This window comes from Lotus japonicus, chromosome 2 (genome assembly GCF_012489685.1).
Source record: "Lotus japonicus ecotype B-129 chromosome 2, LjGifu_v1.2".
NCBI lineage: Eukaryota > Viridiplantae > Streptophyta > Magnoliopsida > Fabales > Fabaceae > Lotus > Lotus japonicus.
The window spans coordinates 4,119,115-4,191,203 of record NC_080042.1 but is presented as its reverse complement, the minus strand read 5'-3'; the positions used below and the strand labels follow the sequence as shown (position 1 = coordinate 4,191,203).

The following is a 72,089-nucleotide window of genomic DNA, read 5'->3' as shown; positions in this document are numbered from 1 at the left end:
CTCGGGCGTCTCTTATACCAAACAAAATGTAGTCAGATCAGCAGTGAACCCGTAGGTCTGCCATTTCCGTCTGCTACTAAGAATCACCGTAGTGTTCTTATATGGAAATCCGGGTCTTATGACCATTTTGGAATCCATCGAGGTCCGACTTCCTGCCGTGTTAATACCTCAAAATGTGTGAATGAATGAAATGTGATTAGCCAAACAACGTCTCCGACCTCACTCGTCAAGTCGTCACGTGTTCTAGCTAACTTATTGTCTCTAAAAAGAATACCCTAAGGTAAATGTCGATTCTGCGACAAAAGACAATTAAATATCAGAGAGAGTGTAATCACTCGTGATAACTTCTCGAGTTATCTGACTCGTCTCCATCCGACGGTCAAAATCTGCTCAGCGAGCGAAGAGTACCAATGTACTTGGAAACTTATAGTTCCCGGACTCATCTTTTAGATAGTCAAACAACAAATCTGCTCATCGAGAGTAAGAGCATCAAAGTACTCAGAAACTTATTAATTTTCCCTGCTTATCTTTTAGATAGCCAAACAACAAAACTGCTCATCGAGCGAAAGAGCATCAAAGTACTCAGAAACTTATTAATTTTCCTGGCTTATCTTTTAGATAGCCAAACAACAAAACTGCTCATCGAGCGAAAGAGTATAAAAATACTCGGAAACTCATTAGTTTTTCCTAAATCTTGGATTCGACGATACTTCTCATTTTTCAAAACTAATATCCAAATCCTAAGCTCTTATTTGAGAATGTAATCATTATTTAAAGGTTTAGAGGTTGTTTTATGTCTTATGAATTTTCCTGGTAAAAATAGTTTCCATTTAGTTTTGTCTCTAACCTTATGAGTTTAAAAGGTCCCGTAATCCCAAGTAATTCCCAGAGAAGGTCTCGATCCAACAAAACAACAACAAGGCTCGAAACTCTGTTCGTCCCGTCAAACTTTATCAAAATCTCACGATAAATCCGGCATAATCGCCCGTTATCCTCACTCTGTCAAATCAACAGATATACGTGTATTTGCATATTCAAAACAATACAATCCAACAGTCATGGCACATATATCAATACATTGAGGACTAACCATTTAGCACTTAGCATATAGGGCAGATATCACACATCCTAGATTAACCAGGTAGCACATAGCATGTGAACCAACCTCAACAACAATCAAGCAATAAATGATTATCAATTGTCAGCCGTAGCCTCAGAAAACGTGTTTCCCAGTCAAACACAATCAAGTGCATAAACAGTAAATCAAGTCGAAATCGTCGACACCTAATTCATTATCTAGTTTTAGTGAGAAGCCCTCACCTGTAGGTTTTCCAGCTTGCTCCCCAAACTTTCCTTCACAATTTTCTTCCTCGAATCCACTAAGTTCCTCAAAAGAACCTTAGGACAAATTCACGGAAATCAATCACAATGAGTCAGAAACTCAACAAACAATACGTACTAGGGTTACACGAAACATTACAACCTCCGAAGTATGACAATCTAACGCGTTAAGACAAATTTTCGAAAAACGAAATTTCCTCCCCCCCCCCCCTAGGGTAGCTCTCGACCACTTTTCACAATTAGGAGGGCCGATTTTTCTTCAATCAAACTTGGTTCCTAGGTTATCATTAGTCGTAACTAAGACGGTTCTAAGCTCAGAAAAATTTTCGGATCGAAAACTGTCGCAGGGGTATTTTGGTCATTATTTTCAGATCAGAATTTCAAAACTGGATTTTCGAAAAACAAATTGGATGGGGACGTCAACAACGACGTTTATGACGACTAATCCTACTAGCGCTAAGCTAGGTCGTGAATTTTTAACGTAAAGAACAGAGCTTTACCCAGAAATGGGTTTTTCCAACAGAAATGGATTCCGGCGGCATTTCGGCGACATTCGGCAAAATGTAATCCGCTAAACACGCTCAGGGGCATGCAAGGAATAAGTTTAGACACTAAAATCAGCTTATTTGGACAGTTTTACAAAAAGCTCAAAACTTTGAGCACAGAAAGACATAGAGAAAAGCGACAGAAACGACGATCAGAAGCGAGGGATAGTAACTATACCTCGTAATCTTCAAGTAGCAACGAGGTGTGCAGCGATCGGGCAAGAAACGGCGAAAATCAATTCCTCCTCCTCTCCTCCTTGTGCTCGCGGGTTTTGGGGTTCAATGGGGGTGGATTTGGAAAAAATTTCATTTCTTGGCTATTTATAGGTTTTGGAAAATGCGGAAAAATGAAAATTTCGCGATTTCGATTTTTCCTACTGATTCCTACGTATTTTAGACACGATATTCTTTTCGCTGAATCTTCTAATTCTCCAAAGAAATATCAGTATGATTTTTGGTTTTCGAGGCTTGTTTTTAATGTGTACCGGCTTAAAATGCACTTTATGCACTTTATGGTTTTGACCTCGGATGCAGAAACTTCCTTCTGAAGAAAGATTTGGAACGTCGACTAGAGTGGGCGTACGCAGATGATATCTTTATTTGAAGCTCCGAATAGAAAAAGTCTTCATCGTCCGTTGATTTTAGGGTTTTGAACTATCAGTGATTCGGTTTCGGCAAACTTCCGAGTATTGGAATTTGACGTTCTTACATTCTAGGGTTTCGTATCGAAACCCTTGTTTATAGACGAATAAGAGAAGTTCTAACATTTCTCTGAAGATTTTTGGAATTAATTTCCATCGCGTCTAAAAAATGTAAATTAGTTATTTACTAGCGTTCTTGACCTAGGTTTAATGCGAATATTAGTCGTGCTATAACTGTTATCGACTTTGATAAAATCCTTAGTTTTTTCCTGAACTTTCTCCTTCACAAATTGATTCCATCCAATAAACATTTGTTCATATTTTCCTTCACGTTACATCAAATTAGTCGTGAAAATGAATTTTATTCGATTTATTCTAAACTTAAAAACTTGGGTCTCGCAAAAGGTCAAAGCCTGGTTCAACAACACTGATTTTCTCTTTAGCCTTGAGAAAGCCTTGAGCAAATTGAATGGATGCACGCCCTAGAATGGAAGCATTCAGGCGTTCATATTTCTCCTCCATCTTCCGGCACTTAGCCTGAGCAGCAGTGTGTTTGACATTAATGGCTTCCTTCAAAGATTTAGTTTTTTACAGGAGTAAGTTAGAAGTCGCCAAGTCTTCAGTTAACTTAGCACATTTTTCATCGGACGACTTCAAGTGCTTATTGGCGGTTTCGGCATCGACCTTTGCTCGCTCGTACGCAGCCTTCCAGCCAGCCGCCTTCTTCTCAAGACGATTCTTAGCTGCATGCAAATCCTTCACATAATGAGCCATACCCGCCACAGTACTGGCGGCAGAAAGGGCATGGTGAATGGCCATGGAAGCAATGTTGGGGGGACCTTGACCAGAAATGTCTTTGTGGAGCCTGTTGTCAAAGGTTCGATTCATAAAATCTAATCCGTTGAAATGAGGATCAGACAAGCTTAGCAGGGTAGGGAGAGCCTCGCCTCCAATGGCTGAACTAGAGCCAGCATGAGCAAACGGAGTCAGTGGGCGGTTAATCATCGCATTTGGATCTCCCCGGGGTGGCGGGACATTATCATCTCCCTTCTTTTTCTCTACCGGTTTACCTCTTGAGGCCAAACCAGACTGATTTAGAGTCGTCTGGTGCAAGGGTTTGTCACCAGCAGTTTTTTCAGTGGCGCCTGAAGTTTTCTGGCGCTTAGGATCCCTGATATTGTCCGAATCTGAAGTACCTTCAAGTTTTTTCTTCTGCTCAGCATCAGCAGCTCTTTTTCTCACCGCCTCAGGAGATTGGGCGAGATATTCTTTCATCTTTAAAGGGCTGGCATCGACCTTCCCTTTACCCATCGTGGCTACACAGGAAAGTATCACAGTTAGAAGTGAGGCATGAATGAAAAAGCAAGTTATGTGTAAAGATCATTAACTTACTAAAAAATTGATTTAAGGTGCCAGTTTTTGACGCCTCAATCAACTCATGACCAGAGAATACCGGCAATGAACGAAGATAATCGGCAACCCCTCGCTCAGAATTGTCTAAGGCGTCATATGAAACGAAGATTTTTCGGTGGGGATTTTTTGTCCAATAAAATGGGAAGAGAGGACAATTGTTGGAATCCCGAAACAAGTTCTTTACTTCCGGTGACTCAACAACTTTAAAATACTTTTTCTGCCACACTTTGTAATGGCTCTTAAGAGCAATAAACCGACTCATTTTCTTGCGGGCTAGGGGAGGAACCCACTTCACGGAAGTAGGTTTCTTAGTAACAGATTCATAGAAAAGAAAAAACAAATGGTAGGTGGGCGTGAAGCTCAAATGATCACATAGGATTTCGAAACAACGGATAAAGCCCCAAGCGTTGGGCTGGAGTTGGCAAAGCGCCACATTCAGAAAGGACAAAATATGACATATGAAAGGCAAAAAAGGAAGTTTAATGTTCAAATCAGTGAAAAAATAACCATAAACGAAAAAGAAGTCGGGCGACTCATTTGATGAATCTTTTCGCAAAAGAACACAATCATTTAGCTGGAGGTCCTCGTTATGTGAAGTGGCGGGATTTACCTTTGTAAACCCTTGGCTAGATATTCGAAGCGAATTAATGCTCCCAATACTACCCCAGATGGAACGCCACAGACATTTATCTTCAACCAAGTGTACATTTGTACGCCATTCAGGCGAAGATAAATCTCCATTGGAAGAAAGGACAGAATCGACAGAACCGGCTGGTCCAGAATCCTCGTGAATGGAAGGCGAGGATTGGATTTCAATAACAGAGGGGGCAGAAATTTCCTCCTCCGTTGAAGGTGAGGAAAGCTCTAAGGAAGAAACGCTAACACTATTCAATGACATACTGGGTAATTTCATGAAATTTAAAAGAGGAAGATGAACAGTGTCAAAGAAAGAGAAAGAAAACAAAATGAGAAAAGAGGGTGTAAAGAACTCACCGGAGGAGGGGATGAGAGATTGGGTAAGGATAACGTCGGCTAAAGGAGAACACCGCGCAATGACGACGGCCGGAGTAAGCAAGGATTCGCCGGAGTTCGAATAGGAGGAAGTAAGAAAGTTTCGGAAACTAAAAAAGTGAAGAGGTAAAAGAGGTTTTATAGGGGAAAAGAGGAGAGAGAATGAGTGGGACAAATAGCGAAACGTCGTGGGATTTGAAATTTGAATTTTTTTTTACAAAAAGGTGCGAAGTGAAAAGGTATAACTCCTCGAGACACACAAATAGAAACTGCATTCATGGCAAATGATGACGAATCCCGGAAAACAAGGATTGCGTGTGTCAGTGGAAAAGACTTGATTGATGGTTGAGACAATGGCGGCATAACAACAAAATAAAACAAGTGGCGGTATATCAACGAATACAGAAAGTGGCGATATAACAGTAAACGTGAAGGCGACAGTGTAGAATAACCAATACATTCACAAATAACTTCACCAAAAATCACCCAATGAACAATGGAGGCAGGTGACGAAATAGCATGATGAAGACATTTCGACCCAATCTACCTGAGCCTCATGTCTTGGGGGAATGTGGACTGGGCGGGACATAAAGACCTCCATGCCAGCCCAAAACAAGCAATCAGCTGGGCTGAGACAGACATGGCGGGAGCTGACGAAATACCGAGGATTCTCGCCTCCTTTAAGTGGACCCGCAAGCCAGCTGGAAGATTCTCTTGGATTTGTCCTATGTGCATAGGGATTGCTTTTTGTACCTTTTCTCACGTTGGCCCAGGTTGTCAGGCCCAAATGTAGGAAAAGTCCATATCATGACCCTACCCTCTATAAAAGGGAAGGTCATCACCTTGTACAAAGAACTTTTTGACACTTAATGAGAATATTCCCTTTTATTACATCTTTACTATTTTAGTGCTCTGCTAGGATTTGTTTTTTGTACCTTTTCTCACGTAAGCTTACCTTAGAACGCAACAGACATGTATCACGTCTGCATGCCAGAGAGAGAGAGAAAGAGAGAGTTGGCAAGTAAACAGTGGACCTGGTTCTTAAGTTAGAGTTGGCAAAAGTTTATGATCGTTTGAATTGGAGGTTTTTTAAAGCAACTTATGATCATGAGTTTGATTTTCTTAAGAAGTGTGTTTGGCTGATCTCAGTACATGTGTTGCCATGTCGAACCTACCTACTACAGTAGAAACTCTTTAAATTAATATTCGGTAAATTAATAAACTCTCTAAAATAATAAATTTGTCCGGTCCCGACTTGGGTCAATGTAAAAAATTGAAAAACTCGATAAAATAATAAGATAATAATTTTTCGGGAGATCCCTTTATAATTTTCGGTCCCAAGAAAATCATAAATTAATAATTCATAGAAACTGAAAAAATATATATATTACACTCTATTGAAATATGATTCAATAGTTGTCTGTTTTCCTTTAAAGTTCAAGTCTATTTGGAGCTCATCTCTAACTTTTCTTATTGCATCCAATAGCTCAGGTGTTGTATTTTTTGTATTGTATCATAAAGTTTCCTTTTTGTTTGGTATGTACAGTATAATTACTTAAAAACTCTTTAAATTAATAATTATTAATTTATCGATAAATTAATAACTCTCTAAATTAATAAATTTCTCCGGTATATGAAATGGGGAGAAGCTCCCCTCTTTCAATCCTAAACATGGGCCTTTTTGTAATGTTTATGGAGCGGCTAAGCTCGACCATCTCTACATTGGTAATGGAGGGACGACGGATGATTGTCTAGGAATGGTATAAGGTTGTCACATATCTTGTTTGAGGATGATGTTCTTTCTATTCATTAAAGCAAAGAAAATCCAAGTGAGCCATGAAAATCCAAGTGGACTGCTTATAAGCTCCAGGTCTTAAGATTAATGTAGCAAAGAAGGGCGAGCGAGCGTTGGAGGTTGATGACCGCGAGCGTTGGAGGTTGATGATGCATTGGTTGATGACGGCGAGCGTTGGAGGTTGATGACGTAGCGGAAAGAAGGGTGATGGGGCTCCGTGGTTCCGTGAGGTAGAACAAGGCTCTGTGGTTCCTTAATGTTTCTTCCAATCTCTGTTTCTCTGTGTACCTTCTGTTTCTCCCTTATTTGTTTCATTTTTGGCACCTTGGCCTCTTGTACTTTTCTCTGGTTGTATCCATGGGTGACACCCCTTGTGGCCTTTCAATCAAATTTGACTTAACCAAAAATCATTGTGATCTGGTTGTTGTAATATGATGGAGTATGGATTTGGTACTCTTGAGAATTAGGGATCTGTAGTTGTTTGAATTGGTGTTATGTACCCTAAACTGAAGATGGGAAAAAGAATGATGAAGATAATAGCTACTGGGTTTTTGTGGCGGGAGGATTAGAATTTTTCCTGGGTTTGGTTGTTAGAGGATGATGAATAAACTTCTAAATTTTGATGGCTAAAATTATTGTGACGATAGAGATAAAATTATTGAATATTCTAATTTTTTTTAGTATTGAATATTCTAAATTGAATAATAATTTCTTTTTTGAAATTTTTAATATTTTAAAAAAACCGGGGAACCCACCATAGTAGGTCAGATTCCCCTTGTGCAAGGTTACACAAAGATATCTTTGTGGTTATTAGAATTTCGGGTGAGTTTATTATGATCACCTAAAAACTTGTGTAAGGTTACACCATGCTATTTTGACCTGCAGTAGCAGGTTTAGCAGGTTTTTTAAAAAAAATTAAAAAACATATATATTAGTAAATTAGTTAATGAAGGATTAGGTTAATTAGTGAATAAATTATCCTCCTCCTTCCTCAACTCTAAACAAAGAACAAAAAAAGCAACAAAACCAGAAAGAAATCAATGAATCTAGAAACCGCCAACCACCTCTCTCCTAGCCGCGCGGCCACTACACCGCCATCATCGTTCCTTCCATAACCTTCAACCGCCGTTATGAGTCACCATGGCAGATCTTAGCCTATGTACGACATCTCTGTTTCTTCCAATCCTCAACCACTGGGTTTTCATCATTCATGGTCCTAGCAAGTAGAAGACGAAGATGGATAAGAAGGTGAAGAACAAAGCATCGATTTTTGGACGGAAATCAGAGATAAAGGTTGGATCTTTACAGATCCATATCCATGGTTGTGAGGAGCGAAAATCAGATTCGTCTGTTTTGGGTTTATAGATTTTTGGAAGAAAAAAATCTGGTGGTGGTGATGGTTGTGCAGTGGTGGTGAGAAGGAAGAAGGCCTCTTGTTCAAGTTAAGTTTTTTCTCTTCCGGTAGTTTAGTGGAGGGTGGAGGTGGCTATGCGCGGCGGCAGTGACGGTGGGCTAATGGGTTTTCGATCGGTGGGGTGGGGTGGGGTGGGTTTCCGGGTGGGGTTAGGGGTGACGGTGGGGGTGGGTTGCGGTTGGGTTTTTGGGTGGGGGTGGGTTTCTGGTGTGGGTTGGGTGTGAGGGTAGGGTGGGTTGCAGTTGGGTTATGGGGAGAGGGTGGGGGTGGGTTGCGGTTGGGTTTCAAAATTTCTGGGTGAAGGAAATGGAATTCAAGGGTTCACGGTGGTGGGGGAGAAAACGTTGTCATGCCAACAACGGTGGGGGAGGAGGTTGGGGAAGGGAGATTAGTTACAGTGGCTGCTGGGATTTGGGTTTAAAATTAAGTTTAAATGTTTTTTTAAATTAATTAAAGATAAATGTTTAATTAAGAAAATATTTATTTTGATTTTTTTTAAACCTGTTATAGTGGGTCAAAATGGCTTGGTGTAACTTTACACAAGTTTTTAGGTGACCATAATAAATTTTCCCTAGAATTTCCCGCAGTAAATGACTAAAACTGGGAATTCTAAAGTTTAAAAACCTCATTTGCACTAACACGTTAGTTTATGAGCAAAAGTGCAATTAAGCCATGTAGAATTTTATACATAATTTTCTTTTGGTAATAACAGCTTAAACAAAACAAATTTTTTTATACATAATATATGCATATAAAAGTTTAAAAATTAATGATTAATTTTGGGTTAACTACCATATTGGTCCATGTGTTTGAGTCGCCGTCTGAGGTGAGTCCCTCCCCGAAAAATATTTGGTCTAAAGTCCCCGTGTTTGAAAAACTTTTGGAGCGGGTCCTCGCCGGAGGGCGGAGCTCCGGCGAGTGCTTAAATGGCACGCTGACGAGGATAAAAATGTTTACGTGAATTATAAAAATTAAAAAAAAATTAAAAAATTACACATCAGACTACTAAATTAAATTATAAAATTAAATAAAATAAAAAATTTAAGTCATCATCATGACCCATTACCCTATTAAGAGGAAACCACAACCCCAAATCTCATCATCATCCCAGATCAACACCAAATAATCATCATCATCAATTCATCCTCACCCGCAATCCTGCATCATCACCCCCACCCCAACCCCAACCTTAACCCGATCCCACCCCCAACCTCAGCTCCCCACCCGCAACCTCAACCCGACCCCTACCCCCAACCTCAACCTCAACCCGCACACAACAACACAAACCCAGAACACCAACCCCAAACCCCAGCAACATCAACCCCAACCCCCTCATTCCTTCCACGCTCCCCAATCCAATCCCATCAGTAGAAACCTAGATCGGGAACCACCACTTCCCCAAATTGAAAAGAGTTTGAACCAGCTGAAGAATAAGGTAGAAGAAACGAGAGAGAAAGAGGAGTGAGTGACGGAGCCTCCTCCATGTAGGAAGCAGAAGAAACTGTGGGTGAAGCCTGATGAGTGGATCTATCAAGAGATTGAAGACTGATGTTTTGGTTTTTCTGGATCTATCAAGTAGTTGATCGATCTCTTCACCTCTCTCTTCTCTCACTCAAGTTCTGGGTTCTTCTGGATCCAAACTTAGATTGGGGTGGGGATTTCGGTTGGGGGTAGGGGTTGGGGTTTTGGTTTTGGTTCCGATTGTAGGTGAGGGTGACGTTGCGGGTTGGGGTTTGGGGTTTGCGGTTGAGGGTTGAGGTTGGGTGAAGGAGGTTGCGGGTTGGGGTTTGGGGGTGAGGGTGAGGGTGCAGGTGGGTGAGGCTGAGGCTGAGGGTTGAGGTTGGGTGAGGTCGTGAGGGTTTGCAGGTGGGTGAGGGTTGTAACACCCCGATTCCGGTGGCGTAACTTTAGTAACCAAAAGAAAATAAAGCGTAAAAACGTGAATATTTTTTTTTCGATATATTTTTTTTTCCAGTAAATAAAGACTCGTCAAATCTTAAAGATGCATCAATTAAAAGTAAACAGAACTAATGTACAATATATACACTCCCCACAACTAAACGGTGAACTACGTCACGAGTAGCCTCCAGTGACGGGAAAGTAGTGCCTAACGGCAAATATGTACAACACAAAATATAGTGTCCTTGTTCCAAATGACTTTTACCAACGCAATCTCTTTTCCCCTCAACTGTTTTATCCGTGTGTCACCAATGCTAATTGGCGGCGTCTCGAACGACAAGTCATCCCTTAACTCGATGTCATCAAGCTCGATAACGTGTGTCGGATCCGCAATATACTTTCTCAGTTGTGACGCATGAAACACATCGTGAATGTTTGATAAGAATGGTGGTAATGCAATCTGATAAGCAACTGGTCCTATACGACGAGTAATCTGATAAGGTCCAATAAACTTTGGCGTAAGTTTCTTCGACTTAATCGCTCGTCCTACCCCTGTAGTCTGTGTAACTCGCAGAAATACGTGATCTCCTTCCTCAAATTCTAGAGTTCTGCGCCTCTGATCGGCATAACTTTTCTGTCTACTTTGAGAAGTCTTAATTTTCTCTCTGATCTGCCTAATCTTCTATGTTGTCTGTTGCAGAAGTTCTGGTCCAACTAACAAGTTTTCCCCCTCTTGATACCAACACAAAGGTGTTCGACACTTGCGGCCATACAAAGCTTCATACGGTGCCATACCTATGCTCGTGTGGAAACTGTTGTTGTAAGTGAACTCAATCAATGGCAAGAGATTATCCCAACTACCCTTGTTGTCCAAAACACAAGCTCGTAGTAGATCTTCCAATGATTGTATAGTCCTCTCAGTCTGTCCATCTGTCTGTGGGTGATAAGCATAACTTAATCTCAACCTCGTTCCCAAAGCCTCCTGAAGAGCTCCCCAAAAATGTGAAGTAAATTTTGGGTCTCGGTCAGAAACGATACTCGTTGGTATCCCATGAAGGCGTACGATCTCAGCTATATAAATCTCCGACAGTTTCTCCACATTGTAGGTAGTTCTTACCGGTATAAAATGAGCCGACTTGGTTAATCGATCCACTTTTACCCAAATCGAATCATAACCTTTCTGAGTTCTTGGCAAAGCTACGACAAAATCCATCGATATGCTGTCCCATTTCCATTCTGGTACATCCAAACTCTGTAGCATACCCGAAGGTTTCTGATGTTCCACTTTCGCTTTCTGACATGTCAAACACGCAGCTACATACTCGGCCACTTGTCTCTTCATTCCTGGCCACCAAAAATTCACCTTCAAATCTTGATACATCTTTTTCATTCCAGGATGAATGCTCAACTTGCTCTTGTGACCTTCGTCCATAATCAATCTCCTCAAATCAGGGTTGTTAGGTACACATACTCTATCCTTACACCGCAGGATATTATCATTTCCTACCTTGAATTCCGGGTCCTTACCCTGAATTACCAAGTTCCTCTTCCCGAGTAGAAATTCATCTTGTAACTGTTGATCTCGGATTTCTTCCATCAATCCATTTGCGATCCTGATCACACCGAACTTCAATTTTCCCTCGGATGATCTCACATCTAAACTCAAATCTCGGAATTGTTCCAGTAATTGCAGCTCCTTAATCATCATTGACGAGATATGCATCTTCCTACTCAAGGCGTCAGCAACAACATTAGCCTTTCCAGGATGATATTGTAGAGTAAATTCATAATCCTTGATGAATTCCATCCATCTTCGTTGTCTCATATTCAGCTCCTTCTGATCAAACAGATACTTCAAACTCTTATGATCATTGAATATAGTGAAAGTGCATCCATATAAGTAATGCCTCCAGATCTTCAGCGCAAATACAATCGCAGCTAACTCTAGGTCATGGGTCGGATAGTTCTTCTCGTGAGTCTTCAGTTGTCGTGAAGCATAAGCTACAACTTTCCGATGTTGCATCAGCACACATCCCAACCCTTGATACAAAGCATCACAATAAACCTTATACGGTTCCTCTGGTTGTGGCAGAACTAACACAGGTGACGTCGTCAAACGTTCCTTCATCGTCTGGAAACTCGTTTCACAGGCTTCGGTCCATGCAAAAGGTTGATCCTTCCTCGTAAGTTGAGTCAAAGGTCCAACAATCTTGGCAAAGTTCTCGATGAAACGGCGATAGTATCCCGCCAGACCAACAAAACTTCTGACTTCCGTCACAGTCTTTGGCTGTTCCCAAGCCAATACTGTCTCTACCTTTGCTGGATCCACCGCTATACCTTCCTTAGAGATCACATGACCTAAAAATTTCACTTCTTCAAGCCAAAATTCACACTTGGAAGGGTTAGCGTACAGCTTCTTCTCCCTCAACACTTGCAAGACTTGGCGCAGATGCTCCTCATGGTCCTTAGCATCCTTTGAGTAAATCAGAATATCGTCGATAAACACTACGACAAATCGATCTAAGAATGCATGGAAAGTCCTGTTCATGTAGTCCATAAAGACAGCAGGTGCATTTGTCACTCCAAATGGCATCACTAAATACTCATAGTGTCCATAGCGAGTTCTGAATGCAGTCTTCTGAATATCCTCCGTCTTCACTCTAATTTGATGATAACCCGACTTCAGGTCTATCTTTGAGAATACCGCAGCTCCTCGAAGTTAATCCATCAAATCATCAATTCTAGGCAACGGATACCTATTCTTGACGGTTGCTTTGTTAAGTTGTCGGTAATCAACACACAATCTAGACCTTCCATCCTTCTTCTTTACCAATAAAACTGGCGCTCCCCAAGGCGAAACACTTGGACGAATAAATCCTTTAGACAGAAGATCTTCGATCTGAGACTTTAATTCCACTAACTCTGCAGGTGCCATACGATATGGTGCAATCGAAATTGGCCCTGTTCCCGGTACAATGTCAATAGCAAACTCGATGTCGCGGACAGGCGGCAATCCAGGTACATCATCAGGAAATACGTCAGTGAAGTCTCTCACAATTGGAATACCATCCACATTCGGATTCCCTTTACCCTCTAGGTTCAGCAATGAAGAGTACTCTTGAGATCCCTCGTTCAAAGAAACACTGATATGATTCGCAGATAGATACTCGAAAAGATCCGAGTCAGGAAAAACCACTCTCTTTCGGTTGCAGTCCAAAAGACAATGATAATGAGATAACCAATCCATTCCTAGAATAACATCTAAGTTCTTGAGAGTTAAGCATACCAGATTAGCATGAAAGACTCTATCCCTATATGTCACCGGACAATACATGCCTGCAGCATTAGCAAGTAGGGTTCTAGCAGGTGTAGTGACAATAAGATCAAAGCTCAAAGCAGTAACAGGCAGTTTCAGTCTGGTCACGCACTCCCTAGAAATAAACGAATGTGTTGCACCGGAATCGAAAAGTACAGTTAGGAGATTACCGTCAATCTCGCAATTCCCTCTGATCAGACCATCAAGTCCTTCAGCCTCTTCACCATCCATGGTGTAAACTCTTGCTTTGGCGGCAGGACGTTTCCCTCTAGCAGTGTTAACAGACGGTTCAGTCTTGGGTGCCCTACACTGACTGGCATTGTGTCCAAACTTGCCACAGTTAAAGCACTTAGGCCTCGTGTCTGTACACGCGTTGGCATAGTGCCCCAGCTTCCCGCACTTGAAACAGTTCACATTTCTATTCACAGCCTGATCTCCAGAACCTCCAGCAGTACCGGCCATAGGTCTGTAAGATCCTGAGGTAAACCCTCTTCCAGCAGGACGTTGATATGGTTTCTTGTTCTGAAATCTCCCTTTTCCTTGGTAATTTTGAGAACTTGATCTCACTGGTCCTCCACCTCCAGTACGATTCAACCTCTTATTCTTCATCAACTCAACCTCTGTAGCTTTCTCAACAAGCAACTGAAAACGCATGATTCCCAGTGGCCTCACAGAATCCTCAATATCCGGCCTCAATCCATTGACAAAACGCTTACACATGTAGCGTTCATCCACATGATCATGGAAAAATTGGAAATGCTTAGCCAAAGATTCCAACTTAGCAGCAAATTCAGGTACAGACATACTCCCTTGACGAAGTGTCAGGAACTGTGCCTCTCGCTCATCCCGAGCACTTGTTGGAAAATACTTCTCCAGGAATGCAGTCCGGAAAGAATTCCAGTTGATTTCTTCATTGTTGGCTTCCATAATTCCCCTGGCGCCTCTCCACCAATATTCAGCATCCCCAATCAACAGATAAGTAGCCATGCCAACCTTGGCACCTTCAGCAGTTTGCAACACTCCGAAAATCTTCTCAATTTCCTGGATCCAGAGATCCGCTTTATCAGGGTCAGTACCACCCGAGAACTTTGGTGGGTCTTGTCTCCTGAAATCATTTAATCCCTTATTCTGATCCAGAGTTATTTCCCTCTGACGCTGATGCTGATCACGTGCTTCCTCAGCTGCACGTCTCAAAGCATTTTCATTTGCTTGGGCAGTCACAACTTGGGCCATAGTGGCCATCATCTCCGCTAATTGGTTAGTGTTCACCATGTTCTGTTAAGTCAAACAAACAGTTAGTACTCATCATAAGATAGCATCTAACATAACTATACAATATGATTAAGCAATAACTTCAATCAATTCTAAGCGAAAAATCGCTTGGCAGACAATCAATTTTTACTCTTTGCAGAGTCACACAACCTAGCACAGAAGACCTATTCCCCAAAGACTCCCGAAAGACTCGACAAGCTCTGATACCACAAATGTAACACCCCGATTCCGGTGGCGTCACTTTAGTAACCAAAAGAAAATAAAGCGTAAAAACGTGAATATTTTTTTTTCCAGTAAATAAAGACTCGTCAAATCTTAAAGATGCATCAACTAAAAGTAAACAGAACTAATGTACAATATATACACTCCCCACAACTAAACGGTGAACTACGTCACGAGTAGCCTCCAGTGACGGGAAAGTAGTGCCTAACGACAAATATGTACAACACAAAATATAGAGTCAGTATCCTGATATACAGTCCTCCAACCAGAAAGTAGGTCACCTCAAAATACCTCCTAATCTGACCAACTCCCTGTGACTCCCGTCAAGAGAACCACACAAAAAGCTATAGGTCGGGGACCTACCCTGCCCCAAAATGAGAAAAACTGATGATCAGAGCCACGACGCTACTCCTACCCTAATCCCTACTCTAGGAGTACTACACACCACGCCAACTACGCATCCCCATGATCGTCGTCTAAATCGGAATCCAGGACGATCACGTCAACAACGGCATCGGTCCTCACAGCAGGTACCACGGGTACTGTACCCGATCCCAAGACAGCAGCCGCAATGGTGGGTGAGCTGGACTCAGACGAAGCACCCCCTACCGGCAACTCCTCTAACGGGTCCTCCTCATCCTCAGGCGACGATGGTGGTGGTGGCACTACAACTCCAGGGCCACAATGCACGCCCGGTGGTGGGTTGAAGCTAACGGTGTGGCGTCTCAAAACTCCTTGCGTCAGGTTCCCAAATCGGTCCACGTGGTCCTCCATAATACGCCCCGTGTAAATGGCTCGGTGACCTGCGGGGTCTACCACCCACGAGCCCGGGGTCTCTGTGTCAAGCAACTCAAATCTGGTCCCCCCCGTGGGGACGACCATCTCGAACCAGTCGGACATAGACATCATCTGACAAAAAGGGCATACATAGCCCCCCATACACAGGTAGCACGCGCAAGGGTCAACTCAAAGAATTACATAATAGTACATCCAATAGGCAAAAATTAAATATTAGCCACATAGTCTTAATTACAGATGTCAACATTATAGTTGCAAAACCTGTCCAATAGACATATATTACATTTGCTGGCATATAACATAAATCAAAACACTGACAGGTAACAAACACAAACAGCAACTATAATCAGCATGAATGGTGCATGAAATGCATATGCAAAGGAACGAGATGCATTCCGGAGGGATGGGCACTAACGAGTCAGCCCTAACACCAGCCACGGTGGGACCATTTCCGCTCGCGTGTCTCTTATACCAAACAAAGTGTAGTCAGATCAGCAGTAAACCCGCAGGCCTGCCATTTCCGTCTGCTACCAAGAATCACCGCAGTGTTCTTACATGGAAATTCGGGTCTTATGACCATTTTTGGAATCCAACGAGGTCCGGCAATCCCACCGTGTATTAACCTCAATGAGTGCATGAATGCAAGTGGTTAGCCAAACAACGTCTCCGACCTCACTCGTCACGTCGTCACGTGTTCTAGCTAACTAATTGTCTCTAAAAAGAATACCCTAAGGTAAATGTCGATTCTGCGACAAAAGACAAATAATTATAAAAAGTAACTCATGATGATTTCTCGAATCATCCGACTCATCTCCATCCGATGGTCAAAAACTGCTCAGCGAGCACAAAGTACCAATGTACTTGGAAACTACCCGTTTCCTGGCTTATCTTTCAGATAGCCCAACAGCAAATCAGCTCATCGAGCGAAAGAGTATCATCATACCTGAAAACTTATTAATTTCTCGGCTTATCCTTTAGATAGCCCAAATAAAAAATCAGCTCATAGAGCGAAAGAGTATCAACATACTCGGAAACTCATCAGTTTCCCCAAAACTTGGACTCGGCGACACTTCTCATTTTCCAAAAACTAATATTCATGTCTTAAGCTCTTAATTGAATTTGTAATCATTAAATAAAGGTCTTGAGGTTGCTTAGTGTCGTATGAATTTTCCTTGTAAAATAACATTCATTTAGTTTTATCACAAATCCTATAAGTTTAAAAAAAAAAACTCCCATAATCCCAAATACTTCCCAGAGAAGGTCTCGATCCATCAAACAATATCAATGGTCCGAACCTCGGTCCGTCCCATCAAACTTTCTCAAATCTCACAATAAAAGTTGGCATAACAGCCCGTTATCCTCACTCTGCCGAATAACAGATATATGTGTACTTGCATATTTCAAACAGTACAATCCAACAGTCATGACACATATAACAGCACATTGAGGAATAACCATTTAGCACTTAGCATATAGGGCAAATATCACACATCCTATATTAACCAGGTAGCATTTAGCATGTGATTCAACTTCAACAGCAATCAAGCAATAAAAGATTATCAATTGTCAGCCGTAGCCTCAGAAAACATTTTCCCAATCAAACACAATCAAGTGCATAAACAATAAATCAAGTCGAATTAGTCGACACCTAAAACATTAGCTAGTATTCAGTGAGAAGCCCTCACCGGTTGGTTTTCCAGCTTGCTTTTCCAAGTTTCCCTCACAATTTTCTTCTGGAACTTCACAAAATCCTTCAAATGAACCTTAGAACAAATCACAGAAATCAAGCACAATGAGTCAGAAACTCAACAAACAAAACGCACTAGGGTCACACGACACATTACCAACTCCTACGTACGACAATCTAACGCGTTAAGACAAGTTTTCGAAAAACCAAAATTCCCTCCCCCCTCAATGGAGCTCTCGGCCACTTTCCCTAATTAGGGGGATCGATTTTTCTTCGATCAAACTTGGTTCCTAGGTTATCATTAGCCGTAACTAAGACGGTTCTAAGCTCGGAAAAATTTTCGGATGAAAAACTGTCGCAGGGGTATTTTGGTCATTATTTTCAGCTCAGAATTTTCAAAACTGGATTTTCGAAAAACAAATTGGATGGGTACGTCAACAACGACATTTATGACAACTAATCCTACTAGCACGAAGCTAAGTCGCGAATTTTTAACGTAAAGAACGGAGCTTTACCCAAAAATGGGTTTTTCCATCAGAAATTGATCCCGGCGGCATTTCGTCGACATTCGACAAAATATAATCCGCAAAACACGCTCAGGAGCATGCAGGGAATAAGTTTAGACACTGAAATCAGCTTATTTGGACAGTTTTACAAAAAGCTCAAAACTTTGAGCACAGAAAGACATAGGAGAAGTCGACAGAAACGACGATCAGAAGAGAGATATGGTTTACCTACCTCAAGGTCTTCGATTTGCAACGATCGGTGAAGCAAACGGGCAAGAAACGGCGAAAATCAAAATCCTCCTCCTCTCTTGGAAGCTCGCGGGTTCAATGGGGGAAATGGGTGAGTTTTTTTGAATTTTTTTCATTTTCCCGCTATTTATAGTTTTTGGAAAATTTCGAAAAATGAAAATTTCGCGATTCCGATTTTTCCTGTGTAATCCTCGGAGAATTCTAAGATAAGTTCTGGCGACAGAATTCCAGAACTCAAAACAGGTTTCTTGGAATTTAATCAAACGATCAAAAGTCGTTGTAAATCGGTTTTACCCGAAAACTACTTTTTGCAGTTGATGTCGGATGAGAAAACTTTGTTCTGAAGAAAGATTAGAAATATCAAGAGAAATAGGCGAGCGCGGGTGGAATCTTCATTTGAAGCTCCGAATAGAAAAAGTCTTCATCGTCCGTAAATTTTAGGGTTTCTGAACTATCAGGGTTTCGGTTTCGGCAAACTTCCGAGTATTGGAATTTGACGTTCGTACATTCCAGGGTTTCGCATCGAAACGCTTGTTTAGAGACGATCAAGAGAAGTTCTGACATTTCTCTGAAGATTTTTGGAATTAATTTCCGTCGTGTCTAAAAACGTAAATTAGCTATTTTCTAGCGTTCTTGACCTAGATTTAAATCAAATACTAATCGTGTTATAACTTTTATCGACTTCGATAAAATCCTTAGCTTTTTCCTGAACTTTATCCTTCACAAATTTGTTCCATTCAACATTCCCTTGTTCAGGTTTTCCTTCACGTTACATCAGATTAATCGTGAAAAGAAATTTTATTCGATTTATTCCAACTTAAAAACTTGGGTCTCACAAGGGTGAGGGTGAGGTTGGGTGAGGGGGTTTAGAAACTGTGGGTGAGGTTTGAGGTTGGGTGTTCTGGGTTTGTGTTGTGTACTGGGTTTGAGGTTGGGTGTACTGGGTGAGTGTTATTTTTTAGGTTAATTTGGGGGAATTGAAGTTAATTTGGGGGGAAATTGATTTTGTTAATTGATTTAGGGTTAGATTTGTTAATATGTTTAATTGTAGTTAATTTGATTAATGAATCTGACATGTAATTTTTTTTAATTTTTTAATTTTTTTTTTAAATCCACGTAAGCATAACTAACACAGTCAGCGATCCAAATTATCACTTGCCGGAGTTCAGCCCTCCGGCGAGGACCCGCTCGAAAAGTTTTTCAAACACGGGGACTTTAGACCAAATATTTTCCGGGGAGGGATTCACCTCAGACGGCGACTCAAACACAGGTACCAATATAATAGTTATTTTTATATACTAACCCAATAACTCCAACCAAAATCATCATATTTTTATCAAGATCTGATTGATTCGGATTTACTGGAAAAATTTATAAACCAAAAGAAATCAATCCAATTAAATTTGATCATTTCATATTTCACTTTACTCCAAACTCGAACCAACCCAACTTGTAAACACCCCTAATGTTTATATTGAAGTTTAATGAAGTTCTTTTTACTTTTAAAAGAAAATCTGGGATAAGACTAAAGGAAGTAGAGAGACTTGTTCACCCACAGACAACCCAAATTTTGCACTATGATTTCCTCAACGCTTAATATTGAAATTTGATTTATTTGGAAAATGGACTGTAAATTCTTCAAATTATTATTTGAAAGCCATCATTATTGTACTATTTTCACTCACTTCTATTTTCAGAGTTTCTTTAATCTGGACAGCTTAAACAGGGTCAAACCTCAAAACTGGCCCTAATTAATAAGAAAAAAAGATGTATTCTGATAATTTGAGATGCTTCCTATCTTCAACTTTTGTTTGTGCATCCCCCAGCAGGCTTCATGGGCAGTAAATCTGCTATTGATTCTGGTCCATACGTCTTAACCAGCTCTTCCTGTCCCTCACCAAATCACATAAATCTTATTAGCTATCTTGGAGGCGAAAAGCATAATGAAACACAATTCGATACTGAAAACTTGAAATATACTTCCAAATAAATGCTATAATACACTTTTTTAATCACACACTTAAATACAATATTTATGATTGGCATATTTTTAAAAGTCAATACATTAGCATAGTATATAGATCATTTTTAAAAAGTTTGTAAGCTTCAATGAAGCAACAATACAGAATGTTTTCACAAAAATTATATTCATAGCATTAATAAGCCATCATCAAAAGCTAATGAATATATAAATGTTGTCTAGTAAACTGAACGAGGATATCGTCATGAGAACAAAACAAATTCAGCCTTTTCACAAACTTAACTGCATAATATGCACCAAGACAAATAATTGATAAGATCTTATCAAGATATAGCATTCAAGCTCAAAATAATTGTTCCGATAAAGGAAACCTAAGATAAGCTACTCAAAAATAAGTTGTTGATTGCTTCTATCTATATCAAAAGGCCCAGGTGCAACACCATCTACCCCGCATGTATGATTATCACTATCATTCTAATTCACTTGCTCTCTAAACACCCTACTAAGGTAAGCATCGAAGTGCAGAAACCCATCACAGGCTCAGGATTGGAGGAAATCATCGACAATCAATGATTTTCATAATGACGGTTCTGCAAGGCTCCCGCAAATTTAAAATTGAATGTAGTTTAATAGTAAATGTAAAACAGCAAATACTTAACATGAAGTACTAATAACCTAACCATGCTGGGTAGGTTGGGAGAAGGTCTGTCATCCAAAGGCTTGCGGCGGCTTGGGGGTCAAGGATGTGGAGAAATTTAATTTGGCTCTTTTGGGCAAGTGGCGCTGGCGGCTTATTCATGATCAAACTAGTCTGTAAACCTGCCAACTCTTCTCCCTGGTGGCAAGATCTTTGGAATTCTTGTTTTTCTGAGATGGAGGAGTGCTGGTTTGACTCAGGCAGTGGGTGATTGGGGAAGGTGACAGTACTATGTTCTGGAAGCAGAGGTGGGTTGGGGACTCATGCTTAAAGTCTCGTTTTCCTCACCTGTATAGATTGTCTATCCAAAAAAACAGCAAGGTGAGGGACATGGGCAGTTGGCAACATGGTGTTTGGTGCTGGTCGTTCCACTGGCGCCGTGATTTAAGTACTAGAGAATTAAGTCAGAAGGATGATTTATTGGTGGCCTTACGGGATTGTCAATTGCGCCAAGGGGCTGCTGATTTGTGTAAATGGGCGCCGGAACCAGGAGGGGGGGCGTACACTGTTAAGTCTGCGTATAATTTTCTGATGCACGCGGTGGAGAGGGAAGATCAAGAGGTATTTGTTCAAGTCTGGTCTAAATTTGTTCCGACGAAGGTCTGTGCGTTGGCTTGGAGAGTGATTCTTGACAGGATTCCAACCAAGGCTAATTTGTTGAAAAGGAATGTACTCTCTGTAGGGTCTGCTGTCAATTGCGTGTTTTGTAATGTGATGGAAGAAACAACTGAACACTTACTGTTTTCTTGTCCCCGTGCTCTTCAGGTATGGCTTTGCTGTTATAATTGGGTGGGTGTTTCTACTGCCCTTCCAAAGAACTGTCAATCTCATTTGCTTCAGCATGAACTACCGAGTCTTAATGCAAAGCAGAACAGATTGTGGAAGGTAGTATGGTTGGCTGTGATTTGGACTCTGGGGGAGTAGGAATGACAGAATTTTCAGGTCCCTTGAGTTGGAAGGTGATCGAATTATTGAATTGATTCAGATCAGATCCTGGAATTGGTTATCTGCACGAAATCATGGATTTTCCTCATCTTTTTTTGAGTGGTGCTCAGCGCCATTGCATTGCCTGCTGGATTCCTAGAATGCGTTATTATCTTGAATTGGTGCTTCTGATTTTTCTTGTGAGCTGGCTGTTACTTTGGATGGTCAAATGATATGAAATATCAAGGCACATTATTCTGACTGATTGTGGGGTGGAGGGTTGTCTGTTTGCAATTGGAGTTTGGACTTAGTTTTCTAATCTTTTTCAAACTTGCTGCATTGAGGAAGTGATCTCGAGTTGGCCGGTTTAGGATACCAAGCTTGGTGAATTATGGTTCTGGTTTCCACTCTTAAATTAGAGGTTTTGTTGGCATAATCGGTATCTATGATGGAGGATTATTTTGGATCAGATTCTGTGTTCTATGCTGGGTTCAGTGTGCTGCTTGCCTGGTCCTCTTGGAGTGTTATTTAGGCTTTATAAATTGTGTTATTGAGGCACCTTTTATTTAGCCTTTTCTTTAAGGGGGTCTCTTCAATTTTTTATCTTTTCAATTGTACTTTTGATTTGTTTTTTTTGTACTATACTTAGCTTTCTCTTGTATTGGGTTGAAGTACCCCTTGTACTTCATTTCAATATATTCATTGGCTTATTAAAAAAAAAACTAATAACCTAACCAAACTGTGAACTTTTCTATTAAGAAAGATAATATATAAGAAATTTAAATGCTGGGTTATGAAGCTTCATATAGGACCGTGTGAGTAGAAGATCCATAAACTTATTCCATAAAGTTCTGGGTCAACATATGGTGTCAAGTCTACAATTGTGATTTCTGTCTTCGCAAATTGATGGGTATCTTCTGTCTTTTGGGTTCACAAGTGATGTCAAAGTTGATGGTTTGGTGGGGCCAAGCATTTAAAGAGGATGGTTGGTGCTAAAGTATGTTCAAAACCTAGATTGTGGGCACGGTCAAAACTAAGCCCTTGTTTGGTAACCTTGAAAATTCGACACGAGCGCGAGCATAGTAATGTTGACTGATGTTGGAAATTCAAGTATGAGTTATGAAGTCCCACATTCATAATGAACAAAATAAGTGACTATCTGTTAGGAACTTAGGATTGTAGAATCCTAACAACCGATAAGATAAAGGAAGAGGAAATAGGAATATTTTTGGTGTTTTTGTATATTAAAACTGAAAAATAGGCAAGAAGAGAGAGAGGGATAGGGGATACGAAAACAATCCTTATGAATTCACAAGAAGGAGAACCTTCTTTCCAAGAGTGAAACCCTTCCGACGGAAAATCCAGTTACAAATTCTATTACTCAAATCATGCTCTAATCTAAGGAGAGTAGTCCTATTTATAATAAACGAACCCTACTAACCCTACTAAGTAAAATGACACTGGTCCAACATAGGCCCAAGTCATGAAATAAAAGCTAACTGCCTAACTTAATACCAAAGCAAATAACAAAAGCAAACAGATAAAACCAAACCCATGCCCAAACACCACAGGCCCACTGACTCTAATTTAGATCCCTAACACTATCATATAAGTGAGAAAACTTTGTCAGACCCACTACCTTATGGTTTTAAGTTAATTTATGGTGTTAAGCCTATTAATGTGGATTTCTCTATTGGCCTATTGATGGCTAATCCCTAAGCTTTTGGACTCTTCTTAGCCTCCCAACAACACAAGAACCACAAGTAGTATGAATCAAAGTATTTTCGTTCAATAAATTATAAATAATTTAACAAATAGGGGTTGGGCTTAGATGATGGACCTCTATCGAATCATTTTCATTGATAAGCGCCTCACATTCCTCAGAAAGACTTCGAAGCTGTTCTGTAAGTGATTTGTTTTTGCCCTTAAGAGTGTCAATGTTTTGATATAGCTCGTCACATTCTTGCTGCCCAGACAGAAATAATGAAAACATTAGGTGAAATACCAATGTGAAGAACATCAAGACTTTTCCATGTATATCAGTTTACAAAAAGAAACTATCACAAATTTACTAGAAATGTAAGAAAAGTCATAGAGAAGCACAAGTAAAATTTGTAACTTTCATACTGGTTGTCAGAGATATGATTTGTCAAGCTAATTTCATATGATCATGTTCCGCAAAAATGGAAAGGCGGTTGAGAATGTAGTGTAAGCTTATAATGACGAATGTTTTAGTATACATTTTTGTACATTAGAAATATAAGCATGTTCTATAGGACTGATCATCAATGAAGGCCACTAAGATCTGATGTGTCCTTTCAGTAAACTATGCTCTAGAACACATAAAAATAGCAAGAATAGGAGGCAAGCAGAACAATCTGGATGATTGTTTTCTTTGCTAATATTTTGAGTAAAAAAGTCGAAAGGGAATATCTCACATGCACTTTAAGCAATGTGTCGCATATATACACTACATAATAAAACGTTACCAGCTTAAAAATAGTGCTGCCCCTAGGTAGTACCTTGAAGCATACCCATGCAAGTTAAAACGAAGGTTTCTTTAATACTTTGGAATTTAGTTCTCAATAATTTTCATTCTATATGTCTTAACTACTAAAGTGCAGCCTTGGCCGGGTCCTGTGTTATTAAATGGGTGGTAGCAAAATTGCAAAATAGTCTACGTATCTTGATTGAGTAGATGTGTGTTCTTATTAAGAAAATATAAAATTCAAAAATGAACATTAAAGAATCATATTGGGCCTAATAGATGAGATGAAAAAATGGAAATGAACCAACCAGCTACTTTGTTTTACCTAATTATATTCAATCAATCGTCGTTGAATTCATAGAACATTTCATATTTAAGTTTAACAGCAGCTCTGAGGATAAATAGTTAGAAAAGATCCACAAAATCAGGCTATATTGCAAATTCGTTTTACTAGTAGATACCTGCTTCCGTAGCCTTGATCTCTTAGCCGATTCCCTATTTGACTGTCTCTTTCTTTCTTTTCTTATTTGATCCGCTTCCTGTCAAAAGAAATGCAGCTCAGTAAGATATATTAGACAATAGACATGACCAAATGGGTAAGAATTAAACTGAACAGCCTTAAGAAGGGATTTATATTCTCAAATTTATTCACGAGAGAATCACATAATAATGCAGCACACATCTCTAGCTAGAGCGCTAATGATAAAATGATGGTATATCAATGACATAAAAGGGAGGAACTAGTCAATATAATTTTTTCTTTTTTTAGTTACTTTCTTAATATATGAATTTCAATATTGAATATGCAGTTGATTACTAGCATAATAGCATTAAAATCTGTAAATTTAAAATCCAAAGCACAACTACATCAACGAAACCTTAAGTATATACAAATATGTTCCACTATAATCTTAGTGACTTATTGTTATAGTATTTTAGCTAAGCCACTAATAAAAGCTTATCAAATATGATAAGAAAACTGATGAAGTTTATAGTACCAGCTTTGTGAGTTGAGCACTAATACTGGATGCGTTCAGGCCTGTTCCCAAATTATGATTGAATACAGTTGAATTTTCTGTAAAATAGTAAGATACAAGATTGTTACTGTTACTTATATGATCTGCCCTATAATTTTCCAGCATCTTCGTTTTTTCAAATCCCAGATTATAAGACATAACCAAAACACAGACCCACGACCTTACCATTTCCAAGGACCATATTAAATTGTTGGTTCATAGTTGAAGAAAAATCCTACAACAGCAGTAAGGACATAATTAGTATTTTTTGTCAATAATTTTAAGCATCGTGATCTTTTTTATATGGGTAATCAAATATTATATTCCTCTGCCACATAAATAAATAAAAATTTTCTAGAACCTACATTGTTGGTGCAATGCCCACCATATAGTGATTCACTTCCATTTTCCGTAATGCGTACATTTTATTTATATATGAAAATATGTGATAGATATATTCAGGAAACAAAATGTACCTTCATTGACATTCCATCCCTGTTTCCAGCACAATTATTCTTCGAATCCAGATTGCGCTTACCAAAATTCTGGTGTACTTTTTGCGAAAAAACCAAAGCAGCATCCTGGACCAAATGCAAAAGCAGTTTACCGTATGCATTAAGTGTACAAAGTCATTCACATGTTCATTACAAAATTTGCTCTAATGCAATTAGATGCATATTCACTACCTGATTTGGTGTCATGTGGTGATACAAGTAAGAGCCAGTTGCATGCGGATTTAAAAGGGGAATTTGAGTAGATCCAGGGTTGTAATATGCCTATGTGAAAGAGATGCAGGAAGTCAGTTTTTATCTAAATGTAAGGGAAACAAAACTAAGCATGACCAAAGACAAATACAAATTGGTTCAAATTTCACACCTGCATCCTAGTCCAATCAGGTAATAAAGGTCTGTTTTGAGTTTCCTGTTATTAGAACGAAACATAAATTAGATAATATCCGCTATAACCAGACTGCATATAGAAAAAGTTAGTTAAAAAGACAAAGCATATTACTCACATCTTGAGGCACCACAGATTTGCAAGGTGTGCCAATGTCATTGGATTCTTCTGTCGCCATCAAGCACAAGAAACTTGCGAACCTAGTAGATTTTTAAATGAATCACTGCTCTTAAATCAAAACACCAAGATAGAGAGAATCTTGCAATGAAAATAGTCGGGTTCATTTCGACATGTGACTTAGTTTAGTTGTGCTAAAGATATACCAAAAATATAAAAGCATAGTCTTTTAATTTCCATACTTTTCCTACTGAAGGAAAACAACTATGACCATATTGTCAAAGAATATTGGGAAGACTAGATTGAAAGCTGCACCAGAAGTTCATCAATTACTTGGCCAACGCCAAACACACCCACATCAGCATAACCAGACAATGGCTGATTAAGTTTGCTAGATTCATACTTCTAAGAAACATTGGAGATTAAGTGCATGTTTGGAAAAATATAAACAGGAAATCGCGCATTCCAGAACTTTAAATAGTTGCCTTCGAGACAACTTTACGCGATTATAAGCTCCGAAGGCGCGAAACCAAACATTAAACATAGTATAAATACATGTAGCCTAATAAGCAAAATGACTTATTTCCATTCAATTGATACAATTTACAAAATTACAAATGGTTTTCCCTTCCTTGCCCCCAAATTACAAAACCCTCGAATAACAAGTAAACCCCAAAAAAAGGGTTTTTTTTTCCTTATCAGAAGCCAATTCCAATCGATTATTTTTCATAACAAGAAAAAATCACAAAGAATGAATCTGAATGTTTGCATCGTCAGAATTTCAAAAAAGAACCACACATGCACTGGAATGAACAACAAAGGGGAAAAATCAAATGATAGAATACATAAAGAACACAATTTTTCGTTTTTCAAATAAGATAGGACGAAAATTAATGAACATGTTTGAATCGGCGAATAATAATAAAGAAGAATAAGAAGAAAACCGAAAACAATCGAAGCATGCAGAAGTTGAAGAATGAAGAAAAGCGTGAAATTTACCGGAACTGAAAGAGTAGCGAATGCGAAGTGAAGAAACAAAACAAAACAAAACAAAGGGGAGAGAAGAGAGAGAAGAGAGAAACCTGTGTGGCGCGAAAGACACTAGTCCAAGTTTGTGTCTTCTGTCTCCCCTAGTTTGTAATTAAACACACAGTCACAGACGCCGTTTTATATTTTTTAATAATTTGTCACAAGATTTCTACCGTATCTCGCCAAAATTGGATTATTATTTGTTACTTAGATTCAAATCTTTTTTATAATTTCTGTGCAGATTTCCTAGGTGTTGCCCAAAAGCCCAAAATAATCGTCTCATGCTTCTTAATCAACTGATAATATGAATCTATTTTGAAAAGAAGTTTTTTTTTTCTTTCTTTATCGTGGGGATTTGGAAATGGAGAAACAACATGATATTTGAAGAGGCATCTTCGTCAATTCAATAAGTATGAAGGAGGATTTAGCGTGACCATGGGGAGACGTTGGGCTCCGCAACGCGGTAGGAAAGGTGAATTTATGCGTGGATGGAAGCTACAGATATGAGGACAGGTGCATGGGATTCTGAGGCCTTGTTCGAAACTCGCAGGGATGGTGGCTAACAGGTTTTTCATGGATTCCAGGCCGGTGGCAATGTGTTGATGACAGAAGCATACGCTCTGTTGCAGGGTTTGTAGGTTGTCTGGGATCGGGGTTATAAGGATGTGATATGCAATGTAGATTGTAGGGATTTAATTGGTGCACGCTTTGGAGGACGAAGAAAGCTGGCAGGTAATGGTTGGTCTCTCTAACCAGTATTGGAAGAGTGTAACAAACCAGCGGATTGGTTAGCTCGAAAAGGGGCATCCTCACCATCTTTGTCTCTATGTATAATTGAAGAATCAACCATGGAGTTAGAGATCCTCTTGTAGTTACTGTTAATTAATTTCTTTATCTGTTTGTAGTTTTCCGATGGAAAAAAACATTATTTATAAAAAGTAAATATTATTTATCTCTATTTTTATTTCAGAAAAAATATTAATTTTCATATAAATATGTGAATTCATCGAGAAAAAAATCCAAATGTACGGACAATTCATTATTGGTACATTGGAAAGACTCTCATCCTCAACTCACATGTGCCCAACTCTTACCACTTGAGTTATTATTTTGGGACAATGTGCGGATATTTATATTGGAAACGTGCTTAAAGTTATAAATTGTTAATTGACAAAACATAACGAACAATTGTGATTGGTTTAAAAATTGTTATTGTTATAGATTCAATTCTCAAAATGAGTTCCAAACATCTCCAAAACGATGGAGATCCATATTTGAGACTCTAATCCACATTTGAGAATTGGAACCAAACACACCCTATAAATTTTCCATCAAACACAAGATTTGATTGGATGAAGAACTAATATTTACATGTTGTAATGGGTTGAATTCGTACCTTATAGCATTATTTTTTACATGAGTATAGAGAATATTTTTAAAGCCTGAGGTGTTTCTAAAGTGAATGTTTTTAAAAGTGAATATTTTTTCAATTAAAAATAAATTTTGAGAATTATTTAAAGTGAGTAAGTCTCTTATTTCCCACTAAAAAATTTGAGTAAATCTCATTAAAGAGAAACTATTATAATTCTATCGATTATTCATATATATAGGATTTAATATTCAACAATAATACATTCACACTTTATTTTTCATACACTTCATTTCCTCTCATAATCTTAGTTGACTGTAATATACACATGATAAAGTCATGTTCTATTTTTCCTCTGCACAAGAGGAAGAATCAACTTACTCCAAGAGTAACTCATTAGAATTACTCCTCATCCTCACCCTCCATTCAATTAAAATATAACGGTGGAGATTAATTGCTCATGACTGTCTTAATTCCCTTCACGTGACCTTATAATTTCGACGTTTTCAGATATATTAGGGTTTTCTTTGATTTCCTGCCAACCACCAATCCTTATTTCTTATGTTCATCTTTGTTGTACGGTGTTCGTACGGGAACCAACGTGAAGGCATGAAGGATGCGATGTGTTAGAAGTCCCACATTGGCTAGAGATAGAGCATAGATAGCCTTTATAAGGGTAGTGCAAACCTCAACTCTTGAGCTAGCTTTTGTGGTTGAGTATAAGCCTCCCAATTTCTAATATGGTATCAGAGCTCTCTTTGTAGAGCTCTGCTGCGTTTACTCTGATCAATGGCAAAGAAGAACAACAATCAATCTGAAGCTTCTGGATCCAACAATGGCGTTCTGGATCCTTCTCTTGATCCTCTGAGTCCATATTTCGTTCATCCAGGCGATGGACCTTCCACAGTCTCTGTTACACCGAAGCTGACGAGTGCGAATTTTCAGACATGGACGCGTTCGATGCGGCGAGCTCTGAGCGCGAAGAACAAATTCCGATTCGTCGATGGAAGCATTCCAGTTCCAGAAACGGATCATCCACTCTATTTTGCGTGGGAAAGGTGCAACAATCTTATTCATACTTGGATTATGAATTCTATTTCTGCTTCAATTGCACAAAACCTAGTTTACATTGAAAATGTGATTGATATTTGGAATGAATTGAGAGAACGTTTTTCACAAGTAGATTTAATTCGAATTTCTGAGTTGCAAAGTGAGATCTCAAATTTGAAGCAAGGATCATCTTCTGTGACTGATTTTTTTACTGAGTTGAAAACTCTATGGGAGGAGATTGATGGTTTTAGACCACTACCTATATGCATATGTAATGCTAGATGTCCATGCCAGGGTAATGCTAAGATCTATAAGGATCAAGACTATATAATTCGTTTTTTGACTGGACTCAATGAGGAATTTGCTACTGTTAGATCACAAATCTTGCTTATGAAGCCTTTACCATCGTTGAATGAGGTGTTTTCTATGGTGATACAACAAGAAAGACAATCTGGTTCAGTTTTTGTAAATTCTAGTCAGAATGTAGGTGATGCAAGGTCTATGTTGAATGCAGTAGATAATAGACAAGGTTATGGTAGAGGTAGAGGTTATCCTCAAGGAAATAAATATAATGGTGGAAGAAATTCCACAACTGCTAATACTGCTGGCAATGGAAGAGGATACTATTCAGGATCTGGTAAAGGAAATAGAATTTGTTCACACTGTGGCAGAATAGGTCACACAATTGATTCATGTTACAAGATTTATGGTGTTCCTCCTTCTTTTAGAAATAATAATGCTGGAGCAGTGAACAATTTTCAATCAGAAGACAGTTATTCTAGCGATCATGCTTATAATGAGGAAAGACTGAATTCAGATGCTTCACAATCTTCTCTAGCTTTGAATGGTTCTAGTACTCACACTGCAGTTCCTTCACCAGTTTCAGTTCCAAGTTTCACAGTAGAACAGTACCAGAAATTGCTTACATTGATTCAAGGAACTTCAGAAGTACAAGCTGCTAATACTTCTCACATCAATCAGTTGAGGATTCATGAAGGATCACATCAGGTCAATCAATTACATACTCAGCATAAGACTCATGATGGTACTAATTCCAAAGGAAAAGGTACTGCTATTGTTTTGTCTTACTATCCTCCTTCATCCAAAGCTTATAATTCATGGATATTGGATTCAGGAGCCACTGTCCATGTGTGCTCCACTCTTGATCTTTTCCATTCTTTCTCAAAGATTAAACCTATGAGTGCTCAGTTACCAAATGGTAACACAGTTAGAGCTCAGTTAGCTGGTACTGTGGTTTTTACACCCTTGCTCTACTTGAAGAATGTTTTATATGTTCCAGAATTTAGCTTCAATATCATTTCTACTTCTAAGCTATGTGAGCATTTGTTTTGTGTTGTATTATCCTACTCCTCACACTCCTTGATACAGGACATCAAATCCCAGAAGATGATTGGTTTGGCTAAACAAGAGGAAGGTCTCTATTACTTGGTGGTTGATGGTCTAGTGGAGCAGTCAATAATGAAGTTAGCACAAGCAGATGCAAAGATCAGCACAGTGAGCACAGCTAGTTCTTCAGTCATACCTAGTTCTGTAATTTGGCATTTCAGATTAGGACATTTGTCTAGAGACAAGTTACTTGCTATGTCTAAGACTCACTCTTATATTCATGTAAATAAGGCAATAGCCAGTGACTTAGTGTGTGATGTATGCCATATGGCTAGGCAAAAATGTTTGTCCTATTCTTTGAGTTCTAATAAAGCTGTGCATCCTTTTGAATTACTACACTTTGATATATGGGGTCCTTTTTCCACTACAACAATTCATGGTCATAGATATTTTTTAACTGTTGTAGATGACAACACTAGATACTTGTGGATCATTATGTTGAAGCAAAAATCAGAAGTCCCAAGTAAGGTTCAGCATTTCATAGCACATGTTAAAACACAATTTGGGGCAGTAGTTAAAGCTGTTAAGACTGATAATGGACCTGAATTTACTCTTCAAAGTTTTTATGCTTCTCAAGGAATTGTCCATGAAACCTCCTGTGTAGAATGTCCTCAACAAAATGGAAGAGTAGAAAGGAAACATCAAGACATTTTGAATGTTGGAAGGGCATTATTGTTTCAGTCCAAATTACCAAAACAATATTGGAACTATGCAGTTCAGCATGCTGTGTACTTAATTAATAGAGTTCCTACTATTGTGCTAACAGACTTGAAAGTTTTTGGTTCTCTATGCTATGTATCTACTTTGCAAAATAACAGACATAAGCTGGATCCAAGAGCTAGGAAATGTGTTTTCATGGGCTATCAAAGTGGGACTAAAGGCTATGTAGTTTTGGACATGATAAGTAGGTCCTTGAGTGTTTCCAGAAATGTAGTGTTTTATGATCATGTTCTTCCTTATCAACACTCAGGGGCCCTTCCTTGGGAAGTCATGTCTTCTGAAACTTCTCAGGGTGCTGATTCTATCAGTGAAGGCAATGCAGAGAATTTGGATAAGCATTGTTTTTTACCATTTGAAGATGATTTGCTTCATGAACAAGGTACCTCTTCAGATGTTTCACAGTCAGATGTTTCACAGTCCCATTCTGCAGAAGGTTTAGCTTCAGTACCTACACAGTCAAGAAGCTCCACAAGAACTAGACATCAACCACCTCACCTCAAAGACTACATCTGTCATTCCTCTTGTGCAGCCACTCCAATATCTTCAGGTAGTAAGTATCCTATTACTAGTTATATGTCTTTTTCTAATTTGTCCTCTTCTCATCATCACTACGCCATGTCATTGTCTCTTGAGTCTGAGCCAAGAACTTATGCTGAGGCTTCACATCATAAATGCTGGATTGAAGCTATGAAGTTAGAAATTTCAGCTTTAGAAGCAAATGGGACATGGAGTCTAGTATCTTTACCCCCTAATGTAGTACCTATTGGCAATAAATGGGTGTACAAGATTAAAAGGAAAGCTGATGGGTCAGTTGAGAGATATAAGGCTAGATTAGTGGCTAAAGGCTACACTCAAGTTGAGGGACTTGATTATTTTGACACTTTTTCCCCAGTAGCTAAACTGACAACAGTTAGAATGGTCTTGGCTCTTGCTTCTATCAAAGGCTGGCTTTTACATTAATTAGATGTCAACAATGCTTTCTTACATGGGGACTTATATGAAGATGTTTATATGCAAGTTCCAGAAGGAGTAACTTGTGCAGATTCTAGTAAGGTTTGCAAGTTACACAAGTCATTGTATGGCCTTAAACAGGCTAGCAGACAATGGTATGCAAAGTTAACTAGTCTCCTGGTCTCTTGTGGATACCAACAGGCTCATTCTGATCACTCATTATTTACCAAGAAATAAGGAGATTCTTTCACTGTTCTGTTGATATATGTGGATGATATTATATTGGCTGGTAATTCCTCATTGGAGTTTGCAGAGATTAAAAGAGTCCTAGATGATGCTTTCAAGATCAAAGATTTGGGAGTGCTGAAATTTTTCTTAGGTCTTGAAGTAGCACATTCTGCTAAGGGCATTACTTTATGTCAGAGGAAATATTGTCTTGATTTGCTCTCTGATTCTGGTGTCTTGGGCAGTAGGCTAGTCAGCACACCTCTTGATCCATCTCTTAGATTGTCTCAAGATGAGGGGCCATTGTATGATGATATCTTTTCATACAGAAGACTTGTGGGGAGGTTACTTTACTTAACTACAACCAGGCCTGATATTACATATGCAGTTCAGCAACTTAGTCAATTTCTTTCTAGACCAACAGTGGCACATTATACAGCAGCTCAAAGAATTCTTAAGTACTTAAAGGGAAATCCTGGCAAAGGATTATTTTTTCCAAGGAATTCTGCAGTTCAGCTAGTTGGTTTTAGTGATGCAGATTGGGGTGGTTGTGTGGATACAAGGAGGTCTGTGACTGGATATTTTTTCTTTGTTGGAGAGTCACTTGTTTGTTGGAAGTCAAAGAAGCAACAAACTGTCTCCAAGTCTTCTTCAGAAGCTGAGTATAGAGCCTTAGCATCGGCTACTTGTGAATTGCAGTGGCTCACTTACTTACTTAAGGATTTGAAGATAGAGCCAGTGAAATCCTCAGTCATCTACTGTGATAATCAGAGTGCACTCCACATTGCAGCCAATCCTGTGTTTCATGAGAGGACTAAACATTTGGAGATTGACTGTCATATAGTCAGGGAAAAGTCAGAGGCAGGACTTATGAAGTTGCTATCTATTCCTTCAAAATTTCAAGTTGCAGACTTCTTTACAAAAGCATTATCAGTAGGGCCTTTTACTTTTTTATTAAGCAAGCTTAGCATGTTAGACATCTATCATGCTCCAGCTTGTGGGAGGCTCATAAACAACCAGAATGGCATAGAAGAAGAGAACAAGGAGACTGAAACTTCATTCACATCCAGCTCATTTACAGCTCAGCAACCAGCTGTCAAAGTGCCAGCTCAGCATTTAAACAAGTGAATGGTTATGGCTGTTATAACAGAAAGAAGAGAAGAGTATAGTGTGTGTGTAGTATGATAGTTAGTATGCACCTTCATCTTTGTAGTATAAATACAGGTTGTTGAACCTTCTGTAACTACCAATTTTCATTTTTCTATCAGATAAAACTTTTTGTGGAGACCTCCCATTATTGGGCCACCCGTTGTTGTTGATCCCACGTTCCAGGTTGTTCAGTCCTGGACGTGAGGGGGTGTGTTAGAAGTCCCACATTGGCTAGAGATAGAGCATAGATAGCCTTTATAAGGGTAGTGCAAACCTCAACTCTTGAGCTAGCTTTTGTGGTTGAGTATAGGCCTCCCAATTTCTAATACGATGCAAAAAATTGGAAGGTTGTTGACTTAGCAGGTTGTTCAATTGGTAATTGGAACTTGGAGTGGTTTAATTGGATAATCAAATGTTTCAAAATTTCTGGTATATTATATATAGGCTTAATATATCAGAAGGCCCCTGTAATTGTAAAGGGAATCAAATCCAGGGCCTAGAAATTTTTTGCATCAAATTTGGTCCCTAGAATTTTTTTTTTAATTCAATTAAGGCCAAAGTGTGCCAGCTCTCAATTTTATCCCATTCATCATTTCCCCGTGACTTTTATTATTATTTTTTAATTTTTTTAAATAATCAGAAAAAAAAATTAAAAACTTAATAAATAACCTAATATAATAATCTAACTAATAAACTAATCTAATAATCTAACCTAATCTAATTATAATAAATCCCTAATTGAACCCTATTCATTCCATCACAAAAGAAAGATCTGACCACCACAAACTTCACCCATCTCTCTCGGCCCTCATCAAAATCACATGTTCCAGTTTCTTCCTCTTCTCACCTTTCTTCCTCTTCTCTCGATCTGGGTTGGGTTGACTCGATCTAGATGTGGTTGGGGGTTGCAGTGGGTGTGGCTGGGTTGGGTTGTGGTGCGTGCCCAGAAATGTTTGTGAGGTGTGTTGTAAGTGCCAGAGAAGGTGTACTGTAGGGAGCAGAGGCATGGTCCATGACGGAGTAAGGGGGTGTTGATTTATAAGTATATTGGCATTTGGAACAATCAATTTTGGCTGCTTATTTTTCCTTGTTGGTATTTGAGTTCCTCGTAAGGTGGTGTCATGTCCAGCAACTGATTGTGAGGCTTGGTAGCTAAGGATTTTTTGGTCTTTTCTTTGGTGAATTGTGCAATGACTCTACTCATGTTTTTCATTTGGGAGATGAAATTTAAGTGATTTGCAGGGATCGTTGGTAGTTGGTTGCAGAGTGCCTTAGTTGGTGGCAGGAAGTAGGGTGCTCGCATGGATGATTTGGCCAGGAAATTGTAGGAACTGGAGGGATTTTTGTTTTGTGTGTCATTCGGGTTTGCTCGATCTTCTCATCTTCATCGTTTCTGGGTTTTTTTGCTGCTTTGAGTTGGGTTTTTTGAGATTGGTTGTTGTTGTTGGTGATGGAGGAGGAAGGAGAGCTTGAGTATTGTTTGGGTATTTTTGGTTGTTGTTCTTGGTGATGGAGGAGGAAGGAGAGTTTGGCTTCTTGTTTAAGTTTTTAAATTTTTTTTTTCTGATTATTTAATTGAGTTGGAATTAAAAATAATTTTTAATTATTTTTTAAATTAAAAAATAATAATAAAAGCCACGTGGAAATGATGACTGGGATAAAATTGAGGGCTGGCACACTTTGGCCTTAATTGAATTAAAAAAAAATTTATAGGGACCCAATTTGATGCAAAAAATTTCTAGGCCCTGGATTTGATTCCCTTTACAATTTCACGGGCCTTCTGATGTATTAAGCCTTATATATATTTTGCCTCGCATAAAACAAACTACAAATTCCTCAATTGTCGTCCTATAAAATTATGACAACTACCTTTAATTTATCTCCTACAAAATTTACAAATAAACAAATAAGTTTGAAATTCTGGATTGGCTTAAATATGTCGGAGGCCCCTCTAAAATAAGGCTTCTTTGGTTTAAGCCCCTCTAAAATATTTTTGTGGGAATACACCCCTATTGTGAAAATAATACCCAGCTTTTGGCCCCTGCCGTTTACTTCCGTCAGTTAAGTGCTGAGTCAGTTAACGGAAGCTGATGTGGCAACCTAGGTGGAATTACATATTTTGTAAATAAAATAAAAAAACACCCTAACTAAATCCCCAACCGTAATCCCTAAATTAAAAACCCAATCCCCAAAACTTAACCCCTAAATTAAAACCCAATCCCTAATTAACGTTAGAAACCACTCTGTATTTAGCCTCTACCTTATCTCTGTTTCTTTCAGCCTCTACCTTCTTCAATTTAGCCTCATATTTCTTCAATTCACCCTTGTATTTCTTCAATTCAGCATCAAACTTCTCTTTCACTGTAGCATTCCAGTGCTCCCCTTCATCTTGCAAAAGTTCCTCTGATGATGCAGTATTGCAGTAACATTTTTGCTCATTATGCAAAAATTATCAATTAAAATTACAGCAAAGGGGAAATTGCAGATAGCAGGGTTTAAACTAATTTAGGAAAATTAAGTGGGAAAGCTTGCAGATTTAGGGGAAAGCTTGATAAAAATATGAAGGCTCCAAATATTAAAAGAAAAGTAAAAGTAAGAAAGACATTAGGACTACACGCATAATGGTGTTGTTCAATTTTAAAATTTTTGTTCATCAAGTTTACAGGTTCCTATTGTCATCCCATATAAATTTGGCTAACAAAGTTAATGCTAAATTGCTGCCTTTCTAAATTGCAAGCAATAAAAAATTCCAAGCAACAGTTGGAGAGGCTAGATGAGGACGAAGAAGATGACAAGGAACGAATTGGTGTTTCCCTCTTCTCTGCGCTGCCATTGTTCACCTTCTTCATGCTTTTCGACCTGCTCTTCTTCTTTCTTCTTCACATTCGACCAGATCCTCTTGTTTCTTCTCCAATCTTCTTCTCAACCATCGACAGTTTAGGGTTTTTAATTTGGGGGAATTTAAAAAAAAAAAAAAACTGGAATTCCATCATGGCTGCTTAGTCAGATGTATTTATGGCAAAACTAGTTTGCCACGTCAGCTTCTGTTAACTGTCTCAGCACTTAACTGACGGAAGTAAACGGCAGGGGCCAAAAGCTGGGTATTATTTTCACAATAGGGGTGTATTCCCACAAAAATATTTTAGAGGGGCTTAAACCAAAGAAGCCTTATTTTAGAGGGGCATCCAACATATTTAAGCCTTCTGGATTTAACAAATTGGTTACCTGGAATTAACAAATCAAGGACCACGGCCCATGGTGGTGCTGTTGATAAAGAAAGAGGAAAAGGTGAAGGAGAAAAAGAAAATTTATTCTGGAAGAAGAACGAGGAAGAAGAAAGAAAGTGGTAGATGGGTCACGTGACATATATTAATTATCAATCTCAGCGGATATTTTAAAACTAAATCAAGTGTTAATATTTGGAGTAAGTTTTTTAATGCCTTACTCTTTTGTCAACAATTTCTCATTAGAAATGTGATTATTGAGAGCGATTCCATGGTGGCTGTTTCTTGGGTGAATTCTCTGTATAATCGTCCCTGGAAGTTGTTAAATACTTTGAACCACATTGATGTTCTTTTAGCTGAGGTAAATTGTTTTGAGGTTCGTCACATTCTTAGAGAGGCAAATGACAAGGCAGATTTCTTGGCAAAGAAAGGAGTTGAGAGTGATTCAATTCTGTGGCATTTTGATGATCCTTTGTAAGATCATGGATATATGGGCTATTGTTCTGAGGTGCATGTTCTGGTTTCTCATGGAAGTTCTGGTGGTGGTAGATATTGGACCGTGGATCCTCTTGTTGTGAAACACGAATCATATTTGGTATTCTAAGAAAGCCATGGAGGTCTGCAGGTCTTATTTTCTCACGTTAAGTAAGACCAATATCCTCTAGATAATGAAACAATGCTGGATTAGCTTGGAAGGCAAGTGTGGTGAGCTTATCAAATTTCAAGTGAAGGTTTCAATTGTTATTCCAGTGAGAAGCTCTTTTGTCATAAGCATGTAATTTAAATTTGCCTGGGTGAGTTGTATTTTCTATATCTTAGGATCCTGGTTCTCTTTTGCTGCATAATGCTATATGTACAATGGTAGTCTGTATTTTTTGTAGTGCCCAGCTCGTGTAACTGCTTTGGTAAAGGCTTTTGCTTGAGCACTCTTTTTCCTCCTTTGGGTTTTTTCCCACTGGGTTTTCCCCTTTGGAGGTTTTAATGAGGCTCTTTCACTAGCTTCTCTTTTCACCAATTAGCACATGGGTTTTTTAGGACTCTGAACTATATTGATTATTTTTGGGTCTTTTTTCTTTTGTTCCTTAGACAATCTACATGAGAGGTTTGTTCTCATGGCTTCTTTCATATTAATGCATTCTTTTTGTTCTCAAAAAAAAAAAAGTTTTTAAATTTAGTCCTCCTCCTCTTCTGCTTCAGGAAGGATCAACTTACTCCAAGAGTAACTCCTTAGAATTACTCCTCATCCTTACCCTCCATTCAATTAAAATATAACGGTGGAGATTAATTTCTCATGATTGTTTTAATTCCCTTCACGTGACCTTATAATTTCGACATTTCCAGATATACTAGAGGGTTTTTACCCATGCGTTGCACAGTGAAATTTGTTATTGTATTTGCAATATCAATCAATACTTTGATTATGAAAAAGTTGAGACACTAAAAATGAAAATAATATATATATATTTTAAATATATAAAGTGTGAAACTCAATTATAGTGATTTGTACCCATACACCCATTTGGTAAAAATCTTCATTTATGCACATGTGAGGTACAAAAGATTTTACTTACCAAGACGAAAATACATATATTTGGATTTATTTGTTTTCCCGAACCAAGCAACACAATATTTCAAAATTTAAATATTTTATATTCTCGACATATTTTCATTATCTAATTTTTATTACTTTATATATTTTACTCTTTTATTATTTTTTAAATTATGATAAAATTCCTGAAATTATTTTGATTTTTTTCTATTAATTTTTACATGAAATGGTTTTGTCGCGTGTGAAATTTTACCCTATAATTTAAACATGCGTAAATATAATATATATAAATAGTTCTTTACCCGTGCGTTGCACGGTGATTAAATTTATTGTAAAGATGAATCAGTAGTAATGTGTTTTAACTTAGTTTAGACTCTTTTCAATAAGTATAAAAGATATGGAACCGAACATATGTTACAAACATGTAGATGAATATAGCACAGTAAATAGATTAATTTGATGAGGTTGTAGATACCTGACTATGTCAACACTTGAATAGTAATAAAAAACAACTTTTTAAGTAATGCATTACATTGAAATTAAAATAAGATAAACATAACAATGACAGCAACATGAACCCTTATTCAAAATTGTAGTCCATGATTAATGATATAAACTTCATAATCGAGCTTGTTGTCAATAAGCATATTTGAGCTATAGAACCTAGAAAGGAAAAAAAATTATAAGTGTAATAATCAGTAACCAATACAAATATAAACAGTGTATAATTTCAAGTTGCTTGATATATTTTTATGCTGCCAACAATAAAGAGAATAACCATATCAGTTTTCCTATTTCTAAAATTTAAATTCAAATTAATTGTAAGATAAATCAGCACTTACATGTCAAATATTATCGAAGACTTCTTGATACACTACGTTGCGTGTAGTGTTAGATACAACTCCTTCGTCATCAATGAAGAGCATCTTCAACATTTTTCTAGATTTAACTCTAGAAAGTGCAACATATAGCTGCCCGTGAGTAAAGACAGGCCTTGGCAAATACAGTCCAACATGAGATAAAGGTTGTCCCTGACTTTTATTTATAGTCATCACAAAACATAAAGTAACAGAGAATTGTCTGCGCTGGAATTTGAATGGAATATCAGAATTAGATGGAGTTAAGCTCATCCTTGGAATAAATGTTGTTTCACCCATCTTGTTTCCATTTAAAACAGTAGCAACAATTATATATTTAGTCAATGCGTTGACTATCATTCGAGTGCCATTACACAACCCTGCAGCTTGGTTTATGTTTCGAATGAGCATGATAGGGACACCAACTTTCAATTTAATTGCATGGTTTGGTATTTCAGAGCATTTGAAATCATTTAAGAATTCAGATATAAATCATTCCGCATTGTCACCTGAATCTTCGTCTGACTTGCATGGAGTATCACAGCTCAAATATTCTGTTTCATCACCAGGAATCATTGCTAACATAAAGTTGTTGATTTCCTCTAAACTTTCAAGTGTTGGTGCAAGGATCGCTCTTTCTTGAAAGAATGAACTTTTTTGCAAATTATGTGCAAGTTTCGGATATGCAAAATTAACTAATTCAAGCAACGGTTCCTTACACTGTTCAATAAGAAGATCTGGAGGAATCTCAATAAGTGTTTCTTCCTCATCAATCGTTTTAACTGTACCATCTCCCACTTGAAGCAACCAATCTGCAAACTCTTTTTTTTCTGCTGCTGAAGAAGTTGATATAGCATTTTGCAATCTCATATTAACAGTCAACTTCATTACCTTGCAATGCTTCCACAGATATGAAGAATTGATAGCTGAACCGACAATTTCAGAACGGCTTCCTTTGGAAATAACTGGAAGTATTTGTCTAAAGTCGTCTCCCAGTACCACAACTTTACCTCCGAATGGAATGTCATAACCATGGGTAGACTGAGTCTTCATAATGTCATTTAGAGATCTGTCTAAAGCTTCAAAGCAATGTTTGTTTAACATAGGTGCCTCATCCCAAATAATTAGGCTTGCTTTTTTCAATAATTCATCTTTTGGGGAACCTTGACGAAGATTACAGGTTGATATCTCATTTATTGAAATAGGAATAGAAAACCTTGAATGAGCAGTTCTATCTCCAGGTAACAATGCGATGCAATTCCGCTAGATGCGACATTTAAGACGATAAGGCCCCTTGAACGCAAAGCAGCATATAATATATTCCAAACAAATGTTTTTCCAGTTCCTCCAAAACCATATAGAAAAAAGAATCAACTGTTATCAGACAAAACATCGTCCAAAACATTCTTATAAAAAATCTCTTGCTCTAAAGTAAGAGAACTGACCAATTCATCATGAATCTTTACCATTTCAGCCCTATTATAATTCAACTCATCTGCAACGAATCTATCTTCAAAATTATGAATTTCTGAAAATTTAGGGTATGGTAAACATGGAAATTCCTTGAGTGACCTTTCATTGCCTTGCAATATTTTTTCAATCTCAATCATACATAAGTTCTGTAATTCTTCATCCTCTATACGAAGATCTGAAGGAAATTAAATGAAATAAGGAAAATAAATTAAATAAGAAAATTAAATTAAATGAGAAATATTGAGTTTTAATTTTTCCATTTTGAGAAAGAAAATGCATTTACACAACTTAAATTTTTTCTTCTAATAAGACTCGCCATATTTTGATAATGTCAAATTTGGAATATTTTTAAAAAAATTGTATTATTTTTAACGTGATACTCAGGTATAAAACTTAAAAAAAAAACTTGACACATTTATTTAGACAATAGAAGCTCTGATATAGATTTTTTCTGATTTTTTTTTAACCTGCAACAAATAACAGTGAGATTTGTAGGTGAATCTTTGTTTTTTTCTATTGGGAAAACTAATTATAAGTTAATTTGAGTATAAGAACAAAATATCTCTATAAAAATTAGAAAATAGATATGGTATATAATTATGATATAGTAGCTGTCCAATCTCTTAGGTTGTGGCGTACTTTCTAAAATACGGTAAATACTGTTGCGTTCAATTAACATATAGAAATAAATAGTAATAGCCATGGACAATTATACATGTGAAAAAATAAACGCATACTAATTCATAAGGGAGAAAAAAGTAAATATTACTAATTGTGTCCAAAAAATTAATTTGATGAAATACCTGGAATGTTGAGTGTTTTTCTTCTGTCATATAAAATCCCATCACTTAAAAGAGTCCAAGACTTTCTCCAAACTTCTTGTGGCCTGGAAATCAAGTTTGTCATCAGCATTCTAGTAAATAATTTCCTTAGCTGAGATCCGGAACCAAGTTCACTTAAAATTGAAATTCCATCAACATACTCCCGGTCATCCTCCATTAATCCCATCGCTTCGCATGCATCGCAGAATGTGGGATAAACAACACCCTTAACAGTTCTTATGCTTTTAAAACTGTCACAATCTTTTTGCCTAGTTAATAAAACCCGCATGTAGTAATTTTCTCCCATTCCAGAAGCAATAAATTGCAATCGACCAAGAGAAAGGCCTCTTTTCCTAGGAACCCATATTGTTGATTTTTTGTTTTACACAAACTTGGAATCAAATTCTGCATATGTGAGATTTCAGCTCAATGTTCTGTATAAAAATTAATTAATATGGACCAAATTTGAAGGCTGCACGTGAATTACTCATCAGAATTTCCTATTATAGGAAAATATGATATACAATTAACATGGTCTTAATACAGTTAAATAGGAAATTAATTAATATGTTAAAATCGCCGTGCAACCTTGATGGTAAATAACACTAAGTTCATTAGGTTTGACTTGTTTTGCAAACAACATTAACATGGTGTTAATGCTTGAATGAAATTCAACCGTGACTTCCTCAACAAAATTAACACCATTTTAATTCTTGACTTTTTTTAAGCAAAATTAACACTATTTTTTTGCAATTTGAGTTAAACCTTTTTAATGAATGACCTGACTTTTTTTCCTTAATTAAACACCAATTTTCGTGGTTTTTATATTTTATAAAAAAAATCTGAATTAATACATTTTTTTTCAAATTCTGATCTTTGCTTGATTTATTTCAAATTAAAAAAAAAAACGGAAAAATTGTTAAAAATAGAGCTAATTGAATTAATTCCTCCATTTCTTTTAAAAATCCATAACCGCAAAATTGTTGGAGATTTTAAATAAGGAATGTTTTAAAAACCTATAATGGAATATTTTGCTCCTAATAAATGGTTTATACAAAAAAAATATCCGTTTTAAAAACATAATGAAAATTCAGTTTCAAAAACTTGAATGACTTTGAATAATGGGCCTCCATAAAAAAAACTGAAATCAAAATGAGCTTATACTATATTGGTCCAAAACAATAAGACGGTGACACTTGTCAAGTAAAGAGGGGAGGTGGGTGAGAGCCATTCTTGGAGTGCCAAATCATGGAGGTGGGGCTCACAACCTTCCTCTTTTCTAAAGTATATAGATGATATTATAATATATATATATATATATATATATATATATATATATTATATTACCGCTTTCTTATATTTGTAGGACGTCGATCTTTTTTATATATTTACGCTTAAATTTCTTTAGAAAGTTACAAAAAAACTTAATTAGTGCAAACTGCAACCGCACTGTTAAAATTTTACATTGCTGCAAACTAGAAGCTCGTTCACGGCCTAGGAATCCGCTCATATCCCCAAATGGATTGTGCAATGAGATTTGATAATGCATCTTCTCATGACATCCCAACTTGTATTGTCAAAGCTTTGATTGAAACTGCTTCAATTTGATCCATTGCCAATGGGGCAAGGTCTTCCGATGAAACAAACCAGAGAGTTGTATGCTCATGACTAAAATTAAACAAAACTTGTTATACTTCATATCACATGGCGATTCCATCAAACCTTGCCTTGTTATTAAAACCATGTTGCAAATATCATTTCCTTGATAAAGCCAGAAACATATAATAAATGACTAATAAAAACTCAATCTTAGATTATTTATACAGAAAATAAAGACTAACCTCTCTGTTTCAATCAAAGGCAGGCAGGGTCCCAATGCTAACTATTGTTTTCCAAGAATTGTGGCATATAAATTCTAATAATGAATTACCTAAGCCAATGGCATCAAAAAGCTTAAACAAAGATTCATCCTAGCACTGCAAGGCTTATGCTAATTATATAAGAGATATTGAAGAAGCTCTTATTGCGGAAGAACATTTTTTCATAACTTATGTACAAAAAAAAACTTAGTCAATAAAACTTGTTGAAAATGCTTTAACATAACCTCATACCTGCAACAATACATATTAAGCCAATGAAGAGAGAAACAAAGGAATCCGAAACAGAAGAACACTGACAAAAAAATATAACAACAAAATCCATGAAAATCTTTTTCATAGAGCTTCAATTTCACTGCAACTAAAAATAGCAAAAATCTCAAAGGAAACATTGATTGCAATCATTGAATCCAACTTAAATAAACTGAGCAATGATCCATCCTTACTATCATAAAACACTTCCATTAATTTACATTCAATTGCTTCTCTTTCTTAGCACCAAACATTAGTAGAAAAGAAGAGGGGAAAACTCTTAGAAGGGGAAAAATAATTTACATAAGTAAATAAAATGCCCATCATTTCACTCTCTGCATAACCATATGTATATTGGGAAATAGAAGCCACTGATAAAAATTTCAGCAAAAATTTTTAATATCAGAGAGCAGGGAAGCAATATAGAGAAAGAAGAGTTGATATCAACAGACCAAACCTTAATAACCAATTTATATAATCGCAAAACATTGACGGTTTCCCCCAACTAAAGTTGCACATAACCGTATGATTATGGCCACAGTAATATGAATCGATCAGAGTGATGAAAGTTGGGAATAATGGACCACATTTTATACTGTTTGTTCAATGATATGTGAGAACAACTATTAGATGTATGATTAACTTCCTAGTTCCCATCTGTATCCATCATAAAATCCAGATAGCAAGAAGATCCATCTTGTACTTGCCACTTGAGAGACTCCATGTCTAATCTCTTCCTGAGTCAAACAAATATGGAGTCAAAATTTTGAGTGCTAATTATAAATAAATAACAGTAAAAAGAGTAATAGCTTGAAACGAAAAATGAAAATATATCACTTAAAGATAAAAATCCAATAGTTGCACTACACAACAAAAGGAAAATATCATAACATCATAGCTTAAACATTTAAGTAAACAAACTTACCTTTTCAGTTTCTGTTTTTAATTTTTAGATATCAGTTTTCGAAAGTTGGAAAACATGCCAGTCAAATTGTTTTCCTCTTCTCAAAACTATTTTTTTTTTCTTTTGAAAAAGTGTTATAGAAAGTGAAAACTAAAACTGCAATCAAACATACTGTCAAAATTTTATTCAATGTCTAGGAAAATCAAATATTGGTTGCAAGTGGTTGTAAGCAAGAGAATAAAGAAAGCAAATTAAAAAGAAAAGATATGAAAGATGAGAAATCTTAAGATTACGATACTAATTGTTTAGTTCAAACGTTAGATATATCATCATATTTTGAATGATAATAATTTTTAAGAGTATAAGTGTAATGTTTAAAATTTCAAATGAACTACATTTCAGGAAAACAACACTTATGATTCACATCCCTCATCGTATGATATTCAAAGCACAAGACTATGCAAAAAGACGTTCAATCTAAGAGAAGAAAAATCAAAGAAACAAAGGTAGACAATACAAGCAAGGAAAGTCAAACACGCTACATAGTCTGACCAAGAGAAGACAAGAATGATCAGAGCTACAAGAGAGTTTACGCAAATAAATTCAAAGCATCAAGACCATCTACGTGAAGAAGAATCAAGGCTTCAGAGCAACTCATGAAGAAGCAAAGCAAAGCAATCATATCGTTTGAGAAGAGTGCACTCAACATCTACTTTCATCGTCTATCTCAATGACTGAACGAATGAAGCAATGTTCATAGAATGAGCACCATATTCAAATCGAAGTTGTATCTCTAACAAGCTAGAGGAGAAAGTCAAGTGCAAGAAATCAAGTGATACATTATGAAGCACGTTCCTCAAGGAAACAAGCACAACAACAACAATATCAATTTTTATATTTCTCTCTCATACAAGAAATGGAGAAATGGAATATAGCTCATTGTCTTTGCCTATTATCATATACTCATTCAAGCAACACACTTCAAGACAATCTATCTCCAGAAAAGAAGCTTCAAGTGATTGGTCAAAGCTTATCTCTAAACTCCTACTGACCAACATGAAGAATGAATGAAATAGAATGATCGTCTGAAGAAAGGAAAGACGATAGAAGTAGAAAAACAATCAAAGTAGATCTTCTGAGTGGAACAAGGGTTTTCAAGTGATGAAAGCTGCAAAGTCTGAAGTAAGATTGTTGAAGACAAATAATAAAAGAGCTCAGAATAGCTTCTTGAAGAAGATTGGCAAAGTCAAGATCAGAGCAAGATGTACAATGATGTCACTATCACATTTCTATACACCAACAGATAGAAGCTTAGACCTACGCTACCTACAAGCTGACAAAATACATTTTTTCGGTAAAAGGTCACAATCAAATAGTATTATGGCAGCAACGCATGTGAATTAAGTACACAATGCACCGTTTGATCCAACAACTAGCACCTCTATGAAGAACACGCTCCAACGACTATCTTTCTTTTACAAGAGATTCAAGAGTATAGAGTGAAGATTGGAAGGTTTGCAGAACTAGCTTCGTGCTCACCAAGGAAGAACCTTCACGCTCACAATGAAGAAGCTAGATGCTCAATAGAAAAGAAGCCTTAGTGCTCATCAATCAGAAATGATCTTCAACATCGTCTGCTTCAACATGAAGACAAGATTTCCTAAAAGTCAAATGGTTCACTTACTTTCTCATGTATTAGAACATAAAGTATACATATAGAGTCAAATATCATCTTTAATACTTTATGATTCATGAACTTAATTGTATCTACCATCACTCTTTCTAGAAGAGACAATTGTAGATGAAAATAATATTGAGAAAGATTGTTTTAAGGAGAAGTCCTCTAAACTTGTTGTAAGGAGGAGTCCTGATAATACTTAGTAAAGAGAAGTCCTAATAATACTTGTTAATATCTAGAGATGTAGTGGCAAAAGAATACTTGAGATGCCTGGAGTGGCGGTGATAAAATAATACTTGGTATGCCGGAAGAGACATGTACAAGAATACTTGTATGGAGAAGTCCTTGATACTTGTGCTTAGGGGTGGAAATAAGCCAGACGGCTCGTCAGGGGCCTATGGCTTGACTCGTTAGAGGCTCGGCTCAGCTCGGCTCGTTTATTAAAAAGGTCAGGCTTAGGCTTTTTTAAAAGCTTGTTTAACTAAAAAGGGCAGGCCCAAACTATTAAAAAAGCCTATTTGGCCTAACAGGCCGGCCTATTTATATATTATTTTTATTAATAATATAAATAAATATAATATAATAATATATTATTTGATTTTTTAAAACCGATGTATAGTTTAGTATAAAAGAAAACCCTAAGTCCCTACCCTAACCTAGATTAGAAACGTTCCAGACATATTCAATGATACAGATTTAGTTTTTGAAATGTAATGATACAAGTTTTTTTATTTGAAAAGAAAGTGCAATGATATATAAAAGACTTATTAGCCCGCCAACCTATTCTTTTGATAAAATTGTCTGTTAAATAGGCTTTTAAGCAGGCTTGTAGGCCAGGCTAGGCCTTAGAAAAGGCCAGGCCAAGCCACAAAATTTGGCCTATTGATAGGCCACAGGCCAGACTTGGGCCACGAAAAAATAATGCAGGCCAGGCCTAGGCCACGCAAAGCTTGGCTCGGCCTATTTCCACCCGTACTTGTGCTTAGTGAAATCTTGGTATAGTTAAGGACTGGATGTAGCCCTATCATTCAGGGGATGAACTAGGATAAACATGTTGGTGTTCATCGACTCCTTCCTTACTCTCAAAATTCCACTGCATCAAACAATCCCTACGAAGATGATAAATCATTCAATCGTTTGGAAATCCAAGTTTTTGGATGACACAATTCAAACCCCCATTTCTTGTGTTACTCTTGATTCAACTTCACTAATTCATTATGATTTTCTAGTTAAATTCTAGTTATATTCTATATTTTTTTATAGGCAAATGTAAGGTGTTAGTAATGTTAGTAAATTAGTCGGCCTCCTCAGGGTTCGAACCCTAGATCCTTCACCCTTCATCCCACCTAACTCTTATGTCCCTAGCTCTTACTACTTGAGCTATTTTTCCGGGACCTAGTTATATTCTATGTCATGAAGCTATTAGAAATAATAATATAAAACTCATCACGTGACCTTATCCAACAACTTAAGGTTTTTTTGGATAATAGGTTGTTTGATATGGTATAAGAGCATCTATGACCAAGCGGTCCATAGTTCGATTGTGGCCCCCAATTCTTCTAATAGAAAGTAGAATTTCAACACAGGGCAGGTGAGTCTGTGCTTATTCACGTTTCAAGGAAAAATGAGATTTTGCATGAGGGAGTGTGTTAGAAATAATAACCACTAGAATATACCTTCAAGTGTCAACTACACTGCCAAACTATACTTGAGCTACGTGCTCAAGAATATTACCTAGGAGACGTTTCACATTTCACAATAGCTAGATGAGTTGGAAACAATTATTCCTAAAGCCTTCTTCACGAGCGAATTATTCGTAACTACATACACTTGATCTTCTCTCAGTGAAGTTAAGTTAAGCCCTCCAACTATGAGGGAATTAACCACAATATAATTAGACGTAGAGAGAAAATACCAATTAATAATGGAAAAAACTATTAGAATAAAATTTGGGATTCATGTCATCTTTTACATCATAACATTCAAAAGACAGTTAGTCACGCATCATGAAGACTCTAAGAAAATATGAAGAAAAAAAGAAATTCATATTAAAAGTGTCAAGGGTTCTCTTCCATGGTTCTCCTCTTGTCTCACGGTCTACCTAACATAAAACCTGCTTATTTTTAAATAATCATAAACTAATCATAATTCAGGTGAAGACAAATCCACTAACAAATATCCTGAATTAGAATTCAAATAATTAAAAATATAAAGGTGTGAGAGCGTTTAGGAGCATAGTGAGAGACACCGTGATATTAACGTAAGGACTATATTAAAGGATGTAACTTTTAAGAGAGATTTATATAGAGCCACGTAGGATGGCCTACTTGGCACTTAACGTGCCACATTAACCTTTTGGCTAAGTCCCACTAACGGAAGTGAGGCAAAAGACAAACTTGTCCGACTTTTGTGAATTCAAGATTATTTTAGACTATTTTCTACTTCCAGGAATAAAATTGTGTTTAGGGTTAAAATAATCATCTACTCAATTTTAATTTTAATTTCAATTGATAAGAAAAATAATAAAGTTGGAGTATACCAATGATGCGAATTACTAGAGACGTTTAAGGAGAAATAATAGATAAATGAAAGATAAAATATATAATGTGATAAGAAGAGAAATATAGAAATAAAATAAATGAATGATGGTACACGTATCCGAGAAAAATAATGCAAACCTTTAAAAGTCTAAACACATATCAAATATCCTATTTGAGACAACAAGCTGTTTAAGCCAGCTATTACTTTCTTTTTTGTGAAAGTGCCAGCTATTATTAAGGAGCAATGAGTAATGTTTAATGAATAGATTAGACTTAGAATTATAAATTATAAAATCACACACCAATAAGTTAGTATTAAAATGAAAGGAAAAACCAAAAAATCAAGAGAGTAAATCATCATTCAACGCAATGTCATGGTGTCAGTCAATGTCAAAGTGTCAAATCCAGACATATTTTCTTTCACGGTTTTCACTTTTTCGTGGCAAAATATCATGTTTTGCTTTGTTTTTCACTTTTTCTTAAACTCATTTTCCACAAGAAATGGTTCATTTATGATTATCTTTCCTCATAGGCACCAAAAAAGACAAAGCAGGTTGTGTCTGTAACTCTGTACCCTTTTCTTACTACTTCACAGCCTTCACCGCTGTCAGTCAAAGGAGAGCTGAGACAATGTGTGAGTTTCAGTTTCAGGCACACACATTGTTCCATTCTCTTCTTCATCTCTCTTGAGCCAACAATGGCTTTTTGGTGGAGTTTTTCACTTCACTCTTTCTTCTTGCTGCACTTTGCAACTAAAAGGTTTGTGTTGTGGATCTTTCTTTCTGATGTTCATGTTTCTTGCATTGGTTTACTTTGTCCACCCCTTTTCCTTTTTCAATTTTTTTTCTATTTAGTTGAATATTTTCTATGCATTTTCTTTTCTCATTGTTGATTTGCTTGTGGAAGATCAGCTACTCTTTTGCTTGTTATCCTTGTGTAATTTTTTCCCTTGGTTTTCCAATCTGATCTATGACTATGACCTGTGATGTTTTTCTCCTCTCTCTCTCTCTCTCTCCCCTCACATTTTGCTAATTTTTCTCCCATTACTTTCTTGTGACAAAAGCTGTGCTCAGATATCTGTTAGATCTTCATTTGTTATTAAATCTCCTTCAACCTGTGAATCTTACTCAGTTTGACATTTCTTTTTTCTGCTTGGAAGTTGGAACTTCACAGTTTACATGTTATGAATCCATCTCTTTATAAATTATATTTGTGCTTCCCTTGAAAGGCAACAAAAATTCTTAATGGCATTTTACTGTGAAATCTGGGTGGGTTAATGAGCTTGGTTATCAATATTTTTTAAAATAAATTGTGGTTTTTATTTCAAAAAGGGTAACATGGCAATCATTCACTGTCATTTTGCAACAGCTCCATGCTGTCGCTCCAAATTCACTTTATGGTTTATGCCTATGAAACTGCTGAAGTTGTACTTTTTGATTCTTGTTTGTATTCTGTTACAAGTTAAGATTCAGATTTGACAAAAAGGTAAGTATTCATATATCATGGTTTAGGTAGATTGATGGATGAGCCCAGAAGACATGTAGATTCAGTTTAAGACTTGGGACTTGAGAGTAACAAATGGATGACAGTGATGTTTTTTATTAGATTAACTTGGAGTTCACACGGAGCATAGAAGAGATAGCAAGACATAGGTAGTATGAGATATTTGAAGGCCCACATTGACTAGAGATATGACTCATGAAGCCTTATTCACATCTGAGCTAACTTTAGGGCTATAGTTAGGTCTTGCCTAAATTCTAACATGGTATCACAGTCAATCCTAAATCTATTGTTGGGCCACCCATTGAAATTTGAAATTGCAGAGTTGACCTGACCTGCCCGGATATGTTCCATGATGGGGATAAGAGCATTCCAATGTTTTTAATCTCCACGCTCCATATGTCCACTCCTAGGCTGCTAAGGTCATTTAAAGCGTTAAGTGATCCAAACCTCTAAGCTAGAGTTAGACCTTGCCTAAATTCTAACATGGCATCAGAGCCAATCCTAAACCTACGTCTAATAATGGTCATATTCACACCTGAGCTAGCTTAAGAGGTATAGTTAAGCCTTGCCCAAATTCTAACATGGCATCAGAGCCAATCCTAAACTATTGTTGGGCCACCTGTTCAAATTTGAAATTGAAGAATTGACCTGACTTGCTCGGTGGTTTCGCATAGTGGCGGATAAGGGCATTCCAATGAATATGATGTTTTTGATCTCCATGGTCAAGATGTCCAATCCTAGGCTTTTAAGGTACTTTTAAAGGGTAAAATAACCCTCATCTCTAAGCTATCGTTTGGTTAGAGTTTGGCCTTGCCCAAATTCTATTAGGTTGCATTTCTACTGTTGGTAGCTGAAAGCAAATTGGCTCAATCAGAATTGCCTTAAGTGGAGGATACATTTGTTCAAGACCAAAAAAGAAAGCTAAAATTGAATTTATATACTAATCATTTGGTGTCTGTATTACTTGAAATGTCAAGTATTGAGGGAACTGCATAACCTGTGGATACTGGCCTGCCCTTTTGCGCTTTAGCTGAATAAATTGATTTGTTGTTTTAATGATATGCCTACTGATATCCAAATGAGTGCCCAATAAAACAGTGGATATTCTTATGGTGGTTTTCAAATATGAGAGAGAGTTGCTATGGTGTTTCTCTGAGTAAAGAAGCAAAACATGGCACGATCTCTAAAGTTGATAGCTTTTGTGTATTAATTTTTAATGTGTTGGTTCTATAAGAGAATTTTCCGTTGTTCATAAAAGAGGCACATTAGATGCCATAATATTCACAATTTCATTAGCATGGCCCTAATGAAATTGCTCACTGGGTGTCTTACGCATCACCACTAGTAGTCCTTCTCATGCCTTGATGTATACTTCATTGGTCCTGTTTTACTAGTTTCTTGTCAATGTTATTATTAGTCTCAATAATATCATTTGTTAACAGCATAAGGGATCACATCGTTAAAGAAACTAGGAAAATGATTCACCACCATGTGAATCAGGAAAGGCTCAAATTTGTGAGACAACATCAATGAAACAAAATACAGATTTTTCTTTTCTTTTATGTTAGATAAAATATAGAAAGTTGTAGTTTGATCTTTCCTGATGTTTGATTAAATGATGATAGACTTGGGGACAAGGCCATGCTGCTGCTTCATTTTCTATAAAGCAGTAAAGCCTACGTTGTATAAAAATAGATCTGTAGTGTCATCAACTGAATCAAGACAATTCTGCACTCCTTGCCTGCAAAATTAAAACAAGCTATGTATAAAAATGTAATGACCATTCATAAACAGCTTAGTATATTGCAATAGTTATGTCAATTCTATGCATGTCATATGGTTTCTTTTGAAGATACATAAAATTGGTAATGAGTTACAGGAGAAAACTATTTGGCTGCAGAGATTCAATTTCTTTCACTGTTAATTTGTTCAAGAAAAAAGAAGTATTTAACCATTGTTATTCGTGTATCAGTTTTGGTGTTTTGTCAGATACATGGTGTTTTGTGTAAATGATATTTGTTTGACTGTGAAAAGTATGCAGGTAGGACATAGATATTGAATGCTTCCTGAGTTCACTCATAAAATGAAATCAGGATTTAAAAGTGGCTGGTCCTCAGTTGTGCGTCTTCGTCTCAAAGACAAATCAGTCACCCCCTTTTGCGTATTCTCTAAAGTGAAATCAGCTGGTGACAAACCTGGGAATACACCTGTCTATCTCAATGTATATGATTTGACAACAGTAAATGGCTATATGTATTGGGCAGGCCTTGGTATTTTCCACTCTGGGGTGGAAGGTCAGTAAATAGTATAGTCCTTTTCAAATATATTCAAATCATTTTATTTTTTTGAAACAAAACTATGTGCCTGAAGTTTTGATCCAAGTACTATACTCCACAGGCAGGGAAATGTTTGGTTGTCGTTTTATGCTTTTGTATTTCATCCCTCAATATTTTAGTGAGATGGAATATCTAAGGATATACCTTCACATTTTAGTGAGATTTATATTAATGATTGATCACATTTAGAAGCAACGGCTAAACTGATATACCTTCATATTTTAGAGAGATTGAATATCTATGCATCTGCCTGTCACTTGTTTTTGCGAGGATTACTTTCCTTTTTGCTTTATGTGGAGAAAAAAATTACTCAGTATTTCATGAATATTTGCTAAAATGGAGTTACTGTGCTGACAGTTTATGGAGTAGAATATGCATTTGGAGCCCATGACTATCCAACAAGTGGTGTCTTTGAGGTTGAACCTCGGCAGTGTCCTGGCTTTAAGTTTAGGAAGTCAATATTCATGGGAACTACTAGCTTAGATCCTTTCCAGATTAGAGAGTTCATGGAGCGCCTGTCTGCAGATTATTATGGTGATAGTTATCACTTGATTGTGAAGAATTGCAATCACTTTTGTGATGATATCTGTTACAAGCTGACAGGGAATTCGATACCAAAATGGGTTAATCGTCTCGCAAGAATGGGTATATGATGTCTTTTAAAACTCCAAATCCATTCTTTCATTATAGATTGCATCATTTTTGAGTCAGTAAGCAATGCAAATGCATCAGAACTCAGTTCTATATGAACATTTGAAACCTCAAAATGCGTTTAACTTGTGGTTTCACAGCTTGGAAGAAAGTATCGTTCAATTATTTCATGCCATGCACAGATAGTCCTTCATGAAAAATGTAAAAGATGGCAACAATGCAATATCTGTCATCAATTGCAGGCTCATTTTTAAGGCTATGGTTGTTTGAGTATATGAAAAATTTGGAGTGAGAAATACTTTATAGCTTGGTTCAACAGAAATGTTGGATAATTTCATGTGAAGTGAAACAACTTTGCCTTCCACCCCACAAAATTTGTGCACGAAGCTAGTTGACAGTGATTTTCCACCCTCTACCAAGCAACTAGTGAAATTAAAACCTTTCCATCCCATTTACTTTCCTTCCCCTTATTGGCTACCTACATACTTAAACATGCATAGCCTTACAATGGTTGACTAGATGATTTCTGCTTAAAATATATTAATATCATGGCTTAAATAAGTTTTTAGTCCCCTATTTTATAGCCAAATTTGGTTTTAGTTACTTCATCTAATTTTTGTAGTCAACTGTTTCCCCAAACCCACTCAAAATTCTTAGTCATGCTTGACTAACTTATCGTTTTTTGTTTGTAGGTTCCTATTGCAATTGCGTACTCCCTGATGCCCTTAAAACTACCACTGTTCAGAATGATCCCGACTTTCAAGGGTGTGATAGTGAAAAAAGGAGGCTACGAACTGCCTTCAGTTGCTTGTCATCAATCTCAATGCCCCATAAGGAAGTATCAATGTCTTCCTTATTTTTGCACTCTCACTATAAAGGTTGCCTACCGCCGTGGGAGTTGAAGAAATCTAAAAAGGGCTCACTAAAGCAAAAATGAGAAAATGGGAATACCAATGTACTTCTCAGTAACTCTTCTCTGCTGTAGAGTATCCATTGTCTTTGTAGTAACTGAATCACTGGAAAAGAAATTGTTCTCAATCATCTATGCTCCTCCAGAAGTGCAAATCTTTCTGTCTTGATATTTATTTTGAATATCCAAGCTCAGGGCTTTTCATTTCATTTCATTTTTTCCCATTTTTCTCTTTCTTTCTGTTTTCTAGTTGTTGCTTGTAAGCTTTGTCTGATTGTGAATCTATGTTGTATTGCTGTGTGTCAGCTCAAATTTTCATGGCAGGAGAAAATCTATCATGTACTAAACTGCTCTCTAGACTTACCAGTTTCACCTTTCTGATAGTAATTTGGACAGCACAAAATATACAGGTAATCTATCTCAGAAAGAACAGCCAGGATTTTCTCTTCCTTGTGATTCAGGTAGGGAGGATGTGAAACAAGCACAAAAATGGTAAGAGACAGACAAGCATAAATGAGAAAGAGTGCCCTGTAGATGTTGTTACTGTTAACCATCATGCTTTCTCAGATATATTCCATGGAAAATGCACGTTTTAGGAGGAAACAGATTAATCTTCTGTGTATTACTGATGTTAAGCTCTTCAAGTTTGTGTTTAATGAGTAAGATTTGTTTGTTTCAATTATTTGAGATATAGATACAGTAAGCTATCATTTATGTTTGAGTGTTTTAAATATTATACTTTATTAAACATTAATAAAACCAATAAGTCTATCATTGTACTAAAGAAAGTGCTAACAACATATTTTTAAGAGTATCAATAGTTCATTGTAAACTCAATTTATGCTGGTTGCATCCCGTAGGATAGCTCAAGTGGTAGGAGCTAGGGGACATATGGGTTGGGTAGGGGAGGTCCATGGATCGACTCCTGCTGGGTGCAATTTATCTTTCCGATGTACTAAAAAAAAATTGATACCGATTGCTTGTTAAATGATAGGTTGAACTCTTAAATTGAAATTTCAATTCGTAGGAGCCACACTCTATAGAAGACTTTGGCCCTTTCATCACACCTGAGTTAAAACAAAAAAAAAATTTATCCTTAAAAAAATGAGTATTAAAGGTTTTGATAAAAAATATAAGTTCGTACTATAATTTTTTTTTGAAAAATATGGCATGAAGTTTCTAAGTTTTAGTAAAAAAACTGCCATATTATTTGAGACCAATAGGCATCAATTAGGGGCCCTTACCAACCACTCAAATACTCATCAATTTTTTTTTTGAACTTCCAAAAATACCCTCAATTCCTCCCCTCTCCCAGCACCACCTCCTCATTCTCACTCTACCTACACAAGCATGTTTTGGAAGCATTTAATCTATGTTCAGAAACTAAATTTGAAGAAACAAGATGTGGCCTTCCCCTCCTCCATATCACATACTTTTCGGGGCATTTTGGGGAATAAAATATATGGGTTTGAGAGATTTTATTGAGGTGGAAAGAGAAACACGACCTTAATATTCTAAACTTCCATTGGTTTATTTCTTTACTGAGTCACCTTTTCACCTTTGACGGCTTATAGCATACTTCAAGCTTGATAATCTTTAGTTATATCTATTTATGATAATATATGAAGAGTAAATTGTGAGTTAAGTCATTGTCAATTCATCACCCCTATGTATATTTTTGTCACATTAAATAGAATATGAGGTGTCACCTCAATATTTTAAATGGTTCTGCAAGCATGTCGGATCGGTGAGTTCGACTGGTTGGAATGGAAACCGAACTTATGATCAATGTGGTACACTAAGGAAACTAGATTTATATAGAAACGATCCAATATTGAGAAAAACGATCAAATTGATGTAAGCGGAAATTTTCATGTAGCAATTATATGAAATTAGAACACAACACTTACTTGTTGAAGACATGGTATTGGAGAAGAAGATTGCTGCCCTTGATTCAATTCACCTGCAATGTTCAATGACCAGATCTTTCTCTGTATCTCACACTCCCTTTCACAACTCTCAATGGGGCAAGCTATGGAGCAGACAAATTTTTTTGATGTCGTGATTACAGAGGGGACCTAGCCAAACATGTTATAACCCTAGTCCCTTCCCATTATGGGCCAAGGGTTATGGCCCACACTTTAACCCACATCAATCGGATTACAGACGCTCAGACCCAATTAAAAGAGATCACATAACAAATAAAAGAGCCCAATGCACCCCTGTCAGAATTATGAATTAACCCGTTTTTCACAAACAAAATAACAATTAATTGTAGCCCACAAAACGTTAGATAAATCTAACATTCTCCCACTTGGGCAAAATTAATTGTATGATTTTAATTTTCAAAAGCATGTGTATGAAAACGACTCTCGGGTTAATAACTAATCTCTTAAGATGTGGCCACATCTTAAGAAAACGCATAATTCCAGGTGCAGCATCTGAGTACGACTTCGTCCAACAAAAGCCAAGTAATATCGAATCATGGCGATTATTATATCATCTATTGACATAGAACCTTCCATGGTTACAAATATCACCGACTCCGTCAACTAGTCAACAGTGTGGAGTGTGGTAAGAAAATAGCATGCCAATGTGATCTAACAGCCAAACTACTATTTTCTTTATCAGTCCTAACAATTTCTCTCAAATGCCTTAAAGCCAAAGAAATTGTATGGTTTTATAAACCATCATGCCTCAGCTCCAATCTGGTGTCAACCACCGGCATAGTGGTCCCAACAACACCGAGCTCAAAATTACAATTGTGCCTCAGCTCCAATCTGGTGTCGACCACCGGCATAGTGGCCCCAATGACACCGAGCTCAAATCTTGCAATTGATATATAAATAAACAATGGCAAATAATAATCAAAACTCATTGCATTATCAATTGCTTAAAATAAATAGTACTTGACAATCCAACACTGCACTTACAGTGTTCATAACAAAATTCAACATGATACGGAAAATGACATAAAACATAAAAAGAAACTCCCACTAACCAAATACATCAAATGAACTCACAATGCCCATGTTCTCAATGTGTTTATTAAACACAATGGGCCTAAGTCCCTTGGTTAAGGGGTCAGCTAGCATGAAATCAGTACCAATGTACTCCACAATTATGTCATTTTTCTTTACAAGATCTCTAACTGTCAAATACTTCAATTCCAAGTGCTTAGAGCCACTAGTAGTTTTATTATTTTTAGTGTAGAACACAGCTGCACTGTTATCACAGTAAAGCTTTAGTGGTCTAGCAATGGAATCAACAATACGAAGTCCAGTAATCAAATTTCTCAACCAAACAGCATGTGTGGCAGCAGCATAACAAGCAATGAACTCTGCTTGCATAGTAGAAGAGGCAACAAGAGTTTGCTTCTTACTTTTCCAGGATATTGCACCTCCAGCTAGCATGAAAATGTAACCAGAAGTAGATTTCCTATCATCAAGGCATCCAGCAAGATCTGAATCAGTGTACCCAACTATTTCCAAATTGTCAACTCTCCTAAATACAAGCATATGCTCTTTCGTTCTCTGCAAGTATCTCATTACTTTCTTAGCAGCAATCCAATGATCATTCCCAGGATTAGACTGGTATCTTCCCAAGACGCCAACTATGAAAGCAATGTCAGGCCTAGTGCACACCTGAGCATACATCAAGCTGCCCAATGCACTATCAAAGGGTTTTCCCTTCATCTCTGCTCGCTCAATCTCATTTTTAGGACATTGATCTTTACTGAATTTGTCACCTTTAGTAACTGGAACATCCCCATGCTTACAAGTTTGCATATTGAACCTTTCTAGGACTCTATCAATATAGGCCTTCTGAGACAAGCCAAGCAGACCACGTGATCTATCTCTAAGAATTTCAATTCCCAACACAAAAGATGCTTCACCAAGGTCTTTCATATCAAAGAACTTAGTCAGCATATGTTTGGTCTCATGAAGTAGACCAAGGTCATTACTAGCAAGCAAAATATCATCAACATATAACACAAGAAAGATGAATTTGCTCCCACTGACCTTAAGATAGATGCACTGATCAACTTTATTTTCTTCAAAACCCAAGGAAGTCACCACCTCATCAAATTTCAAGTACCATTGTCTAGAAGCCTGTTTCAAACCATAAATAGATTTCTTTAATCTACAAACCAAGTGCTCATTGCCACTTGTCACAAAACCCTCAGGTTGTTGCATGTACACCTCCTCACTGAGGTTACCATTCAGAAAAGCTGTCTTGACATCCATCTGATGCAACTCCAAGTCAAAGTGGGCTACAAGAGCCATAATAATTCTAAAAGAATCTTTGGTTGAAACAGGAGAAAATGTCTCATTAAAATCAACTCCTTCTTTCTGTGTGAAGCCTTTAGCCACAAGCCTTGCCTTAAATCTTTCAATTTCACCTTTTGAGTCCTTCTTTGTTTTGAATATCCACTTGCAACCAATCGCCTTACAATTCCTTGGTAACTCCACAAGCTCCCAGACATCATTGTTGGCCATGGATTTCATTTCATCATCCATAGCATCTGTCCACATATTAGATTGAGAACAAGTAATAGCTTCTTGATAATTCTTAGGATCAACAACATCACCAATATCATAAGCATCCTCGCTGAGATAAACCACAAAATCATTAGTGATAGCAGGTCGCCTTTGTCTAACTGACCTTCTAACAGGAATTTGCTCAACTGGTACATCAGATTGTGCAACCTCAACCTGAACAGGAGGATCAACCACATTCTCAACAAGTGGTTGAACCACATTATCAAAGAGTGGTTCAGTCGCATTCTCAATGGGAGTAGAAACTCCATGAGTGGTGGATGAGCTAGCATTATTAAAAATAGGCAATGATATAGTTACAACATCAGGCATAAGAGAATCAGTATTATCAGATGCAATGGCAGGCTCGGCTACATCAAGCTCAAGAAATTTTGCATGCATAGACTCCACAATTTTATTACCACTATTAGGACAAAAGAACCTGTAACCTTTAGCGCGATCTGGATATCCAATGAAAAAACAACGACAAGTTTTGGGGTCAGTCTTTTTCTCAAAAAGATTATATATTTTAACCTCTGATGGGCAGCCCCAAACTCGAAAATGGTTCAAACTGGGTTTTCTATTGGTCCAAAGCTCAAAAGGTGTTTTTGGAACTGATTTACTAGGTACTATGTTTAGTATATAGAGGGCTGTTTTCAAAGCTTCACCCCACAAGAATTCTGGTAAGTTACTCCTACTCATCATGCTTCTCATCATATCTTTAAGTGTGCGGTTTCGCCTTTCGGCTACACCATTTTGTTCAGGACTACCAGGCATGGTGTATTGCGGAACAATTCCACAATCTTGCAAGTATTTAGCAAAAGGCCCCATATGTTGCCCAGTAGAATCATACCTACCATAATACTCTCCACCACGGTCAGACCTCACAATCTTAATCACTTTTCCTAGTTGCTTTTCAACCTCAGTTTTAAAAATTTTAAACTTCTCAAGTGCTTCAGATTTTTCCTTAATCAAATAAAGATAGCCATAACGGGAAAAATCATCAATGAAAGTGATAAACAATTTATTACCACAAATAGTAGGGGAAAGAGGTCCACTAATATCTGTATGAATTATTTCTAAAAGATCTGAACTTCTAGTTGAACCTTTCTTTTTGGTTTTAGTAAATTTTCCTCTAATACAATCCACACAAGTCCCTAAATCATTAAAATCTAAGGAAGGTAAAACATCATCTCTAATCAATCTTTCAACTCTCTCCTTAGAGATATGACCTAAACGCTTGTGCCACAATAAAGAGGATTTTTCCCTAATTTTAGACCTTTTGGCAATGGAGCTCTCAACATTCAAAGATGAGGAAACATTATCAAAATCCAAAGATAACCTATATAAACCATCCAACAAAATAGCATTGCCAATAACTTCAGAATTCAACATCAAACTTATTTTTCCACCAGAAATATTAAAATCAAATCCAAGCTTATCCAAACTAGATACTGAAATCAAATTCCTCCTAAAAGAAGGTACATAAAATGTATCTTTCAAAACAAGTTCAAAACCAGTTCCTAGGACTAAGCTAACATCTCCCACTAGCTCCACCTCTACTTCAAGATCATTTCCTACCCTGAGCTTGCTTTCCCTCAGACTTGGTCTCCTCTGGTTTCTGAACCCCTGTAAAGACACAGCAATATGGGTTGTGGAACCACTGTCAAGCCACCAGGTATTAAAGGGAACATCAACTAAGTTAGACTCAAAACAGACAAAAGCAAAATGATTACCTCCTGGTGTATTCTTTTTGTTCTCTAACCAAGCTTTAAAAGAACGACAATCAACTTTCTTATGCCCCTTTCGTTTACACCAAAAGCACCAGGATGGATTCTTGAAAGCAACAGGATTAGGACTTCCTACATTGTGATTCTGACCGTTGCCTGGTTTCCTCAAATCATGATTTTTATGAGAAGCACTAGGAGCATTTTTCTTATTTTTCCAATTACTCTTACCAGAATGGGGTTTAGCATGGTAAGTCAGAAGGGCTAATTCACTCTTTTCTTTCTTATGTTTCTCTTCCTCAGCCACACACTTAGTAATAAGGTCATTAATAGACCACTTCTCACCATAAGTATTATAGGCAGTTTTAATTTGTGTGAAATCAGGAGGTAGGCTGTTTAAGGCATGGCAAACAATGTAATTATCATTCAGGTCAATGTTGTGGGTTTTCAGTTTGGTTTGGACATGAACCATCTTCAGAATGAACTCCCTTACACCCCCAGTGTTATCATATTTCATGTCAGTAAGTTGTTTCATTAAACATCCAGATTCAGCGTTATCAGATACCTGGAACCTTTCTCCTATAGCGGCAAGAAGGTCTTTAGCATTATCCTTTTCAGGCAATCCACTGATCAGATGTTCAGAAATGGTCCTCTTGATAGCATACAGACTGAGGCGGTTTGACCTCTGCCACTTAGCTAATTTCTCCTTTTCATCAGGTGTACTTTGTGCATCAACGACAGGTTTGGTCTCAAGCAACGCCACATCAACGTCAGCAATCCCTAATGAAAACTCTAAGTCTTGCTTCCACTTCTTATAATTGGATCCAGTCAGGATCTCAATAGAAGCAGAACAGTTATTCACAGAGAAGTTCACTGTTAAGACAAAACAGGAATGCATTAAAATAAATAATATAGGCAAGATATAGCTTTAATTAACACAAGCTATTATGATGAGGCCAACATCATTACGTATTCCCCTTTGGGCGGAATGCGCAAACCCAAGTCGCAACCAAGGTCAGAACCTCAGATGAGTTACTCAATGAGCATATGCATTGGGTTCAAAAATCTATCTTCTTTGGACAGATAGATTCCCTAAACCAAAACACCTCCAATAACTTCATCCACAAATCTCAAGAATAAGCTACTCAGTGAGCATACATTGAGTTCAAAATTTTATCTTCTTTAGATAGATAAATTTATAGACCAATGTACCTCCAATAGCCATCCTCAATCACTACACACAATAACCCACCTTTGGGAGGAAAATTGTACACAATGATCAGAGACAATCAAAATTCTCTTTTGCCCAGAATTCATGACTCAGCCATGAAATCAAACCATATAGCATTCCCAATCAGTTTTGTACTCAACAGTTCAAGTAAATATTTATAATCAATTAAGAGGATATTATATGATTACTAAGTTGCATATAGGGGTGGGAATAGGCTAGGCCTAGGTAGGCTTTACTTAAATAGGCTTAGCCTGTTTAAAAATCTTAAGGCCTGAGCCTGGCCTATGGCCTATCAAAGGCTTTTTTTCGAGCCTGGCCTGGGCCTTCCGAAAGCCTGGCTTGGCCTGGTAGCCTGTTTAAAGACCCGTTTCACAACAAGAGTTTTACGTTTGTTAATAAATTTATCTGTAAAGAAGTTATCAAACTTATAAGCTAACGGGTTAAATTATACTAAAATAATATTTTCAACAATCAGACTTATAATATTATCAGCTAATAGGTCGTGATGAAACTAAACGAGATTATGTTGGTTTCTTAGAGTTGAAGAGCCAATTTAAAATCACACGCCATATTAAGATATTTAAATACGTCATATATTTATTTTTAAAAAGACTTATAACTTTGAATCGTTATATAAGTCAATTTGCTTAAATATACTAAAATCTCAATAAGTATATAATATCAAGATATTATTATAAATTTTTAATATATAGACATCATCAAGGGTAAAATATATTTATACTTATCATATTTACAATTTACCAAAAAATACTAATCATATTTACTTAAATAGGCTAGCCTGTAAGGCTTACAAGGCTTGTTGAATGGCCTGAGCCTGGCCTTTTTAACTAAATAGGCTTTTCAAAAAGCCTAAGCCTTGGCTATTTACCAATTTGGTCTGGCCTGGCCTGGGCCTGTGGTAGGCTAGGCCATAGGCCCCTACGAACGGCCTGGCCTATTCCCACCCCTAGTTGCATACATAGATTATATATATATATATATATATATATATATATAATATGCAATATAATATTGTTAAAAGGGTCACAACAAATCTGGGTTAAATGTTGTTACTGGTAAAGAAAAGAGAAGGTTTCATTATCTGGTTTCTCGATAAGCTTAATACAGGTTGAGCACATAAGAACACATAAAATATATATATATATATATACACGTTCTTTGAATCAAACATAATGATCATCTAAAATCAGGAAATCCCCAATATAACAGTGGCAACAAATTGGACACATCAAAACCATAATATAATCAAAATCCTAATATACCGAAACGGTTTTTAAACTATCCAAATTCAGTGTACGTTCTACAATACTATTTTTAGGAGAGTTCATTTCTATTTCACAATGTCATGTAAAATTGATGCTATCATAACAAAACAAAATCATGTACAAATAATGTATGATAATTCGATTCATACAGATCGCTTGAGAAAGAAATCATGGCAGGTGAAAGAAATCATGGCCGGTGAAAAACGCATGTTTGAAAAGTGAATCGATTTTAAAATCATACCGTCAATCACGAATTGGGTCCTAATTCATATAATTAAGGCTCTGATACCAAATGTAAGCGGAAATTTTCATGTAGCAATTATATGAAATTAGAACACAACACTTACTTGTTGAAGACATGGTATTGGAGAAGAAGATTGCTGCCCTTGATTCAATTCACCTGCAATGTTCAATGACCAGATCTTCCTCTGTATCTCACACTCCCTTTCACAACTCTCAATGGGGCAAGCTGTGGAGCAGACAATTTTTTTTGATGTCGTGATTACAGAGGGGACCTAGCCAAACATGTTATAACCCTAGTCCCTTCCCATTATGGGCCAAGGGTTATGGCCCACACTTTAACCCACATCAATCGGATTACAGACGCTCAGGCCCAATTAAAAGAGATCACATAACAAATAAAAGAGCCCAATGCACCCCTGTCAGAATTATGAATTAACCCGTTTTTCACAAACAAAATAACAATTAATTGTAGCCCACAAAACGTTAGATAAATCTAACAATTGATGGTTAATTGGTCTGGACCGGTGACTATGCTAATAGTGGCAGCCCTTCTTGATGACATAGGGGAGCCACAACTCCCCCAACATTTTTAGAAAAATTAAATGCACCAGTAAGACAAACCATTTCTAGGCATGTTTGAACTTTTTTTCGCATGGGTGTGAAAATTGAGAGGAAGACGAAGGTATTGAAGCAAATTTCAGAGATTACTTTTAATAATGATAATAGTAAAATAATTCAAAGCTACCTCTCTCATGTTTCAAATACTAGCTGGCAGACTATGCAAGTTATCTCTTGTTTTCACATTAAGGTTTCGTTTGGTGGTCAGGACATGATAGGATATGACAGGATAGTAATCATATACTGTTGTTATCTGTTGTTGGTTGCGCCAGCAGGATAGGATAACACTATCTTGTCTCCTATCAATATCATATCCATCATATGTAGTTATCCTGAGGTGGGAGCTAGAATAGAACAGGATAAGATACCAGTTATATATTTTCTTTCAGTATCCTAACTCCAAATTAGTTTATTTTAATATTATAATTTATAATAATATTAATTAATAAATATAAAAATATTAAGTTAACTAAAATATAAAATAAATAAATTTATTATTCATAAATAATAAAATAGACTACTTACGTAGAAATATTAATTTATTAATAGTAATAGACTAATTTAATATTTTCATCGATCTCCTATTATTTAAAATTATTTATCTACTTGTATAATACTTTAAATATACAGTACTTTTGAAATAATATATTTTTATTGTTTATCACGTGTCACAACTAAGTGAAAACCAATTGGTTACAAATATTGATTTTTTAATAGTAATAGACTAATTTTCTATTTTCATCTCTTATTATTTAAAATTATTTATCTACTTATATAATAATTTATAATTTAAATATAAAGTACTTTTGAAATAATAATATTCTTAATTTAGTTAACTTTTATTGTTAATTATATCGTGTCACAACTAAGTGAAAACCTATTGGTTAACTACATACTTTTATTTAAAATATAGGCTATCTTCAAAACAATAAAATAGGCTAAATCATAAAATTTAAATTAATTTTAGTTATTTTAAAATATAGACTCATTCATGAAACTGTAAAAAAATTAAATTTAGTAGAATGGTCGATTTTTAAATGTATTTTTTATTCAAATATGAATTTGGTACATTTTTCCTTATCATATATTGTTCTTATCATGTGCACCACATATAGAATAAGAGTCTATCGTGCTCTTATCCTATCCTATTGCTATCATGTTCACATATCATATTGTATCCTGACCACCAAACGGGTCCTATGCAAGCAACCTATCTCTTTTTCTATTTTGATGTTCGTGAAACATATCTTTGAACCCAGTGCTTTTCACCTTATAATGAAAAGTGAAATTGTAATCTGTATTTTTATTTTCAATAATGTTTGATGAAGATGATGATGACCCTTGTAACACCCCGATTTCTGGGTGTCACCTTAGTAACCAAAAATAAACTCTACGCGGAAAACAGGTAATTTTTTTTCGTTTGATTCCTTTTAAATAAAGCAATAGAAAGTAAAGACATAACCCAACCACTAAACTAACCAATATACATCAAATATAAACATGTACAACCTCAGCTGCACTCCCACGTCACGCGCACTCGCAGTGACTCCAAAGTAGTGTGCCCGTAGGCAAATAGTTACAGATCCAGAAGTGTGAGTGAGAAAGTTTGTCATTACGACCCACTAGGAGAAAGTCGGCCTCAAAATGGCCTAAGCAAAGACCCCTATGGTCCGACTGACTCACTGTGATCCCTCAGTAAGAGAACCACACAAAAGCCATGCGTCGGGAACCTACCCTGTCTCAAAAGCAAAACGAATCAGAGCTCTACACAAATATGACGCCTGCCTAACTCTACCAACCCATAACTGCTCCCATAACCGAGTCCTCGGCGAACTGAAGACGGCAAGTTGAAGCTCAGCTCCATGCGTCGTAAAACTCCTTTCGTCAGACGTCCACGTTCGTCAGTCCGGTCCTCCAACTCAAACCTGATCCCCCCCGAGAGAGAGACCATCGAAACCCAACCCACCGTCGACATCTGGCAGCAGGCCGACCGCCCAAACACAAACATGAAACCAAAGCCAAGGCGCTAGGGTCAACTCACGGAATAAAGTAGATATACAACCAACATGTGATAAGGGGTATAGATATATATGTTGTTATATAACATATAGATAATCCTAGCATGTTATGGCTCTAACAATGCTTCAATAAACAAACAGCACACAATTCAAGTCAGAATGAATGTATGTGTGAAATGCACAATATGATCCGGATTTGTGACGCGTTCCCGTTCGCCACAAGTGAAGCATTCCCGTTCTTCACTATGGATGAACAATTCCCGTTATTCATCCTGGATGAACCATTCCCGTTATTCATCCTTGGTGAACCATTCCCGTTATTCACCATATGATGAACCATTCCCGTTATTCATCATTAATGCAAGGTGAACCATTCCCGTTATTCACCATGAAATGCACAGGTGAACCATTCCCGTTATTCACCCGATTGATGCAATATGGTTAGCTAAACATCGAATCGTCCTCCCACACAAGTGTTTAGCTCAAACCCAAACTCAAAACAACCCAAGAGTTAGTGTCGGTCAATACAACACAACTCGGAGTAAGTGTCGGTCAATACAACACAACTCCCACCACAATAGAACCCACAATCAAAGCCAGAGTCAGTGTCGGTCAATACAACACGACTCGGAGTTAGTGTCGGTCAATACAACACAACTCCACCCACAAGAGTACACAAGGGTCTAGTGTCAGTCAATACAACACAACTCCAACAACAAGAGTACGTAAAGTACTCGGTGACTTTCAATCATCACCTTAGCTCACCTCAGTGGCTTTCCCCAATTCCAAAACCCACAACAAAAGTTGACTTTTCCCCGTCTTTCGTAAATATTTTCCCCTTCAGTTTTCCTATGCTTAAATATTAATAAAAATGATTTCAATTCACATTAGTCAGGTTATGAGTTTATTTCTCAAAGTCTAAGTTTCCCAAGTCTTTAGTTTATCAAAGCTCTATCATTCTAAGTTCTCAAAGATCAACCACCCAAAATACATTTTCCGGGGAAAGTCTAAGAATTTCAACATATGGCTAAGTCTCAAACCCCACATTTGGACTTGCCTAGGGTTGTTCATCCAACCCGAAACACCAACTTTAACCAGTTCAGAGGATCCCCACTCCGAAATCGCGTCAAAACGCACAATCCAACAATATCACAACATCACAAGTTATGGAAAAACATCATAACATCAGTTTATCATCATAATCAATATCAACACAAAGCATAAGTCGAATTTCTCGACGCCTATCATACAGTCATAGCTAATAAGTAAGTTGCCCTAACCTCGAGCTGCTCCAGCCTCGTGGTTAAAGTTCCCTTCACACGATTGCTCTGCAAAACCCAAAGTTCCTTCAACTGAACCTCGGAGAAAACAAAGCAGAATCCAAACAAAATCGATTAGTTCGATCACAATACAACTCATAAACGATAGACAAAGCATTAAAGCTTCAGAATACAACAATCGAGTACGAAGAGACAAGTTTTCGAAAACGAAAACTCCCCCCCAACACTACTAGCTCACGGCCATAAAGGAAAAAGGGCTTCGGCTCTTTTTCTTCGATCAAATCAGTTTACAAGGTAGTTTTAGGGTAAAACTAAGGCAAAGAAACTGTCGGAACAATTTTCGGACAAACGGATCAAAATACGGCCGTTCAGGGGCGTTTTGGTCCAAAATAAAAGCTCAAAACCTCAAAGTTATTAGTTCGGAAAACAAATTTGACAGCAATGATCCTAACGACATCCGTGACAACAAATCCTAAAGGCACGAAGTCAGATTACGACTTTTCGACAATAAAGTTTCGAAATGTGCGCAAAAAGGGTTTTGAAACAGTTTTTCAGATCCTGGACAGCTGGATCGCAATCGGCGATTACTGACAGAGGTTTTAGACTCTTGGGAACGTAGGGAACAAACCCCAACCAAGACATCAGAGAAAACGGATAGTTTTACAAAAAGCTCAAAACTGTGAGCACAGAAACGACTTCAGAAACGCAGTAGAAACAGTAATCAGAGGTAAGAATCAAGCTATTTCATCCTCTCCCTAAACTCGCGGCCTTGAATGGAAAGAAAATGAGATATTTTGCTTTTTCGAGCTATTTATAGGCAGGTGAAATCGCGGGAAAATGAAAATTTCGCGATTCCGATTTTTGCAGCACGTTCACCGATGAATTCTAAGAGAGATTCTGGCGTCAGAATTCCAGAACTCAAAACAAATCTCAGACATTTGGGAAAAACGATATCTAAAATCCCAAAAGCGGTGTAAGTTAATCTGTCCCGAAAAACTACTTTTTGCTGTGATGGTCAAACGACAAAACTTCCTTCTGAAGAAAGATTGGAAATGTCGAAAAAAATCTGGCAACGCGAACGGAAACTTCGTTAGAAGTCCCGAAAAGAAAAAGTCTTCATCCATCGCTCGAATCTAGGGTTTCAAAGCAAAGAAATTAGCGTCGGCGGACATCCGAAAAGTGAAACCTATCGTGCGTACAGTCCAGAGTTCCGAAATGAAACGCTGATCGAAGGAAAAATAAAGGGAATCTTTAAATTTTCCAAGGATTCGAAATCTCACTTAAAACGTTGCTCTAAAGCGAAATTAGCCTATTCTGGACACGCTCGCCATAAAGCAGGTGTCTAGATGACTCGCGCTAACTCCGGAAGCAACTACGCAACATTCCTCAAGCAATTCCTGAACTTTCTTCTTCATTAATCTTTCTCAAATATCAAACCCCTGTCACGCTTACACTGATTCTACGCGTGAGTCGGAAACTAACTTGTTCTGAAAATCCAGGTCTTACAATACTCCCCTCCAAAAAGAAAGTTTCTTCCTCGAAACTCAGAGTTCTGCTAAAAGTCCGGGATACAGTTCCTTGATCTTACCTTCCAATTCCCATGTAGCGTTGCCCGTGTCATTGTTCCTCATAACCTTTACTTAAGCAAGCTGTTTTCCCCTTAACTGTTTCACTCTTCTATCCCCTCTGCTAACTGTCGGCGCCTCAAAAGACAAACCATCATTCAACTGCATGTCGTTTGGCTCGATCACTTGCGTCGAATCTCCGCGTGAAATGATAACGGTTGGCACTCCGTGCAGTCGCACAATCTTAGCCACTTGCTTCTTTACTCTCGGTCGTCCGAAATTCTTCTTAAACTCGGTACATCTCTGCCATTTCAAAGTTAATACTCAACTTGTCCTCGTGATCTTCATCTACAGTCCAAAACTCCACTTGTCCATTCGATAACTCCTAGACGAAATATTGCGTTGGAATCTAATAGTCCATTAACGTCACATCCAACTTCGTAACTATCGTCACTCGCACCATGAAATCAAACTTCTACTTAGTCACTATTCGAATTAAAACTAGACTTATGTCCTTATTTCTTGTCCTTCACTAATCTTATCCCCTTCAACATCAATTTATCAACAACTTATAAGATAATCCTCCTCTTAATATCTAACAATCCATTGTTATCGTCTTCGTCCTCAAGACTTTCCTCACTCCAACCAATTTACACTTACTGAAATCCCTAACACTTTGCAGAAATCGAGACTTATCCTCTAGAAGATTACATCATAACTATACCTCAAGGGTCTTAACTAGTCATTTTATCATCCGATCCTTCAACCTTCTGAGATTTAACTTCTATCGTAACCTCTAACACCACTAAATCTCTTACGTGTACATGAATCTCAGCCCACTAGGTCAGCCTTAGCCCTAGGATTCTCATTCAACTTGGCAACATTCACTTGCTAACCCTAAGATGCATCACCGAAATCCATAACAAAGTTCCATTGACCCTTAAACTCTACGAAACTTGTCCAAATATAACAACCTCAACTATTCATCTTAATACTAACACTTTCCTTTATGTAACTTAATCATCCTCCCATCAATCCAATACTTAGTCTCTCGATCAAAACCTGACAAGACTTCATGTCTCACGCGTTTGGGATAAAATCAATTGGCTTAAAATCTAAACCTTCACTAAGTTTGGACCACCAATATCCTTTAACTCTCCAACACTTCTTAAATGAATATTCATTTCTTAAAACTACAACTCCTTTCCAAGGGGAAATCAATTACTTAACACGAACTTTCCTCTCGAACCCGACTAATCCTCGGTCAACTCAAATTCATCTTACACATCCTTCTATCAAAGTCCATGACCAGCTGTGATTCCGAATATCACCCCCTCAATATTAGGTTGATCAGGCCTAATACATCGAAGGTGGAAATTTAGAAAAACCCACTGGAACAGACAATGAGTTCCTATCCTCAAGTAGTCACAAATATCCAGACATTACATCCCAAGCCTTGATATGAAGCATCACAATAAACTTCATAAGGTTCCTCCGGTTGTGGCAAAATAAGCACAGGTGACGTCGTCAACAGTTCCTTCAGTGTCTGAAAACTTGATTCACACGCCTCAGTCCATGCAAAAGGTTGATCCTTCCTCGTCAAAGGTCCAACAATCTTGGCAAATCCCTCAATGAAGCGTCTATAATATCCAGCTAAACCCACAAAACTTCTGATTTCTGTCACTGTCTTCGGTTGCTCCCAAGCCAAAACAGTCTCCACTTTCGCCAGATCCACAGCTATGCCTTCCTTTGAGATAACATGACCTAAGGAATTGACTTCCTCCAGCTAGAATTCACACTTGGAAGGGTTCGCATACAACTTTTTCTCTCTCACACTTGTAAAACTTGGCGCAAATGTCCTTCGTGTTCCTTCGCGTCCTTCGAATATATTAATACGTCATCAATAAACACCACCACAAACCGATCTGAGAATTCATGAAAGATGCGGTTCATGTAATCCATGAAAACGGCAGGTACATCCGTCACTCCAAACGGCACCACTAGGTACTCATAGTGTCCGTAACGTGTTCTGAAAGCAGTCTTTGGTATATCCTCAGTCTTCACTCTGATCTGATGATAGCCTGACTTCAAGTCTATCTTGGAAAATACGGCAGCCCCTCATAATTGATCCATCAAATCATCTATCCTCGGCAACGGGTATCTGTTCTTGATCGTCGCCTTGTTCAATTGTCGATAATCCACCCACAATCTCGACTTTCCGTCTTTCTTCTTGACCAAAAGTACTGGCGCTCCCCACGGTGAAACACTTGGTCGAATGAATCCTTTTGCCGAAAGATCCTCCAACTGAGATTTCAACTCTACTAACTCCGCAGGTGCCATACGGTAAGGTGCAATCGAAATCGGTCCGGTTCCGGGTACAATGTCGATCACAAGCTCTACATCGCGTACAGGCGGTAGTCCAGGTACGTCTTCAAAACACATCAGCAAAAATCTCGAATCTTTGGAATACCATGCACATCTGAGTCTCTCCTACCCTTTAGATCCTTGACGACTCCGCTTCAGAACTAAACGCCCTAAAATCCTACGTATCGTACCCATAAGGAATTTCCCTGAGATCCTAGCTTCCTTATCGACGCATCGGTAAAACAACTCCTTAGCTCAGCGTGTTATTCTAGACCTCGTGTAACCTCTATAGTTAAATCACGAGAACTTCGAATAAGGTCCTACTGGGAATAATAATCATAAGATCATAGTCTAAGTAGTAAATACAAGTTAGGCGCGTCACACTCGTTTCGAAGATAAAGGAGTAAGTTATTCTAGAATAAGAACGCAGTTAAAATATTACCATCGTTCCCACGTTCTTCCTCGTTCAACTCCTCAGCTCTTGCCCCCTCCTTGGTGTAAACCTCTTCCTCTGC

The 72,089-nt window shown here is 37.4% G+C and overlaps 3 protein-coding genes across 5 annotated transcripts; 1 reads left to right on the top strand and 2 right to left on the bottom strand.

Annotated features, from left to right (window-relative positions):
* Nucleotides 1-19,690: 19,690 nt before the first annotated feature.
* LOC130737437 (G-box-binding factor 1-like) lies at nt 19,691-27,299 on the bottom strand. Its single transcript, XM_057589194.1, has 10 exons — nt 27,229-27,299; nt 26,231-26,312; nt 26,092-26,136; nt 25,902-25,991; nt 25,692-25,796; nt 25,402-25,450; nt 25,198-25,274; nt 24,661-24,738; nt 23,552-23,677; nt 19,691-19,996 (listed from the first exon to the last, which is right to left on the bottom strand). The coding sequence occupies exons 2-10, from the start codon at nt 26,288-26,290 to the stop codon at nt 19,910-19,912; spliced, it is 717 nt and encodes a 238-aa protein (XP_057445177.1). The 5' UTR covers nt 26,291-26,312; nt 27,229-27,299; the 3' UTR covers nt 19,691-19,909.
* Nucleotides 27,300-36,350: 9,051 nt separating this feature from the next.
* On the bottom strand, nt 36,351-40,863 carry LOC130735938 (uncharacterized). Its single transcript, XM_057587806.1, has 2 exons — nt 40,269-40,863; nt 36,351-36,532 (listed from the first exon to the last, which is right to left on the bottom strand). The coding sequence occupies exons 1-2, from the start codon at nt 40,861-40,863 to the stop codon at nt 36,351-36,353; spliced, it is 777 nt and encodes a 258-aa protein (XP_057443789.1).
* An 8,961-nt stretch (nt 40,864-49,824) lies between these two features.
* Nucleotides 49,825-55,383, top strand: LOC130737435 (deSI-like protein At4g17486). 3 transcript variants are annotated; one of them, XM_057589192.1, is made up of 4 exons: nt 49,825-50,063; nt 52,842-53,101; nt 53,501-53,788; nt 54,487-55,383. In XM_057589192.1, exons 2-4 carry the CDS (start codon nt 52,867-52,869, stop codon nt 54,729-54,731), a joined length of 768 nt encoding a protein of 255 aa, XP_057445175.1. In that variant the 5' UTR covers nt 49,825-50,063; nt 52,842-52,866; the 3' UTR covers nt 54,732-55,383. The 3 variants fall into 3 exon arrangements, with proteins under 3 accessions (XP_057445175.1, XP_057445174.1, XP_057445176.1); XM_057589191.1 differs by having other exon boundaries at nt 49,826-50,063; nt 52,849-53,101; XM_057589193.1 differs by lacking the exon at nt 49,825-50,063 and adding an exon at nt 50,174-51,557 and having other exon boundaries at nt 52,849-53,101.
* Nucleotides 55,384-72,089: the final 16,706 nt, after the last annotated feature.

Coding starts and splice junctions, on each gene's coding strand:
- LOC130737437 (XM_057589194.1), bottom strand. CDS start 26,290: ATGGCGACAGAAGAATCCAATGACATTGGCACACCTTGCAAATCTGTG. Junction 26,137..26,230: donor AATCTGTGGTGCCTCAAGAT/GTGAGTAATATG, acceptor TTCTAATAACAG/GAAACTCAAAACAGACCTTT. Junction 25,797..25,901: donor ACCACATGACACCAAATCAG/GTAGTGAATATG, acceptor CATTTGGTCCAG/GATGCTGCTTTGGTTTTTTC.
- LOC130735938 (XM_057587806.1), bottom strand. CDS start 40,863: ATGTTAAACAAACATTGCTTTGAAGCTTTAGACAGATCTCTAAATGAC. Junction 36,533..40,268: donor CAAGTCAGACGAAGATTCAG/GTGACAATGCGG, acceptor CTGCATCATCAG/AGGAACTTTTGCAAGATGAA.
- LOC130737435 (XM_057589192.1), top strand. CDS start 52,867: ATGCTTCCTGAGTTCACTCATAAAATGAAATCAGGATTTAAAAGTGGC. Junction 53,102..53,500: donor TTTCCACTCTGGGGTGGAAG/GTCAGTAAATAG, acceptor CTGTGCTGACAG/TTTATGGAGTAGAATATGCA. Junction 53,789..54,486: donor TAATCGTCTCGCAAGAATGG/GTATATGATGTC, acceptor TTTTGTTTGTAG/GTTCCTATTGCAATTGCGTA.